At 26.1% G+C, this 72089-nt stretch overlaps 3 protein-coding genes across 7 annotated transcripts in view; all 3 read right to left on the bottom strand.

Annotated features, from left to right (window-relative positions):
• Positions 1–26364: 26364 nt before the first annotated feature.
• Positions 26365–49997, bottom strand: LOC145829722 (bifunctional glutamate/proline--tRNA ligase-like). Of its 5 annotated transcripts, none has more exons than XM_082937585.1 (37): positions 49922–49997; positions 49320–49404; positions 47102–47361; positions 46164–46273; positions 45729–45911; positions 45377–45451; positions 43939–44131; positions 43485–43659; positions 43207–43362; positions 42902–42979; positions 42515–42659; positions 42204–42330; positions 41830–41969; positions 41495–41677; positions 40928–41037; positions 40628–40782; positions 39931–40040; positions 39769–39868; positions 38811–38914; positions 38649–38748; positions 37072–37175; positions 36910–37009; positions 35596–35699; positions 35434–35533; positions 34763–34809; positions 32664–32768; positions 31669–31841; positions 31378–31522; positions 31055–31171; positions 28863–29015; positions 28576–28677; positions 28124–28351; positions 27871–27996; positions 27561–27734; positions 27128–27367; positions 26770–26834; positions 26365–26650 (listed from the first exon to the last, which is right to left on the bottom strand). In XM_082937585.1, exons 1-37 carry the CDS (start codon positions 49974–49976, stop codon positions 26497–26499), a joined length of 4881 nt encoding a protein of 1626 aa, XP_082793711.1. In that variant the 5' UTR covers positions 49977–49997; the 3' UTR covers positions 26365–26496. The 5 variants fall into 5 exon arrangements, with proteins under 5 accessions (XP_082793711.1, XP_082793715.1, XP_082793713.1 ...); XM_082937589.1 differs by having other exon boundaries at positions 38667–38748; XM_082937587.1 differs by having other exon boundaries at positions 38811–38905.
• Positions 49997–51318, bottom strand: LOC145829723 (EKC/KEOPS complex subunit TP53RK-like). Its single transcript, XM_082937592.1, has 2 exons — positions 51026–51318; positions 49997–50711 (listed from the first exon to the last, which is right to left on the bottom strand). Exons 1-2 carry the CDS (start codon positions 51294–51296, stop codon positions 50248–50250), a joined length of 735 nt encoding a protein of 244 aa, XP_082793718.1. The 5' UTR covers positions 51297–51318; the 3' UTR covers positions 49997–50247.
• Positions 51319–64031: 12713 nt separating this feature from the next.
• LOC145829882 (pantothenate kinase 3-like) overlaps positions 64032–72089 on the bottom strand; it is a 9891-nt gene continuing 1833 nt past the window's right edge. The window contains exons 2-6 of the mRNA XM_082937758.1: positions 71638–71857; positions 69683–69886; positions 66832–67015; positions 66068–66191; positions 64032–64707 (exon numbers count right to left, since the gene is read on the bottom strand). Coding sequence (XP_082793884.1) covers positions 64528–64707; positions 66068–66191; positions 66832–67015; positions 69683–69886; positions 71638–71857 — 912 coding nt within the window. The 3' untranslated portion in view covers positions 64032–64527. The remainder of the gene's footprint in view (positions 64708–66067; positions 66192–66831; positions 67016–69682; positions 69887–71637; positions 71858–72089) is intronic.

Genomic DNA, 72089 nt, shown 5'->3' with positions numbered 1-72089 from the left:
GAGCAAATTTTTTTTTTGTTTTTGTTCAATAAACTAAACTATATATCTCATATACGAAATGATCGTATAAACCTATTGTTTTTCATATAACCAATGAAATATTTAGCTCCAATTCAAACTGTCGAGCACTATCGACCAGAACTTTAAAAAAAACTTACGGTACCTTAATCAAAACATAGGTTTACAAATTTGCAAGCTTTATTTTTGTTTATTTTTGTTAGTTATTCATATGTTGTACAACTTAATTTACACTTTTAATTTTTAAACTATGTAACAACATTTTTTAAACTTAATTGTACTTATATTTTTATCTTAAGCTTAAATTTTAAAATAAATAAGAAATCTTAAGTCAGATAAACCATTTAATTATTAGTTTTTGGTTATGTAGAATATTTAGCATAGAGCTGGGTATTTTTTATGTTCGACGGGCCAAATTCACCAGAAAAAATAAAACTTGCAGGCCGGAGTTTAAAAAAATTCTTAGCAGTGTGTGTAATTTAAAAAAAACCTGCATAAAAAAACGTTTAAAAATAAAAAAAAACTAGTATAATCATTCTTTAAGCATTAATGTGTACAAAAGTATAGGTAAGAAACTTTTTTAAATATTTTCTGTTATATTAATCAAATTTTTTTTAATTTGCGCAAGATGTTTTAGGTTCATATTAGTTTCGCAACCCATCTCTTATTTAATACGATATGTTGCATTACAATAAGACTTTAGTTTAGAGAAATTTCGACCAAGTCTTGTCAGTATAATACATTTGTAAAGTAAAATGAAACTAAATACGTTTTAAACAATTTGAAATTTTAATTATGCTAAACCGAAATGACAACACAAAAAAAATACGCTAAGAATAAAAAAAAATCAGATTGTATAGAAAGGTACTTTATATAACTATTTAATATACTATGCATCATTTTAGGAAAAGTTTTTGATACTTTTTTAGGCAATTTTTCTACCATTTGCAATTTGAGATAAATAATCTGAGAACGGGTCACTTTTGCACGAGCGTAACTTTTGCACGAGGGGACACTTTTGCACGAAGGGTCACTTTTGCAGCAGAGTCACTTTTGCACGAGTGGAAAATTTTGCACGAGGGTTACCGATCGAAGGTGAGGGTTAGTGATAACAGTGATTACAAAAATAAAGTAAAACTGAAAATGTTAAAATATAAAAACTGACAAAAGAAAAAAAAAACTAAAAAAAAAAAAAAAACTGACCGATGGTAGGGGTTAGGGATAACAGTAATAGAAAAAAAGATACATACCTAAAAAAAATTATCAAAAATAAAAACAGGAAATATGTTAAAAAAAATATAAAGCAAAATACACAGACCGAAGGTAAAGGTTAGGGGTAGTGGTAAAAGTAATAAAAAAAATTAATTAAAATTAATAAATTTTCTTTTTTAAACTTGTGCAAAAGTGTCTTCGTGCAAAAGTGAAGCCGTGAAAAAGTGTCCTCTCGTGCTAAAGTGACACTCGTGCAAAATTGTCCACTCGTGCAAAAGTGACGCCGTGTAAAAGTGTCCCCTTGTGCAAAAGTGACACCCACCCAAATAAACTACCCCTTTTTTTCATTATATACGAAGCTTTTTGACAAATCTATCTATTCTTTTTCTTTCAAGAAACGAATCTAAGATTACTTACTAGGTTAAGAGTTTATAAAATTTATTTATAAAACAAATTATACAGTAATCTTCCTTTATTGTACCAACATATGTTTCTGTGTGTCAACGAATCAACACACTTCAACTGGGTTCTGTAAAAAGATAGTTACTGTAATATGAGAAAAGAAGCTTAGAATAAAGTAGGTGTATACATGTTTTCATTAAAACTAAAATAAAATTTGTTATACTTATATTCCAGTGAACTTGTTTCACTAGAATTTTTTGTTAGTTCAATAAAGGAAGATTACTGTAAAATTTGTTTTATTTATATTCAAGTGAACTTGTTTCACTAGGATCTTTTGATAGCGAACGATTAAATATATATTTCGAACAGTTAAAATTTATTTAAAATTATAACTATAACTTGCACAATTTTTTTAATATAAACTGACATACATTTTCCTGTGTTAAACAACCAACACAGTTCTACGGAGTTCAGTAAAAAATAAGTACTGCAAAGAATTATAGAAGATAGAGAAGAAGAATATAAGTATTTATTTAAAAATGAGCCTAAATTAGTATAGATTAATAACTAATAAAGATAAAATATAAAATATATGTTAATCACTCACATTGTAAAAATGGAATAAATAAATATGCTTTATCTAATAAATTTAAACTATAGTGCGGTTAAAAGTAACATGTTGATCATTTCATACAACTATGTATACTTTAAACAAAAAAAAAGATTAGAACAGATATTTTCAATTATTTTTGTAGACAAAATTTTTGCTATCAACACTATGTGACTTTATATAATGTTTTTCCGTATTCAAATAGATTTATAGTTTAAAATTTGACACTAGCTGTTTCTAAAATGAATTCTGTTAACTTAAGCATAAGTTGCATTAGGGTTATTATTTTTAGAAACTATATTTATTTTATCATTTTAAAAGGTGTAAAATTTATTTTGTGGTAAATTTAACAAGTCCTTTAAAGTATTGTACATAATACTTCAATTATTATTATTGTAGAACTCCAAAGTTTCCGTAAACTTTAAGAATTTATTTCAAACTAAGTTAACTTAAGATTTTATTGTTGAACAGACCAAAACAAGTTGGAAAGTTTATCAAAGCTATTTTAAGATAAAATTTCTACACATTTTATTGTTGTAAAATTTCTTTTATATGTGTGTTTGATTATTGAGTCTTGAAGTATATTAATTAAAAACAATAATTAAAAAATATCGCAATTATTTCTAACAAAATTTCACTTCAAAAATTATAAAGTTTTGATTTTATTAAAACCGATTTTAAACATTATCAAACGTTTTCTATTCTTGAAAGCAATATAAATTCTCCCAAACAGTTTATTAGAAAGTTTTTGTGTAATTATTGTCATAAAGATTAAAAAAAAGTTCTAGGAATATTAAAACTAAGCTAAACAAAAACTTTGAAGTCAGCAGATACTGATGGCTCAGTATCTGCAAGACCCGTTAACTTATTTTTTTGTCTTAAGCCCTTCTTAGTCTTAATCATTCTAATGGTATAGTAATCACTTAAATAGTAGCTTAAATTAAAAACAACCGGTTATAAATTACACAGCACAGTTTAATTAACAATATTTAATAACAAATGTGATTTTAACAAATACGTATTAACTCAAGTAAAATTATACAAAAAGTTGATAAAGCTAAAGAATAATTCAATAATTTCTTTAATAAGCAACAAAGTTTAATCTATAATTTGGTACTTCTTTTAAAGCAACAAATTTACAAAAGTTTAAACACTCAACTGCAATCCACTCAGAGTTCCAATTCAATGATATGTCATCAGCCAGAGTTCAACAATAAACTGACCGTTGCTACAACAAGAATAGCATTTTGTATTAAAAATTCGTCGTTAAGCAAACGTCATAGTGCTTTAATAAATTTAAACTTGTCAGTGTTTACAACTAGTTATTTTGTAAACTTATTAACTATTATCACAACGCAGGGCAGATATCGATTACATTTTCCTTTCTTTTTACCCTTTTTTGGCATTCTTGGCCAGGCTCCAATGATAAGCCTCAGGGTCATGAGTAGACAGGAAAGAAAAATCACACATACTGGTTTGCTAAACAACTACTGACGTAACTCATTAAACTGCTTCTTTTCTCTTGCAGCTGAAACAGGTTGCCCGCCTGCAACTCGTCACACTTCTCTAGACACTGCTGGTGATTTCAAAAATGTCACAAATCCATGACATGTCAGCTTTTTTTTTTAGTACCAAATTAAAAAATTTAACCAATTTTGAAGATTTAAAAAAAAAGAAAAAAAAAAAAAAAATTAAAAGGAGAGAAAAACTTGTATTAAATTCGTACAGGTATTTTAACCAAAAATAATATTTTAATTGCAACAACTAAAAAAAAAAATCAACTACTAATAAATCATTAAATAAACTAGTTACCAAAGAAATAAATAGAAAGAAAATAAAATTATAACCAGTTGTTTTCCATTCACTACCCTTATATATACATAAACGCTTAAAAACAGTAAAAAAAAAGATACTTACGCCGAATGAACGCTTAGAATTCATCCGAGCTACATGCTTCGGCATAACTTATGGGGACTTTTTAGTTCCTTATTGTAGCTATCGATCTCCCTACACGATGCGACCCTTGGAACAAAAGCTTTCACTTTCCCTAGTCCTGAATTGTTCTGAAAAATCATACTTTTTTCTGACTCGTAGCCAGATTCACTTCTTTCTGACGAAGAATCTCGATACTTGTTATAACTGAAGCTTTGCTTGAAGCTTCTAAGATCCTTCCTTGTAAGTTGTAGGCTCAAATCGGAATTGTAATACCTTCTGTAACTATTTGGTCTCCTATTTCACTGCTGCTGATTGCTTAATTTGTTGCAGCTGTAGTACATGTAACTATTTCGTAGAGGCGGTTGCTGTAATTTGAAACTTTTGTTATAGATGTGTCTCTTATCTTTAGCATACCGTGAACCTCGAACTGGTTTATTGTTTGGACCTGTAACATTAGCAGCCTCTGGTAAGTTTTTACTACCCATGACAACATCAAATTCAACTACCTCCCCTTTTGTAACTGATTTCATTAATTTTCTAGGGTTATTTTTGATTATGGCACTATAATGGATAAAAATATCACTGTTTAATTCTTCATTATGGATGAAACCATAGCCTTTGCGAACATGAAACCACTTGACTTGACCAGTCAATCTAAAGGCTATAGGTTTTCTGGGAACAAAAATTTTCTGCTTAGATACTTTTGACTGCTTTTTAGTGGATTTACTTGTCACGTTGGTTGGAACTAAATGGCATGACAAACAATGAGAAGCTTCAACCATCTTTGTAAGAGGTTTTCTGACCCCATCCTCAACTCCTCTTACTGTGTGTAGGACGGGAGCTCGTTTTTTTTGGTGGTGTTGTTGCTCTAACGGAGACATAGGACAAGTTGCGACTGCAACTTTAGATCTTAAAACCTAACTCAACCCAACGCTATTTTTTTTTAACTTTTTTAAAGTCGAACACGACAAAGGTATATGTTACTTTCTAAAAACCAGGTTTATGCAAAATAAAAATTCCATAAATACAAAAAAAAATCTTTTTTTTTATATAAAAGTATAAAAAATTATACTTTAAAAAGATCAAGTAAGCTTTTGTACTAGACTCATTATTATTGCTTGAAGTACCTTTTAAATATGTTGTAAATGATTAAGAAAAAAATTACAAAGAACGATTGACATACTAGGACGATTTGAAAAACTTAAACTTTGTAAAACTATTACTGTTTTTTTTTTTGAAAAAAATTGTATCACATTTTATAAAAACTGGTTTTGATAACTACGTAACAATTTAAAAATTCACTTATTCTTATTCATGTAAAAATATTCACTAGTAAAAAATCAAGATCAAATTATCGGCCTTTTATCCAAGCTAAAAGCTTATAAAATGTTTTAATTCGTCGAATATTTATAATTGTAAGTTTTATGAAACACAACAAGCTTTAACTCATTCTTGAAAAATGTTAGGTAGAAACTCCGACTTAGTTCAGGCAGAAAAAACCTCAATCAGGAAACACTTTGGGTTCAAGCATGACAAAAACCTTAACTTCGTTGACTGCACCCAAACAAAAAAAACTTATGATCGCAGCCTTTCGGTGAGAAGATTAAGAACCAAGTCTAAAGACAGGGTGCTGAAGAAGCCCAAGTACCGGCACCGATTCTGCTTCATTCCGAAGGACTACAAGTACTCGAAACGCGACGTGGCCTTGCTGAGCGGAAACGAGACAAACGAGCTGGTAGGAATGTTCGCGCAAAAAGTGTCGCGTCCCAAGTACATAACGCATCTGACATCGGCGAAAGCGAGAAAGACTGCCAGCTGGCAAAAAAAGAGAGCAGCCGCCCTGAGCCCCTTGATGAATTTCGAGAACGAAAACTGCCAAAGAAGAAAAGGTCCCTGGTTGAAAATACGAGCCACTCTGTCGAAATCAGCTGCGGGCAGCGCTGAAGGCGGCCGGGATTCTGGCAATGACGGCTCAAGTGGTGAGATGGAGACGGACATAGTTATCTTATCGCCAGCCTACAACATCGAATTCAATGGTCACAGTAAAGTTAAACCGATTAGAACAACACCAAAGAAAATAAACTATGAAGTTGAAAATAAAAAGTTTCACTCTACAGAAAACGAAAAGGTAAATGGATATGATGAAAATAGTTTACGATACTTTGACTGTTGTGGAGACGGAAACAATGAAATAAGCAAGCAAATTGTTCATATGCCAACGTTAGAAAACAATTATCAAGAATCTCAAAAAACAACAAACTGTAAGGAAATGCTAGATGAATTTAAAAAGATAAGTTGCGAGCACTCAAATCTAAAAAAAACAAAAAATTTAGAAGTTGAAGGTAGCAAAAAAGTTCAAAATTGCAAGGATCAAGTTAACCTAGCTAAAAATAAAGTTTGTGGATCTCCCAACGTTTTTTCTTTAAAACGCGACAAATCAGAGTCAGATAAAATATGTATTTTAAAAAACAAAGACAGTTTGAAGTCTAAAAAGAACTTAAATGCAGGTATAAAAAATAAAAGCGAAATATCAAAATTAAATACTTCTCAAACTGAAAAAACATCACCTAATATTTGCTATACAACAAATAGGTCAATAATAAAATCGAATCTCAGAGGTTCATCTGGTATAAACTTGCGGAAAAAACTTGACTCCATCTATGTTAAAAAAGAAGTACCACCTAAAATGTGTGAAAGTTTTAAGAAAGACAAAATAAAACAGTTTGTTGATACTTTTAATATAGAACTTATGCGCTTAAAAGCAGAAATAGAAGCTTTGACAAAGTTAAATATGAAAACCATAAAGTACCAAAGAAAAAAGATAAAAAGTGTACAACTATTAAACTCGTTAATCAGAAATTCTAGTGAATATTGCAGTATTTTTAAAAACAATTTAGACTCAAACCGACAATTTCATTACGGTTTTAAAAACGAAAAGCAAAAACTAGGAAAAGCCTTTGTCAATTTTAACTTTCTAGTTTTTATATTGACTATTTTTACTTGTTTAATGTTTCTACTTTCGCAATTATAATAAACTTTGCTTGTGTACAAGTAATTATTTCTTATTTTTATCACTTTCATTTAGTAGATCATTTAAAAATCAGTTCAACTATAAAAACTGTTATTTGCATGAAAATAGTAAAAAACAATTAAATTTACAAGTTACAATATAGTTACAATTTAAGTTAGAGTTCTTGACAAAACTAACTTAGTTTCAAAAGTCATTAAAGACAATTTAAATTTTTAATACCTAGATATAAGGTTTATAACTAGTATGAACAAATAAAAACTTTGTATCAAAGCAAAAAGTTCTTGTAAACATGTTTTTTACAAAGAATAAATAGTTTTACAAAGAAATACAGAGCATTTATTATATACAAAAAGTGTGTTTAAAAAGCAAAATAACTGTTAACAGTAATAACTTATACCTCTCTTTATTTTTTCAAATTTTTGTTAATTCTTTATTACCATTATTTCGTTTTTAACTAGTAAAATTATTAACTAACCGCGAAATGTTTCTTTTTCAAATTATTTCTGCCTTGATAATCACTATAAAGGTACTTTGCGTTATTGATTTTTAATATATTTAGTTAAATTTATATAATCCAATGATTTTTTTGTATAACAATAATTTTTTATAGTTATATAACTTTTAATAAGAAACACAAAACTTAAGTAATTGTAGATCAGTTTTTACTTAAATGGAGTTTTTAATTTAGAAAACAGATACAAAAAATAAATTACAGTGTTTATAATTCGTTTTTAAAGATATTTTTTATTTTATTAAAGTTTTAAAACAAAGTTTTAGTAAGTATAGTGATTTTTTATAAAAAAAAACTTTATAATAAACGATTCAGTCTTTTCGGCAGGGTAATCTATACCCGTCTCGTCTCGTTTGGAAGGTATAGTTTGTTAAAATAAGTGAAGTTTTTTTAAACTTTATTCGCTACTCAGTTTCGATGCAATGAACCTATCATTAGAAATTTATTCAAATGGATATTATCTTAACATATTTTTACTTACCAAAGTTTCAACCATTATCGTCAAGTTTTTATATTTTCATAAAAATATTGTATATTTTGTTACATACTTTTAAAAGTGACGATAAAATAAAGCAAATCTATCGAAAGTACCATGTTATTTAAAAATAAGCTATATATTTACAAAACTAAAATATATTATTATGACCATTAACTAAATAATTTAAATTTTATTTAAAGTTTGTTTAAATGATTTCTTACAATAAAAAAACTAGAATTTAATATTAAGTTAGTAATTAATAAAATTAAATAAGTTTTTTATTATTTACAATAAAATTCAATTATACCCTTTTAAAAAAAACATTTTTTTGATTCCTTTAATAGTAAGATTATAAAAGTTTACATAGCTTCAGCTACAAATAAATTAAAAATTATCTTGCAAATTACCTTGATTTAATCAGTTATTAACAATAAAATTACTTGAGTAATTAAGGCAAAAAATTGATTACTTCAGTTTTTCACATAAATTTATTATCAAATGTTATTATACTAGACAAATTAAAGGCTTGTAGATCATATTGTATAAGGAGATTATAAATTATGAGCAGAAATCATATCAAAGTTTGCTTTGGAGTTTTGAAAAGTTTGTGATTGGTAAATATTTTTGTAAATTTTTAATAATAGTTCAATGAAATCTACATTTGCAATTTTATTATCTACATTTTTGTGTATATTTAAAAAGATAACTGTAATTGTCCTATACTTTTTATGTAAAAAACACCAAAAATGTGATATATAAGCGAAATTAAACTTTGATTTAACAAAAAAAAGGTGTCGAATTATAAGATTTGGTATCAGTATTGTTTCATAAGCACATTTAGTATAAAGAATATTTAGTTTGTGCTTGTTTAGTTGCTGATTTAGTGAAAAGAATTATAACACATGTAAATTAAACATATATTTTATTTATATCCAATATTTTTGGTCATATCAATTAAGATAAATCATCAAGTGTTTTTGAATACTGTACATAAATAAATAAAAACTAACACACTTGGACTAAATGAAAGTTAAAAACAACTTAATAACTTATCCTCTCATAATGAATATTTTTTAAGAATCTAAGCAAAATAAAATTTATTGTAAAACAAATAAATATTAAAACTTGATATTTCGTCTTGATATTTATAACTAGTAGCTATTTTCCATGTTTTGTATTTTAACAGATGCATTTTACATCTTAAAGAAATTAAAGTTGAACAGACTACTTTTAAAAGTTAAAAACTAGCAGAGTAAAATTACTTCCATCATCAATAACTTAATTAGACTCTTTTAGTAAAATACAAAATATTTTGGTTTTTTTGTTCTACTAAAACCTAACTAGTTGAAAGAACTCTAAGTAAAAATAAATATAGTTTATAAATGTTATTAGTTAAATTAGGAAACAAATTCTTAAGTTACCATAAAACAATTTAAACCACTTACTATTATTGAAAGACAGCTTTTCTTATTTAGAATACTATTATAAGTACATCAGAGAATTATTTTATATTCTCCAATAAATTAAACAAAAATTTGATGCAAAATTTTACCAAGCACAATTATATTGACTTTTTTTTTTGTATTTATACTAGAACCTTATTACAAAAACGTTTTATACTAATTGAAAAGCTATAAGCCAATTATTATGAAATATTTAACTATATCAACCATTCAAATTGTTTAAAATATGTCAAATTTGTAGTTAATAGCAAACGAATTGTGTCTTAATTGTCAATATTAGTAAACTAAGACTAACATATAATTAAAACTGATTTCTAAGATTTTTTTTAAAGAAAAGTCTAACAACACCTTGGCTTTAAAAAAAATCATTTCTTGAAATGTTGTTAATGTAATCTTAAATTCTACTAAATCTTATAAATGCCTTTAAAATTCAATAATGGGTTAGATATATTTTAAAAAACTAAAATTCAAAGAGATATACTAAAACATTATTGTTTGTAAACTTAACAGTTAATGTGAGTCCTTAAACAAATTAGAAAAATTATTTAAGGAATTCAGAGTACTTCCTACTACTTATTTCAAAAATGTAATAGGTATACAGTAGTGTTATATACTTGTATATATAATGTAACATTAAGCAGTTGAAAAAGTCTAAACTTGGTATGTATGTTGTTATAATACAGCCAGTAAAAGAATAATTAGTTAACTTGAAAAAGTGAGTTTTTAGTTAATTTATTTAATAGAGGTGTATTAATTTTCTTGTAAAAAGAGTAGTAAAAAAAAATTGATGCATTTTTCATAGAAGTTAGAGAAATAAGTTTTAATTTTTAATCTCAAAAAAGGTAATAAAAATTAACAACTCTAGTTGAACTATTGGTTGTGACTATTATTTTTTTTTACTGGCTCTAGCATACACGAAATGTTTACAGAGATAAAAATAAAAAGTAAGCTAAATTACATCAAGAACCTACTAATAATAGTAAAAGGCCATTGTTAAGTTAAAAACTGAAATATGCTCTGCTGGTACATAAATCTATGCATGTATACATCAGTAAGTAAAATCTAAAAAATTCTGTGAAGGTTACTAATGAGCCTTTAATTGTGTTATTAAAACAATAACTAGATATAAAACTAACTCTTAGAGTTTTTAATATTTAAAGCTATCATCTGTTACAAAAATATCTATTGCAATACACTTAAAATTTCTTTTAATTTAAAATCTAAGAGCTTTAAATGTTGTAGTTTCCAATTACAAGTCGTGACTGATAAACAAATTTAATAATTCAATGCTGTAGTTGATAACAATTAAACTGATATTAACGTTAGTATTCTTATATTTGTCGACTTTAACTTATAAGATAATTTATAGTTAAAATGTATGTAAAATATTGAAGAACTGTGTACAAGTAGAATAACTAAGCTTATCTTTCTAAAAACCTGTTAAAAAGTTTACAAGATGTATATTATATACTTAAAACTTTTACCAAATAGTATGAAACAGAACTTTTTAAATAGTTTTAGTTGTAAATTTTAAAGTAAATTGAAATAAAGAAAGTAATAAAATAAATAGTTGAATCAATACAAACCTTCTTAAGTTTTTAAAGTTCCTTGATGTAAATATTCTTAAACTGTTTAATTTTCTAATAAGTACCTCTATTATTAAATTAATACTTAAATATCTAAAATAGTAAGTGATAAGAATTATCATAAAAGTAAATTAATACACAGATTTGTAATTAAACAACTAACTTTTAAAATGACCACAAACTCTCCTACTACTGTAGAACTTGGAGATGTAGACCAGTCAGCTTCCTTAGGTCCAGAAAAACGCGCTACAGAACCTGTTTCTGTTACCGACTCTAATAATAAACAAAAAGGGATTGAAATTGAGAGTACTCAAGATATGGATAATAAAAATCTTTTACTCCCTAAAAAATCCAATATCTCCCAGAAAGAAAATGTTGCGCAATCTTCTAGTGATTTCCAAACACGAGAAAATGCACATTTAATGTATGAATCTGAAACTATGTGTCATCAAAAGTTTTCAAACATTGAAACTGAAAGCTCAAAGTCAGAAAGTTTTAAAGACGTCAACTTGTCCTCTGCTCTGCCTCTTTCAGTGGAAAAAAATAAACAGAAGTCAGATGAAAAGTTGATTAATATAGACAACAGAAGTGATAAGGTATCTGATATGTCTAGTACTAAGAAACAAAATGATTTAAAAAAGGAAAGAAAATCTTTACCTTCAATGACTGGAGTGCATACTTATTCAGAAAATGAAGAAGTTGAAAAAATTGGAAGCAAATTTGAAATAACTAGTGACCCAATGAATTCAAACAATGTACCAGAAAAGAGTCTTGTAGAGCTTGGCACTACTAATAGTATAAAAATCTCTTCTGATCCAAATGCTAAAGAAAATGACTGTTTAGAGATTAATTCTGTCAACAAGTGTAAAGAGAATTCTGAAGAAAATGTCAACAAGAAAGAAAATGAAAATACTCCTATCGCTGAAAAAGTTCCTTCTCAAGAACTAAACAATTTTAAAAAGCAGAAAAAATCACCTACTGAAACCACTGAAGAACCAAGTTCTAATAAAAATCTTAACAAAAAAGAAGTAGAAAGTGAGTCTGAAATTACCAGTGATCCAAAAACTTTGAATATTGCACCTGAAACTGCTACGGGTGAAAAATTATATTTTGCTACAACTGCTAAAGAAAAAGACTGTGATGAGACTGATTCTGTTGACAACTGTAGTGTTGAAGTTGATGAAAAGAAAAATAAAATACATAAAAAAAAAGAATATAAAAATACTCATATTACCGACGAACTTCCTTCTCAAATATCCGACGTTTCTAATAACTTGAAAAAAATTGCTGCTTCAAATACTGGAGAACATAGTTTTTCTATAAATCTAGAGATGAAAAAAGTAGAAAAAAATCCTGAAATTACTAATGACCCCAAAACTTCAAATAATGCACCTGAAACCTATGTAGAACATGAAATTACCGAAGGTAAAAACTTTTCTTCTTTTACAAATGTTAAAGAAAATGACTATGCAGAGACTGGTACTGCCTACAAGTGTAATGAGAATTATGGTGAAAATTTAAACAAGATAGATATTGATAATATTCAGATTACTAACAAGATAGAAACTCAAGAACCAAACCTTTCTAATAATGACAAAAAACCTTCTTCAACAACTGAAAAACAGAATTGTACTGAAAATCCAGAAATTAAAAATTCTGCAAGCAAATCAGGAACTACTAATGATCAAAGAGAACCAAATAATTCAACTGTAATATCTGCTGTGGAATCGGAGGTTAGTCATAGTAAAAGTCGAACTACTGGTTCGAATGAAAACAAAAAAACTTCACAACACTCTGTTGACCTTGATGAACAAAATAAGACTTCAATTCGAAAAAATATTGGACCTGGTTGTGATTCTCAAAACAAAGATTTGTTCAATATAATTCCTCGAGGTCTTAAGCAAAGAATGTATAACAAGCACATTTTAAAATGTGTCATGATGATACCATATGGTTTTAGTGGTCAATTAATAGGTCACAAAGGTTCAACAATTAAAAAATTGAGTAAAGAGAGCTTAACACATATTCATTTGGATTTAAAATACTTTTATGGACCTTGCGATGAATTAAAGGCTAATATATCTGGAAGTCCTTATCAATGCTCCGAAGCTATCAAAAAAATCCTAAATCTTATTCGTAAAGCAGAGTATTTTAAACAGTATCCTTTGAAATTGTTTGTAAGCCAAGAATATTTGGGTGGAATAATTGGCAACCAGGGTAGATTTCTTGCAGAAACAAAAAAAGTATCTGGAGTAGATTTAATAAAGATATTTCCTACTTGGCCAAAGACAAAAAAACATGGTGTGCTAGTAATTAAGCATAAGGAGGAGTTTACCTGTATAAAAGCAGTCAAAATGTGTTTAAACCGCCTCCACTTTCTGCAAATGAATAACAGTGATCAAAAGCGCACACACTGTCAAGTTCTGCTTCCTGAGGATAGGGTTAGTTATGTGATTGGCAAAGGAGGTTCAAATATTGAAAGAAGTAAAATCTATGGTGTTTATCTGTCTGTCAACCATGCTAATAAGAAAGGTGAGCAGTGGCTTACTATGAAAACTGCGAAAGGGGGAATGGTGAGAGCTCTTAGATATTTATTCAATAAATCTTTGAAAGGTCTTGATGAAGTTTCTGTGAAAATGCCATATAATGATTCAAGGCAAGAACTGATCGTACAGAAACAAACTGCAGCTTGCCATTTAAAACCATATCCGCAAGTGACTCCGGTAAATAATGCACATGGTAACATTAGCTCTTTTCTAATTAAAGGATCCAGTAACTCCGTTTTGACAGCTGTTGGAGATATTCTCTATGCTATTTAAGCAGAACTTTTTCACTAACGAGAAGAACTTCAAACTTAAATATATTAGTTTTTGAGTAAACCATTTTGTTAGCTTATTAATCTCGTTTCTGTTATAGAACTAAAGTTTTATGTTACACAATGCTTTATAACATATTCATAATATATTATGTTGCAACTTTTAGTCAAAAAAAAATTTAAGTTCAATGCATTTGTGTATTAAGTTTTATTTTCACTTAGTTAAAATATTAATTCTGTTAAGTGTTTCTATTGTAATCTACAAAAGTTTGGTTTATCTAAAATTAACATCTTAGCAATTATAAATTATTCGAAATAAATTCTATTGTTTAGTGAGCATGTACGTGATTTATAAATAAATTTAGTATTCTTTATTTTACTATGGTTTGGCTAAAATCTAAATATTTTTGTTAAAACATAAAACTTAAATAACTAGAACAAGTCTCCGTTAAAATCTTTGTGAAGTAAATTTTTATAAAGTGTCTGAGTATTATCTGAATAAAGCTAATGCATGTAGTCGATGAATTAGTGAATATACTAGAAATGCATTTATATATTAAGTGTCATTTTTAAATAATCAGCCAACTAAGATGACCTCGTTGTCTAAAGCTACTGAACAAAGAACTAAAAAAGGAAATACAGTCAAACATTTTATACGTAATGGTAAAGGGCCGCATGAATTAAATTTCGTCTACAAAGTACTAAAGAAAAACACGTTAGTAAAATAGAAAATATTTACTTAAATAGTAAATTATACAAATTAACACAAGGTCTTTGGTAAATATAAAGTATTATCAAACTTAAATATAATAATTTCATGTTAAATTTTAAATAACTTGTAATAGTAGCTTGAAAAAATGATTATAGCTACAAAAAGCTTCGTTTTATTTACAAAAATTTAGTTAGCTTAATTATAAAATTAAAATATGTTCAACCAATTTTTTTAAGCTAAATAAATAAAGTTAATAAAAATTTGGTTTTGTTATCTATTTTGTTGAAATTAAAATTTTTTCGAAGCCAATTGGTTAGCTTGGTTAAATTCGTCTGAATGAATCTAATTCTAAAAAACCGTAGTAATGGAATATGAATTTTATTGATATTTTCGTAACAAAAACTTAATATCTGATGAAAAAGTACTTAATATAATAAAAAGGTTCTAGTTTTAAATCTGAAAAAATTTATATTAGGTTTAATTTATTAAATTACTGTGAAAATTAATGACTTGAGATAAACAGTGAAAATTGATCAACCAATAAATTAATGGTTTTGTTGAACTTAGTTCACTTATGTTAGTATTTATAAATTTTAAAATATTACGTAATAGCACAAAAATACTATCAAATTAGTTATTAATGTAATAAAGCTTTGTATTATCCGTGACGTTTTTGGAAAATTCAAGATTAATACAAAGCAGAAAAGCCATACACAATTAAGTTTCTCTTGATGCGTTTTAACGACTTAATCAATTGGGATAAACATAAAACTAAATTTGATTAGTTGTCTTAGTTTTCTTGTTTTTGTTTCCATTTGAATAAAAACTAAATAGCAAAAATAAGTAATTTGTATTTCGATTTAATGATTTAAGTTGCAGTACAATTTCTTTTGATTTACTTTAACTCTAAATAGTTTTTACCTGCGCTTTTACTTTAAAATAAATTAAGATAAGAAAATTTATATTAAAAACTTTTAACTATACACTTGATACCAAAAACAAAGTTCTAAACAGTATTAAATTGATATTATCTCTTGTTTAAAAATTTTATGATTAATTGACCAAGTATTTGATGACAACTTAAACAACTATTTTTTACTACAGAAGCAACAAAAAAGATGAAACCAAGACTACCACTAACTGTGTCGTTCTTCCGAACAAAACTAGGTACCCTTTGTTGCAAAAGTCTGGCTGTAAAATTTCTGAGACTATTGATCATAATGTAGATGCTACTAAAAATAGTATTAAAGCAAGAGAAAAAGATAGAGATAAAATATACAAAGAAGAGTTGTTTCTTCTTGAGAAACTTATTTCGGAGTCTATGCATAAACAAAAAGAGTTAGACCGAAAGCTTGCTAAAGATATTGTTTCAAAAAATTCTCAAGTTCCATCATCAAAAACAACCTGCCTCAATTTAAAAAGAAGTAACAAAAATTCTAAAAACTGTGGATGTAAGTTAAAAGATAATAATTCGGTAACTAGCAATAAAGAAGAAAAAGTAAGTTCTTATATAGCTTCTACTAAAATGTCTACGAATGAGCAAACAAGTCCTGTTGATATAGTGAAAACTGATGTAAATAGTTTACCTTGTAAAATATTTCCAGAAAAATTGAGCACTCAAAATTGTAAAGAAGGTTATTATCAGAACTCTATAAGCAAACAAACAGACAAAATTAATGCGACCAAATATTTACAAAAAGAGTTAAAATCACAAGGGAATAAAGAAAAACTAATCACAAATTCGCAGAACGAAAAGAAATATTTTGATTTGACTACGGACAAAAATCTGCCCTTTGAAGATAATGGAGAAAATAAAACAGTTTCCGAAAAACAATCTGTTGTAAAGTTTTGTATCGACATAGACAAAAATATTGATAAAAGTAAAACTAATAGACTTTTAAAAAATACTTCTAATGAAAATACTGAACGATTTTGCAGACAGATGACCATTAAACAAGAAAAGGAAGATGACTTTGATATTTTTAAAGGTTGTGATGATTATTCTACGTGTGATGCTGAAGTACCAAATAAATTAAATGAAAATAAATTTTCCTGTTATAATAAAAGTTTTCCTACCGTTTATCCTATTGTTAAACTACGGACAGTTGAAAAAATCGATGGTTTGTTAAAATCTCAAAATTACATACCTTACTTGTCAAATTTTGATCATTTTGGAAGTTCAAACTATCCTGAAAACTTTTCTTATAAAAACTACGACTATGATTATTTCAATAATTATCTTAAGTTTTATTACGACAGTCGAAATTTTTGTCCATCACTAAGACAAAATGATAAGAAATGTACCCTTACAGGTATCAAAGAAGAAAATGAATCTTTAGATGAAATACCAACTTTCAACAATTCAAAGTCTGACCATTCTCCGGTATATGAAGACGAAAGTTCTTACAGTGACGTAAACTTGACAAAAAGAAGGAAAAAGTTAATAAAAAGAGTTCACAAAGGCCAAAAGAAAACGTATAAAGCATCTTCCGACGATAAATTGGATTGCGTAAAAAAGAAACAAAGAGTAAAAAAAGTTCGGTATAAAAGTCACAAATCAGTAAAAGAATGTAGTAAACGAAAAAGAAAAGATAATAAATCGAAAAATCATAGACACAAATCTACAAGATCCAAAAGCATTAAAAAAAAGAAAGCAAAAAAGTATTTAACATCTTCATCTTCTGAACATAGTTTTCCTAGCTGTTTGGAATCTTCTACTGAAAGTTCTTCTTCATCAAATAATTATGTTCGAAGAGAAAAAAAGAGGAAGACATGTAGCAAAAAAGTTTTTAAAAATAAAAAAAATAATTTAAATGTTGCTTACAAAAAACCATCTTTTAGTTGCAATAATTACAAAAACCTAAAAATAAAACGCTGTTTTAGTGATTCGGATTGTGTGCCTAATAAAGTTTCAAAACTAGCCTCTATAGTTAAAATTGCTCCAAAAAGGTTTGTGAAAAGTCACTGGCGTAATGATTACAATAGAATGTACGAACAGAGAAGCTACTACTGTAACCGAAACAAAGACTTTTATCAACACAGCAACATTTCGAGAAAATACTTTCGAAATTATCACCATAAGACATTATCTAGCAACCATTTTAATTATCACAACAGAAATGGCTACTACCAACATTCAAATCTGTACAGAAACAAAGCTAAACATATTTTAAATGATACTGGCCACCAGTCAGGAATATATTCTAATTATGGTAGAAGATCTTGTTACGAACGACAGATAAGTCCTCATTATCGTACTATTAACCGTTTGTATGGTTCAGGTTTTAAAAATATGACTTCAGTGTATACTAGGAAAAAAAATTACGTAAACTTTTGAGATTTGAGCAAAATTTTTTTAGTTATAACAATTTGCAAGATTAATTTTGCCTTAATCAAACAGTTTAATTTAAGTAATCTAAATTACAAATATTATGTTTAAAAAATTTATTAGTTTCTATAACAAAATAAAATAAATTTTAATAATAGTTAATACACTAGAACAATTATATGAATAGCATACTATGTTAATTTATTTTATGTTTAATTAATTGAAATTAGTTGTTATAATTTATCAATTTAGTATTTATTGCTTCATTTTGTTAGTTTATCATAAGTGCGAGATTTATTTATTTTAATTATTTTATATAATTGTCATCTCCTTTGGTATTGTGCAATAAGCTTATTGGAAATATTCAAGTGTAAAACTAAATTTAGTTGTTATTTGTTCTATAAGTTGACTATATTTAGATTCACTTAAAAATTCTGATGATAAATGTTGTATACAAACTAACTGAAATGTATTTTATAAGTGTAAAACTTTTTTGTAGAGATTTTTCATGTGTAGCTTTTCAACTGTTATCAATCTTATATAGTTAATACAATTTAGCTTTGCTATGTTAAAAGTTTTGTAAAGCCTATCGTATTTTTTTTTCATTTTATTAGCTTATTTCCAAAAAACTAGATAATGCCAACTTTATTTTGTTCATATATTTTTTATATTTGAAAAGAAAAAACTCTTTCAACGTTTGATTTTTTTTGCGTTACAGAATAAATAAAAGTAAAATAGTAAACAAAACTTATAAACTAAAATTTTCATTATTTATGCATTAAACTTGAGCAACTTGAGAATTACACAATTGACTGATGTAAAACTTAACAATTATCACTTACAAGAATCTTCAAGCACCTTAGAAAGATTTAATGATGTTTAGGTGAATTACTTTTTTGTTATGGACATAAACAGGAATAGTTTCTATATAGTTGCTATAATTTAATTTCCTTAAAAATGACCAAAAATTGTACTAAATACTAATAATATATTAACAAGAAATATGTAAGTTAAGTATCAAAATCGATTTTTTTTTACAAAACATCTTTTATATACGTATTTTAGTTATAAATTTAATGTGTTGACTGATAGTTAACCAAAAATCATAATCTAACCTTTTGATAAGGTGAGCTAAAAGTTAATAATAATGTATATTAGATAAAAATATAATGTTTATTTTGTTGAAAGGGCAAGGTTTTTAAAGATAAGTATTTGTCCGTGTTAAAATAATAGTTTTGTTAAAAGCCTTCGAAATAGGTAATAACGAAGGAATCTGCATATAAAGACTTTTTTAGCTTTCGCCCATTTTTTAAAGTAAAAGTTGAATGTTTTGAAAGCTCTACGTCAGATTTTAAATTTTTCTATATAAATAATAAAGTTTAGCTGTTATAAGCAGACATTTGTTAACTAATTAATCCTAAAATTGTTTTTATTAATTATGATTACTAATAGGTTTAAGAAATAAACTTTGAGCCAAGACAATAAAATCCTCAAGGATTATGGTTCAACAATTTTCTAGACTTTTATAAATATCATTACTTCTTAACTTAAAAGACCTAATTGTTTGGTAGACAAATACGAATCTAAAGATAAATTTATTAAATTAAAAAAAAATATGGCAAGTTTATTTAAGCTTAAATCAAAATTTTCTAAGCTAGGTGATTAGAAAAAAAAATACAGCCAGTATAGTACATAGATTGATATTTTGGGTTCAATTTACTAACTTAACAAAAAAAAAATAATTGACGCTTAAAATAAGTCTGGCTCATATACTTAGTGTTAAGAAAGACCTTTAATCGCTAGATATTTAGTGAAATAAAATTAGAATTTGACATAATACCTGCAATAAAACCGTTGCGAAACAAGGTTTTATTAAATCATATCCATCGGTTTTCGTAAAAATCATTTGTAATACCAGGGTTGCCACTTTGCCTGGAAAACCTTGAATTTGACAATTAAGTCAAAAAAACCTGGAACTTGAGATACTTTGAAAAAAACTGGAATTTGAGATATTTAACAGATTTCACATGTTCAATAGTGAAATTTCGATTTCACTCCTAAAATATACCATATAAATAGAAAAATGTCATCATCAAAAAAAATTTTATTAAAAAACATATTTAAAGAAGCTTACAGTATCTTTAATGTTTTTATACTATATAACACAGATTCTCATCTAAAACTTAACTTTAAGCTAAAATTAGACCCAAAAATGTGTACTTTTAAAAACTGGAAGAATTTTGGAAAAATTTGAAAAAACGAGTGGCAACCCTGTAATACTTCAATGCTTGAAATATGAAATACATTTTAATCCTGTGTCTTAGACTATTTACAATGGAAAAATATGTATAACATTTACATTAGCAACATTTTGTTACGATAATTTAAAAGATAACACCTTAGTTGTAAAACCAGCAGTTAAAATTCTATTGATAAGAAACGAACATATAGTCCAAATTTTTATTAATTTTTTTTTATAGTTTTTAAGTATTGGTATAAATACAAGTTTATATAAAAACTTGTGCACTTTAAAAAACTATGCATTGAGCTTCATATACAAGTTTTGACCGAGAAATTAACTACGATTTGAACAATTTTGTATGAGTATGTAATAGGTTTTATAATTTAACGAAATTATTGTTGTACGTAGGTTTTTATAGTATGTGATGGAATTTAGTTTATTTCTTCAAAAGATAAAACTACTAGATTTGTGTGTTCACAGCTGACCACATCAACTTATTTGACTAAAGCTTTAATTTAGTATTTTTTACTAAATAAACACAAAAGTATTTTTTGGCTAAGACAATTGTTAAAGTATAGTTTGTTGAACGATAAAAAATCGCTCTAAATATTTGGTCCTAGGACCTGGTGGATAAAGAACCTTATGGTTATCGAGTCGCACACCACGGATACCTTTTAATGTCATGTCCCGGAGCTAACTTCGCGTAGCTCTTTCAACTAAAAATACTTATAGTTAAGATAGTACATAGTTCTTAATTATTTTCAAATATAAACAACAAATTTCAACTTTAGTTATAAATCCTCCAATTACTTTTGATTCTAAAAAATGAAAAAAGTTGCTAATTTACACAAAAATGACAAGACCTATCTATGACAGGTACAGATTACCAAGTCACAAACTAGCAGAAACAATTTTTTAGGATTTATTTTTGCATAACCTATATTTCAGTAAAAACATTGTTAAAATATAAACTACGTTATTAATTTTAATTGCGTTTTTAAATTGATTTTTTATCAAATCTAGTTTCTTAAAAAAGTATTATAGTAGCATTTATTCAAAAAAAATATTACTATTTAGGTAAAAGCCATAAAATCGTGATAATAAAAGTTTTATTAATATATTTTTATCTAAACTAAATTAATTTACTAATCTACACTAAAATTTTATCTAAATTGTTGATTAACAAATAATTTTTTTTACATTTTGTAAATAATCTGAAATTATGTACACGTTGTACCTAATTACATAGGCTCAACATAAAACTTTAACTTTATAAATTCTAATGTTATAGTCTGACCAAAACTCATTAAAAAGTCTTTAGTAGAAAAATAAAACGTTTCTGTTTTTTTTATTGTCAAGTTGAAAAAAAAGTTTAATTTAAATACATGCTTTCTTTCTCTTACTTTCTGCAAAAGTTCCTTTTTTGTTTACACTGACCCTTTCAGAATTGTTAAAGGTAAAAAAAAGTTCTACCACAAGTAAAATTTTTGAAAAGTTTGTAAAATTTTTTTAATAACTTAGTTTAAGCCTCAAGTAAATAAATATATCATTAAATTATATTTATTTTTTACAGTTTAATTTCAAGGTGTATTAAGCAAACTTTTAAACCTGGACGAAATTAGACCATTTTAAATTAAACTTCTGATCTCTTTCCTTTTTCTCTTATATGCTTGTAAAATATATCGGTTATATTGTTAGAATCTAATTGTAAATAAAATTTGAACAATCTGTTTTCAAAATATATAAAAATCATAAAAAACCTAATTACAGGCACTTTAAGTAGGCTTATTATTGTAATATTGTATTTTATAATGCATCAACTGATAAACACAAATCATGAAATATAAGCTGTAAATAAACTTTTGAAAAACTTATATTAAAACTGTTTGTAGTTTAATATTTAACAAGCAATAAGAAACAAAACTCATTCGGACTTAGTTTTCATTTAGTCGTAAATATATACTAAAAACTAGGTTGTATCATAAAGTGTAATTTTTTAATACATTAAATGTTTAATAAAGTGTATAGTTACTTACTACATTATTAAATTACAAAAAAAAGGCTTTTAATACTTCTTTGTATGATGGTTTAAAAATTTATTTAATATTTAGATTTTAAATACTTACTTTTGATATATTGAAACAAAAAAGTAACAGTAACAAGTTTACTATCAGCCGAAATCGGCTATGTTTATGTGATCGAAAAATTAATTATGTACAGAATAGACAACGCTATAAAAAAGTAAAGCAAAAAACAGACACAACGATTAAACAAAATGGTAAATAAAATAAAAAAGTAGTAAATAGTTAAATCAAACGTAACAAAGTAACATTAATTTTAAACCTCACTTTTTTCTTAAAGTGTTGTTTTATCAAATTGTCAGTTTTTTGTATAGAAGACTGTCATTTATTGCGGTTATTAACAAGAATCTCTAACTCATCAGTGCTGATATTCAAGTTCTTTAGCCCACGCTTGCAGACTTACTTTATATATAATATAGCGTTTGCCAACGACCATCTCCACTATACAGCAGAAATTTTGGGATATGCTAACCAACTATCCTCAGAATATGACCAAGCCAGTCGAAACCTGCCCTGGTTGTGATTGAAGTACATAGTATTAAAACTAGTACGTCTCAACATTCCTCGTTAAGGATATTTTATTTCCATTCAATTAAAATAACACGACGGAGGTACCATAGACGATATGTGTTGGTTTCCTTTTTCTGTACGCTCGACAACGTCCTCTTTTAAGTACTGTATAGTCCATACACAGCTACAATAAATGTTAGCCTTTGTGTGAACTCTTGGTTATTTCAAACTCTTACAGTCAGCTAGACACCTTACTACTGCCAAAATTGATTTATTTTTTCAATGATGCGTTTAATGCTACATTTGAGCCAAGGTATATACTTTTTTTTACAATTTTGATATGTTCATCACTAATCTTGACTGGTGATAGAGTATCTGTTCCTTGGTTTTGGACTTCGTTTTTTAAATTTATTTGTGAGATAAAAATCTTAGCATGCTGAATAGAATTTACTCAGCAATCTATGTAGATCTTGGAAAATAGAGCTACAAAAAGTAGCATAATCACAAATAATAAATCACGAACTGTGAAAATTGTCACCTTTTGCACTCAGACGTGCAAAGTTGAAAAGGCAACTTTCAGTTATTTTGTCTAAACGTAGTATAAATGACAATAAAAAAGCACTTGATTTCAGATAGCTTAATAGTAATAGTAATAGTAATAATAGTAATATCACTTTAGACGGTTGCCCTTGTGTTTGTATTAAAAACCTTATTAATTGTAAAGAGACTAGGATGCTATAGTAATTTATTCGTTTCTATATTAACTTTTAACGAGCGTTAACTTAGCTCGATTAGCATTTTTTGTAACTTTTAAAAAATGTTTAAACTTTAGATCCAATTATTTTCCTTATCTTTAAAGTTAACTTTTTTATCATAGAGAACGCTCCTCTGCCTTTGAATTGAAAAAAAAATCATTGGATTGGGGTTTGAATTTTTGAGAGGGGCCCCTTAGAAAAAATGTAATTTTTTTGGAATTTTTACTTTAACGGATGTTTTAGACAAGAAATATAACTTTTTTATTAATATAATATTCTTATTTTTCTGTGTTCTTAGGAGTCATTGTTTTTTTTTCTCTCCATTTTCTAAAATTTAATATTATTTACAAACATGACCGATTGTAAATTTCAAAAACCTTCAACTTTCAACCGGTCACTGTAGCAAAAAAAAAAGTTTATTTTAATACACCTTATTATGACTATTTTAAATGGTCCAGCCTTTTTTATCTAAACTGTTTTTATGTAAGACATGACCCATGTACGTTTTACTAAAATTATCATTAATTGAACATGAAATCTCTCAAAAATTTTCTAAATTTAAGGCAAAAGAGCGTTCTCTATAATAAAAAAAATCTTAGTTAGCTTAAAAGATAAGAAAAAATATTGGATCTAATGTTTAGACATTTTTTAAAAATTGCAAAAAATGCTAATCGAGCTAAATTAACGCTCTTTAATTTTAAAACCATTTTACAAACAAAATTAATGTTAAATACTTAAAACAATTACTTGTTAAGTTTTCTATTGAAAAAAATAAGATGTTATTTTTGATTGTTCCAGAAAAATATAACCTTTTTCAAAGCTGAAAACTATTTAAAACATTACTATGGTCTTAAAATGAGTTGCACAGCAAAGTTGTTAAAACAAAACATTTTTTAGTTCATAAAATCAAAAAAGTGTTTGTTTAAACGATATAAGTTATAAATACAAATTTTAGATTAAATAAAAACAATTTGAACAGTACTACTTCTTTATTAAACTGACTTGAGTTTAACAGGTTAACACAGTTCAGTAAAGTACTGCGCAGATTGTTTATATTCCAGCGAACTTGCTTCTCTAAGATCTTTACTATATAGACAAATGATTAGCTTAAAGTTTTGTATGTTTGTATAATAAAGCGCGAGCTTCAAAAAGATAAAATAGAAAGAGTTTTATAGAAGTAGCGAAAATCAAACTTTAAACCAGATAACAGTTATGGTGTACAACATGAATAATTCCTTTGTTTACAATATGCTAAGTCTATATAACTAGCAACAAAAGCGTATAGAAGGGAATATAAGAGACAAGCACCCGCATAAATTCACGGTCTAATTTACAGAACTATTTCAAAATTTCCACCCAAGAAAAACAAGTAAATAGATCACAATTTTATCAAAATAATTTACTAGCTATTAAATAGCGTGAAAGGGGTACTTTTAATTTTATTAGAAAAAGGTACATACTTTATTTTGGTTCATGAGGGGTACCTTATCAACTTTCCTATTTTAACTACAGAAATATTAGATTATTTTTCTTTGTAAAATCTTTGAAAAACACTAATCATGTGTAAATATAGCAGAAAAAAATTGACCTTCGACTTATTTTTTTAATTATCACTTTACACCCAAGGATACCTAGTGTTACTTCTAGTATAACGTGAGTTGCACCTGATTTTTTTCTTTCTTTTCATTTAAATCCTAGAGCATCGTGTGTAAGTCTACAACATACATGCTCGAGGGCCGCAGTTTTACCTTTGTCAGGCAGCATTCCTTTAAAAAACAAATGACCGCGGGCCGCTCTGTGGCTTAGAGCTTGTGTAATCACTAAAAAATTTTAATTACATATAGTAGATTTATTAAGCTATAGACGTTTAGTAAGACACATTCTCTTAGAGAGCTATAAATATATTAAAAACAAGGTTCGGCCAACGACTTTTGTTATCTGAATCATTACGATTTTGGTTACTCTTGTTCAGGGGTCTGCATCATTTTATAAATCGCAGGTCATTTTCTCTAGAAAACGTTGCTCGGGAGCCGCAATCATTTAAAACTTTTTCTAGTAATTCTCAAGTGTTCTTTAAAACAAAAAAATCACACAAAATACGCGGTAGAAGTTAATTTTAATTATTAAATTAAGAGCCTGTTAAGTTTTTAGCTCAAATACTTTCATTATCATTACTTTTTTAAGAGTTTGAGCTGATGAGTACCTCGAAGGCTGCATATTTAGGCTTGGAGAACCGCAGTTTGTTAACCCCTACTCTAGTTACACTACTTGTTATGAATGCATTACTAATCTTATGTAAACCTAAGTGAGCTATAAGCTTACTCATTTCTTTTTTTTTTTTTTGTTTATTAGCTTTTTCAAAAGCTTTGCCTCTTTTATTTATTATCTAAAAACGTTACTTTTATATAAAATATATTATTGTTTTACTGATGGCAATCAAGTCTTAAACAAGTTTGGAAATAAGAATGAATAGTTTAAGGTTATTTTCAAACTGCAGACTCAATTTCCAGTAACTTTTGCAAAGTTTTTTTATAACTTATCACACCACAGTCTCTAAATGCACACAGTTGAAGTATATATTTAAAACGAAGTCCTTACTAATGCATAGTTTTAGTTAACTCTTTAATTTTAAAACTATAAGTACTTTACATTAAATACACAAGATATCTTTAAAATACCACAATTTTTTTTTATTGTATGCATTGTTAAATACGAAAAAAATAAATATACCAAACATTCGCATTAACAAAATAGTCACCTATTTGATAAATTACACTATTAGTATACTCAACGCTTTTGTAATTATTTTAATAGCTTCTGCCGAACAAGCAATAGCAAGTAGCCTTCTTGCCGTTACCACTGATGCACTTAGTTCCAGCTTGCAGTTGTTTCAGCGGTTTCAACGGAATGCAGAGGGACTTGGCACCCATGGAAGGCGCGTTGCTGTCTACATCTTGGTCACTGTTCGAAAAAATTATAAACTGTAAGATTAGACAATGTTTTAACAAACATAATTAGTTTTTTTAAAAGATGTGTGTGTAAACTAAACAAACAAGTTCAAGTTAATAATACAAACATACCGAGCGCTGTTCTTTTTGATCGAGGCTTCGGCGTCTTTATCGCCACAGAATGGAGCTTGGATTAACTGTAACATAATTTTTAGTTAGTAAAAATTTATTTAAATTATGTAGTTTATTTAGAAAGAGTTGTTATTTCAAGATTAAGTCTAGTCTTATTTTTACTAATGTATTTTCAGTCTTAATTTTATTTTACAACGTATTAGAAGCAAAAACTCAAAGTTTTGTAAGTAAACTTTTAAGCTATACAGGTTGTAGTAGTAAAAATTATTTAGTGTTTTACATTATAGCTATCTATATATCAATATTAACTTAATATCAGTGCATCTGCAAGCTTAGAACAGTATAAAACAAAAATAACTTTTCCTTCATCAAGATATTTACAGAAATCATCCCAGTTGTGAGCTACCACCATGTTATTACTCAATCCCTCACTGGCGCTGTCGTACATATCTTTTTGGATTTTCTCCATCAACCTCAGCACTTCAGCTTGCACGGAGGCCTCCTCACACATGAGCTTCTCACCGTTTCTTCTCACTACAAGTTTACACACTGCTGACTTCAGATCTTTAGGTCCTACCTCAAGTCTTACTGGAACTCCCTGTATTTAATTGTTTATGAAAAAAATTATACGAATAAATGTGAAAAACATTTTTTCTTTCAAATGATATTTTTTAAATGGTTTTAGTCATCGATTTTTACAATAGTCGTTCGTAAAATGGATAATGATCATACTATGGTTGCAAAAAACTAATATTGAATGTAAGTATTTATTTTTAACACAACATGCTCACCTTAAGTTCCCAGTGATTAAACTTCCATCCAGGAGAATAATTATCTCTGTCATCAAACTCGCACCTAACACCAACTTCTTCCAGTTTCTGTTTGTATTCCTCACATTTACTCCTAATGTTCGCCCTCTCATCTGCCGAGGACTTGGCAGTGATACCACAAGCTACTATGACAACCTTAATAAACAAAATCATTTGAAACATACTTCGTTGATAGAAATTATTTTTATAGTAGTTTTCTTTGTTTTGAATATTCAAGTTTTTAATATATCAATACTTATACTACTCTTTAAGTTAATATACTAGAACCTACTTGAACTTCAGCAACTCTTGGAGGAAGAACTAGACCCTTGTCATCACCGTGTACCATTACAAGCACTCCGATAGTACGGGTTGTGATACCCCACGAATTTTGATACGCGAAAGCTTTCTCTCCGGCCTAACAAATAAAACGCGGTAATTGTAGTTGAATTTTTGTTTAATCGCTGAAATATTATATTGCGATAAACGCCTTACAGAAAAATTACATAAATCATTTTTTATTTATAAAATGAGGCAAAACTAACTTTGTTGGGATCTTCAAAAGAAATGTCGAACATCTTGCTGAAGTTCTGCCCGAGATGATGGCTGGTTGCACCTTGGATCGCTCTGCCACTGGCCGGTATGTACGCTTCCACGGTCGTGGTGTAATCACCACCGGCAAACTTCTCCTTCTCCGTCTTCTTTCCTCTCACCACAGGAATTGCGAGCAGTTCCTCGTACACTGCCGCATAATGTTCCAGTATTTCGTACACCTGTGTGTGTGAAGGACTTACTTTTAAACAATATACCTCTGAATTGTTTAAATAAACATTTGAAATTAAGTTTAATACAACAAAAAATAGTGAATTTTTTAGTGAAAGCAAACAAGCTTATTCAGGTTGTCAAACTATGTTTATTAACAACAGTTTCAGACCTAATTTGTTTAATAGCAGGTATTAAATGATTTAATTTTTTTAACATAGTGAAGAAAACCAACTTCTTTCTCAGCTTCAGGATAAGTAGCAAACGCAGAGTGACCTTCCTGCCACAAAAATTCTCTGGTGCGAAGGAATGGTTGTGGATGCTTGAACTCCCATCTCTGTTTTTAGAAATTCTTACTTAATTAAACTTTTAACTTTAATTGTACAGTTCAATCTTACAAATTTAAACTAAAAATAAGATTACTATTTCCCGACTGTTTGAAATATTATATTATTGCTCTATCATTTTTGTCTAACAAACAAATATTCTTTGTCCTTAAAAAACTAGCAGAAATATACTAACAACAACGTTGCACCACTGGTTCAATCTAATGGGAAGATCTCTATGAGATTGTACCCGCTTAGCATATGCAGGGTACATTGCGGTTTCGCTAGTAGGTCTGATCGCTATGGGCTTCTCAAGTTCAGTATTTCCTGACCTTGTTACCCATGCTACCTGCAAAATGTTTATTGTTACTTTTTACTGACTCGATTTAAACCGAAATAAGAAAGTGAACATTTATTTTTACAACTTTTAAAACATTAAGTATTAAAAAAAAGCATCAAAATTCAACCACATTTATTTTCTATCATAGTTCTATTTGATAAAGTATGATTAATGTAGGGGTAGAGAACACTTGGGTGATGTTTGCTGGACTTATAAGTCCATATGATATGGATGTGTTTTTACTTCATTAAAAAGAATCTACTTAAAAAAAATTGCAATTAAACAGTATGCCCCCCAAAAAACTAATTTCAACCCCAAAAATCACATATTTTTTGATTTAAACAGTAAATAAATTACCTATTGACATAGATATAAAGACATATTAACTGCTTTTGTTGTATTATGACGTCATAATCACCCTATATATGCAAATTTTGTCTGTAAAATTGTGCTTTTTGGGAAATTAAAAAGCATAGCTTGTTAGTGATTTTGATAAATAAAAAATTGTTGTTAAACAAAACTTTTTAAGTATACTTACTTAACTTACCTTTAAAAATTTAGGTGATCAAGTATGTACATTAGCATATTTGATGTCATAGTTCATTTAGCTTTAAGTGTTAAAAAACCCTTAAATGATTATTCAATTGGCATTACAACAAATTAACAAAATATTTAAAAGTTACAATTTATTAAAGGCAAGATAATGTTGTATGGCATTAAACATTTAGTTAATGATTGCAAAATAAAACGAACACTGTACTAATGCAAAGTCTAGAAATTATATTGTACTAATTTCTTTGTTGGTATTAACACTTAACATTGTTGCAAAATGACTGATACTTTAAAAATTTTAGTATAAAAATCTTGTCACATGATTGATAAAATCTAATGGACTGTCTGTTTGAAATTTTAAGGTAAACATAATACTCTTAAAGATTTAAAAACTATCATTTAAATTTTTGTAAAAGACAACTGTTCTACTAAAAAATCTATTTGGATATGGTTTCTCAGTTAAAAAGATCTTTTAATAGAAATATTCCATTCCCCTTCAATTTTGCATTCAAGAACATAATCTATATGCAAGTTCAGCAAATCACGTTTAGATAGGTGTTTCCACTTCAAATAATTTCCATGTACAATGTTCGTTTTATTTTTCAATCTTTAACTTAATGTTAAATGCCATACAAAATTATCTTGCCTTTAATAAATCATGACTTTTTAATATTTCGTTAATTTGTTGTAATGTTAATTGATTAATTATTTAAAGGTTTTTCAAACACTTAGGCTAAATGAACCATGATATTAAATATACTGCTAAAATACATACCACATAACCTAAATTTTTAATGTAAGTAAGTATACCTAAAAAGTTTTGTTTTACAATAACTTTTTTTATTAAAATCAATAACAAGCAATTCTTTTTAATTTTCAAAAAAGCACAATTTTACAGACAAAATTTGCATATTTAGGGTGATTATGACGTCAAAATACATCAAAAGCAGTTAATATATCTTTAAATCTATGTCAATAAGTATAAGCTTTCATTTGATATATAAATTATAAGTCTAGAACATGTAAAAGTAATTTAATTACTGTTTAAATCAAAAATCGAAAAATATGTGATTTTTGGGGTTGAAATTAGTTTTTTGGTCGGCATACTGTTTTTTTTTTGCATTTTTTTAATACTTTTAATTAGAATATTTTTAGTAAAGCAAAAACACATCCGAATCATATGGACTCATACTAATTTTACAATATGATCAAAAAATGTGCTGTACTCCCTACCCCTAATTAATGTTGTTATAAATATTTCTATATATAAACGCAAGTCCTTTGTAAGTGTTTTGTATATAGATAATGTTTTTTACCAAACTAAATATTTATTTAACTAATAAAAATTGTTTCTTTTTTTTCTAAAAAAGGCTGACTACCTACTTATAAATGTATTTTTTTATTTTAAAAATAACTAGTTTATTTTCAAGGGTAAAAAAATTTTAAGGTGTTCATGCTTAGATAAAGTGATTATAATAGTTTTTTGAAAAATATACCTCAGGAGCAAAATCTTCTATGTGATCTTTTTCTCTCTGAAGTGCTGCTTCTGTGACGAAAATCGGAAAGTAGCAATTCTTCACTCCCATTTTCTTTATACGAACGTCGAAAAAACTCTGTTATATAAAAGTTTTAAAATTAAATGTTTATAGAACATCAAAACTAAAATTACACAACTTTTATACTATAACTTTAGACTATTATATATAAACATATAACCTATAACAAGGTAGCCACTGGGTATTTAGAAAATTCTTACAGGGTTCTTAAATACAATTTTTTGTCTTTTATTAGTATAAAACTAGTGCTTTATGATTAATACCTTAATTCTCTCCCAGATACTATAAGACCAGGGCATGAGAATGTAGCAACCACTGACATCATAGTAATCAATCAAATCAGATTTCAAAAGGACTTGTTTGTACCATTCGGGCAAATCCTCGTTCTTCTTTGCTTCCATGCAAAGTCTAGAAAATTATATTGTACTAATTTCTTTGTTGGTATTTCGGTATTTATAAACGATTTAAATGGCTCAAGATAAAACACTCTGAAAAACTTGAAAATGAACTAAAAAAAGACAGCTTATTTTTTAATTTGTAAGAACAAAACAAACCTGGTTTGTTTCTTGCCAGCATCAGCACTTACAGCCGCAACTTCTTTTTTGATTTGCGATTTCTTAACTTCTTTCTTCTTGCTTCCTGAAGACTTCTTGCTGCCTTGTTGGTTAGGACCTACATATTCTTCTCCAGTTGACTGCTTGTAATCTGACTTAAGTCGCTTCAACACCTATATGTACAGTTAACAATCATAGAAATAAAGTTTTACCTAAATTTTGTATGTTCACTTCATGCTCTTAAACAATAATGTTTCTTAGTCTACTGCAATATTCATGTATAACTTTTTAAAGTTATTTTTCAAATAAAAGAAGGCATTAGCTTTGCCAAAGCTAATCTAACAATGACTTATAAAAATATAATGATAAAACTATAGAAATCAAGAAATGTGCTCAATTTTATCTTAATTTACTTTATCTTAAATTATATAGAATCAAAACACCAAAATGTTTGTCTGTTTTTTTATCGAAAACTACAAATTTGTGATACTTAATTAATTTCCCTGAAGTTATATATAAAATCAAAACGCAAGCATTCATTTCAAACTATCACATGAATGAAATAATAGCTTTTTATTTATATAAAAAATAAAATAACTTTACAAGTATTAATAAAATAGTACTCTCATACTATTTATAAAACTTAAAACTTCCAAAGATATTTTTATAAGGAAAATTTTTGCTTTAAAAGAATTAAGAAAAAAAATAATAATCTATAAAAAATTTAGGATTCTATTCCTGAAACAGGTCTTATTACAGAATTAAGACCTGTAAGTGGTTTTTGGTCATATTGTTAATGGTTTATTTTCTATTTTAAATTACAGTTATTTTGAAACACTAAAAAAAAACATAAAACATCTTTTCAGAAGAATATCTAGAACTAGGTACTATGCAAAATATTTTACAATAGATTCTTCATTTATTAAAAATGAAAAATAAATAATTTTAAAAACTTCTATCTTTATTATCCTTCTAAAATTATTAAAAGAACTAACATTGACTTCAGCAGTAATTTGATCCGCGGAAGCTTTTGCTGCCTTAAGTGATCTAATTTTATTTCCTTGCTCAGTTACTTTGTTATACAATTCCATATTAGCAATCTGTCAAATATTTTATACAATTTAATTTAACAGATAAATCATTTAAAATAATCCTTATAAGCAAGTTTAGTTTTTTTTCGAAACAAAGATATGTTTTTATTTGTCGTTAAGACTTCAAGTGATTTATTTTTTAGAAATATATTCAATATTTAAGTTAAGTAACTTTAAACTAGATAAAAAATTAAAAAGATCATCAACTACTAAAACAAATTTAACTATCAATAACGTATTCATAAACATAATTAATTAAACAGTTTTAACTTTAGAATTTTACTACTATATCACATTAACAAAAGTCTAACTTTATTCTTAATTTAAATTTAAAAATACCTTTCAGTTAAAGCTTCCTAAATTTCAAACAACTAAAACTATTTAAAAAGAAGTGCTTAATATTTAAGTATTACACTACTCTCAAGAGCACTTTAAACATGACACAAATAAACAAAAATGAGTTAACTTGTCGAAAAAGTGAAAGTTTACTAAACTTTCACAAGTTACTTTGTTGCACATGTTTTTATATATAAAAATGATTATAAACTTCCGCAAGTTAAACATCTTGTATTTCACAATGTTAAAAAAACATTTTATATATGGTAAACAAATAATAGTTGTAGTGCGCAAAGAAAGTGCACACTGATAAATATGTGGTAAAGAGCATTTTTTAATATTTTTGAAACTGCCGATTTTGATGAGGCAAGCTGACATTTTTAAAGTTAATAAAAAATAATACTACATAGTTAACACTGTTAAATTAACAGCAAATTTTCATATTATATAATAATACTTTATGCATTTAGGATTTGTGCGCTAAAATTTTCAAATTTAGCCAGACATTTCTCAATTTAGACCGTCATTTTCTCAAAATAGGCAATATATCCTTTGGGGCGATTTTGTCTGTCAAGGAGTGTTAATTAGCTCTATGATAGCTGACATTAGCAGTTGTGTTGTTGACAAAATAGAAGTTATTGTCAAATTTATTTTATAATTTCAGAAATTTTGAGCATTTGCATGACAAACACTGACATTTTTCCACTTTTTCAAAAAAAAACTTAGCCTGATGCGAACAAACCCTGGCATTATTTCAGACTACAGATAAAAACTAATGAGTTTTTTATTAGTTAATTAACTTTTGAGTTCAAATTGTTAACATTGTTAAAAAACACTTTAAATAACACAAGAAAACAATATAAATGTCTATTCAACATGAATAACATGTTTACTGCAGCAGGCTGTAGCTAGAATGCCCCCACCACTCTATGTGGCTGGTTTATATAGCAATGTTATAAACTTTATTCAACATTACATCATTCTCCTTATGTTAACTTGCATCAGTATAACACTGGACCTTGTAAGCCGTCTCTTAAACACTTGGATGAACATAGATTTTAGCTCAAAACTTCCATTAAATTTAAACAGTTATCAAGTGCAATTTGATATCCTGTTACACTTTCTCTTCTTCCACTGTTGAAAGAGAATCGTCACTCTACTTCTCCTCTGAACTTTTGTTGGACGATGAACAATACCCTTCCTTCATAAACAAGAAAAAAGTTACACATGTCAAAATTTAAATTGGTCTCAAAACTACTCATGTTTTTCATACAAAAATTTAAGGCCAGTTTAAATATAAAATTACTAAATAATTTTTAAAAAGTGGTCTTTTAGTTCTAAAAAATTTATATTTCGAACTATCAAAAAAAAAGTTAATGTGTTTTCCTAGCTTCAACAATTCACTTCAACTTCTAAAACACGTGTCACCTTGCGAGCTTTCTTTTAAACTCTTGGATGAACAAAAGCTCGAAACTTCTATTTAACTTAAACAGTTATCAAGTGCAATTTGATATCCTGCTACACTTAGCTGTTGTTTGTAGTTATTGTTTCAGCTAGTTTGAATATAATTGTCACAAATCAATGTATAAACATAAATGCTATAGAATAAATGAAAATACTAATTTATATCTGAAGTTATACATGAAACATTTTTAATAACTACGTACCTTAGCGTCTCCTGTAGCTTTGGACTGTTCAGTTTTTTTAGATTGAGCTGCAATGAAATTATGGTAATTAATTTGAAAATTAGCTTAGTATAGATCAAAAATAAAATTAACTTTTTTCATATGAAATATATAACTTGTATCTAATAACATTAAAACAAGTTAGAAAAAAAATTATAAGTTTTTTATGGCTTATTTAAACCACATTTTAATTTTAGTAAAATACTTTGTAGATTCTTACTTCTTGCAGTAAGTACTTAAATGTTTTACAGACAACTAATAATATGCTTAATAAATATGGAATCAAAATAAAATATTTTATAAAACCTAATTTTTTTCGAAGTTTTACTTAGCATCTTCTTCTCATACTTAATCAGTGAAAACTTGAATTTTTTCTAAATTATTTTGTTTAATCATTTTCTAGATCATTTTTAGTGTTCTCTTTAAAAGTTAATCCTACCGCAAATTTTATTGTTCAAAAAAAATTGTAAAAACTATGTTTTTTAAGACATTAAAATTATTCCTTTTCCTACCTGCCAACCACTGTTCTATAATAACATACTTTACTTTGCTATATGTTTTCCATTAAAGCTAATAAATTAACCAACAACTAATTATAATATATACAGCTTATTAAAGTCTCAATATATTTTCATAAAAATGAAAATACACACCTGGTTTAGGAGCTTGACCTGGTTTATAATCTTGTCCAGTTGCTTTCTTGTATTCTGCTTTCAATTCAAGCAAAACCTTGACAGCAGCAGTTACAGCGGCCTAAAAAATAAATAAAAAAATAAAATATGCTTAAAAACCTGTAAATAAATATATTAACAAACTTTATCAGCTTTGTCAGATTTAAGTTGTCGAACTTTATCTCCTTGTTGAGTAACTTTGTTATAAAGATCAGCATCTCCTGATGATTGTTGAGTTGCTGCCGGTGCTTTAAATAAAATCAAATTTTATAATTTGTTTTTTTATTTCTATACTCGACTCATTAACACAGGGTTGCACTCGTTTTTTCGAAATTTTTCCAGGTTTTCCAAATTTTTAAAAGTACACATTTTCGGGTCTATTTTAGTCAAAAGTTAAAAGGTAAGAAACTGTGGTAAATAGTATAAAAACATTAAAAAGATACTGTAAAGCTACTTTAAACATATGTTTTAATAAAAAAAATTTGATGATGACAATTTTTTAAGGTTTTTTGAGTCAAATTGAAATTTTACAACTAACATTTTAAAATTGTCAAAATTACAGGTTTTTTTAGTGAGTTTTGTTCAAAATTCAAGGTTTTTTTTTGAAATTCCAGGTTTTTCAGGTAAAGTGGCAACCCTGTAAGTAATAAAAGACCAATTAAAATGCTTTTTTTTGTTATTACTGAATAAAAACTTTGAAATTTAAGATTTAAAACGAAACAAATTGTTTCTTTATAAAATCTTATTAATGTGAATTAAACCTAACTAATGCATAAAAAGTTTAATTTAAATCTATTTTAATTTTAAAGAAGCATGGAATTTTTTTAAAGAGACATAAAATTTTTATAATAAAATAAATATGTAAAACTCAGGGTTAACAAAGATTAAAAAAAATCTAAGTTTTCTGACTTTTTCTATGTTCTTGAAAACAAAGTTTGCTAGATCATTTCTAGTTTAGAATTAAATAAAAAGTAAAAATATTCTTAAATAGTATAAAGATGTTAAAAAGATACTGTAATGCTACTTCAAATGTGAATTTTAATTAAAAAAAATCCTTTTTTTTGATAAATTTTTTGTATCTAATCTTAATTTCGTAACTTTGAATATAAAATTTGTTAATCAAGGATTTTACTAAATTTTCTTAAATTCCAGGTTTTTTTCAGGTTTTTTGGCAACCTTGTATTGTATTAAAGTGATACTAAACAGACTTTCATGACTTATTAGAAATTATCTTGTTCAAGGCAGATCAGAAAAACTTTAAACTTTAACAAGTAGCGAAATATAATTCTGATATAAGCCTAGAAGAAGTATCAAACTTTTTTTTTTATTCATAAAAACTTGAATCAAAAAATTAAAAACAACATATAAGTAATCATTACAAATAACAATTATTTGTACTAATCAACTTAAAAAGTAAGCGCAGAAATCTAATTAATTACAAAAAAATAAACTAAAAACCTGGTTTAGGAGCTTGACCTGGTTTATAATCCTGACCAGTTTTTTTCTTGTATTCTTCTTTTAATTCAAGCAAAACCTTGACAGCAGCAGTTACAGCGGCCTAGAAAATGAATAAAAAATTAAAATATGCTTAAAAGATTGTAAATAAATATATTAACAAACTTTATCAGCTTTGTCAGATTTAAGTTGTCGAACTTTATCTCCTTGTTGAGTAACTTTGTTATAAAGATCAGCATCTCCTGATGATTGTTGAGTTGCTGCCGGTGCTTTAAAAAGTTTAACAATATAGCTTGCTACTTTTTTTTTAAACTCGAGTAATGAAATATAAAAAAAGCATTTGAAATGATATTTTTCTATTTAATAAAAATAGAATAAGAGAATTAGACGTTTAAAATGATCAGGGTTTATACTAAATTGTTGAAACTTTAGACTGACAGGCTAATACTTAAAAATTATCCCTAATATTTTTTGGGGGCGCCAATTTAAGCTTGTAACAACATAAAAATGACGTGGCATATTCAGGGTTGCCACAGATCAAGCTGAGCATAATTTCTTAACTTTTCCCGACTTTTTATTATAATTTTTCTGACTTTTCTAAATCAAACTTTCAATTTAAATTTATTTTAAAATACATAATCAAACACTTGAAACTATATAAAGCTTTCATTCTTATATTTCCTCTTATTGTTTAGTAAAAAAACTTGTAACAAATAAATATACTCTTATTTATTTAAAAACTACAGTTATTCTACAAAAAATTACAAATAAGTAAACTTAACATATAATTTTATGGCATGTACCTCTTTTATAACTTAATTTTAAAATTCGAACAACTTTAAAAAAATTATCAAGAGGTAAAGTAACGCATAAACTTGTTGCATAAAATACTTAACTTAGTGCTTTATTAAAGAACTTTATTTTTTGCTTAAACAATAACACTTTGGTTCTAAAATTTTGTAAGATAAACTTTTGTGTATATATCACAACTATGGAAGTCTTGCCACAGACAACCAATACTAAAAAGCATAGATAAACTGCTTGTTTAATTAGGGTATCTGATCAATATATTAATAAAAAATTTCAGTTTTATAAATGATATTTTTATGTTTTTTACCAGATGAAGGCATTGGAAAATAAGCAATTTTGCACATTTAAACAGACAAAATCTGAAGTTTTTTTAAATTTCCTGACTTTTTTAAGCCTCAATTATTCCTGACTTTTGTAATTTTTTTTTAGTTTTTCTTCATTTTCCTGCCCTTGTGGCAACCCTGCATATTAATGTTAGGACTTTTTGGTTAATTTTTTATTTTTAATTATTATTTTTAATTTCAAACTATTTTTGAATACTGCTCCTCAAAATTCACGTTGATATTATATTTTTTTGAAGTTGAATTTTTTGTAATGGCTACAGACACATAAAACATTTTACATTCAGGATGATAACTAACTCAATCTTTAGTTTCTATATAACTTACTAGAGCAAAAAGAAAAAAAAGATTCTCAAGTTTCTATAAAACTTCAAATATTTTCAAGAATTTGTACTGACAATCGCTGATATTTTGCTACTACTCCAACAAAGTGGTTTAGTCTACTACGTACAAACCCTAAACTATACTAAAATATTTAGTTTGTAAATAGTTTATAAAAATTTTGGTGGGAAAAGTAAAACTAACTAGTTCAAGAGTTTTATTTTTTACAACAGAACACTTGTGCAAGTTAAATAATTAATCATTAAAAACCTGGTTTAGGAGCTTGACCTGGTTTATAATCCTGTCCAGTTGCTTTCTTGTATTCTGCTTTTAATTCAAGCAAAACCTTGACAGCAGCAGTTACAGCGGCCTAAAAAATTAATAAAAAAATAAAATATGCTTAAAAACCTGTAAATAAATATATTAACAAACTTTATCAGCTTTGTCAGATTTAAGTTGTCGAACTTTATCTCCTTGTTGAGTAACTTTGTTATAAAGATCAGCATCTCCTGATGATTGTTGAGTTGCTGCCGGTGCTTTAAATAAAATTAATAATAAATTGTTATTTTATTTCTATTCTCAACTCATAAATAATAAAAGACTAATTAAAATGATTTTTATTGTTTTTACTGAATAAAAACATTGAATTTCAAGACTTAAAGCAAAACAACTGGTTTCTTTACAAAGTCTTAGTAATGTGAATAAACCCAAAACTAATGCATAAAAAATTTATTTTTTTAAGAGACATAAAATTTTTATTATACAATTATGAATGTGTAATACTCAGGGTTGACAAAGGTTTAAAAAATTTTTAGGTTTTCTGAATTTCTTCTAGGTTTTTGAAAACATAGTTTGCTAGATCATTTCTACTTTCGAATTCAGTAAAAAGTAATAATCTTAAATGCTATAAAAATGTTTAAAAGATGCAAAAGTCCTATAATTTTTTTTTTAATTTTTTTGTATCTTATCTTAATTTCCTAATTTTAGATGTAAATTTTGTTTATAAATTAAGATTTTTCCCGGTTTTAATTAAGTTTTTTTTAATTCAAGGTTTTTTCCAGGCTATTATTCCTAAATAGTGAAATTCAAGGCCTTTTCAAGTTTTTTGGCAAACTTGTATTTAAAAGATACTATACAGACTTTGATGACTTATTAGAAATTATCTTGTTCAAGGCAGATCAGAAAAACTTTAAACTTCAACAAGTAGCGAAATATAATTCTGATATAAGCCTAGAAGAAGTATAAAACTTTTTTTTTATTCATAAAAACTTGAATCAAAAAATTAAAAACAACAAACAAGTAATCGTTACAAATAACAATTATTTGTACTAGTCAACTTCAAAAGTAAGCGCTGAAATCTAATTGATTACAAAATAAATACACTAAAAACCTGGTTTAGGAGCTTGACCTGGTTTATAATCCTGTCCAGTTTTTTTCTTGTATTCTGCTTTTAATTCAAGCAAAACCTTGACAGCAGCAGTTACAGCGGCCTAGAAAATGAATAAAAAAATAAAATATGCTTAAAAGATTGTAAATAAATATATTAACAAACTTTATCAGCTTTGTCAGATTTAAGTTGTCGAACTTTATCTCCTTGTTGAGTAACTTTGTTATAAAGATCAGCATCTCCTGATGATTGTTGAGTTGCTGCCGATGAAGTTGCTTTTAAAAAACATGTTTTCTTTAACTAATATGTTTAGTATTAGCAAATTATTTAACAGAATTAAATAGAGGATATAATAATATTTTTATTTACAGTAGCCTTATTTTGTTATTTAACTGTATTTAATAAATGTATTAACCTTTTATTTAATCTTAATTTGTTAACTGTAATTAAGCTATTACTAAATAAAAATACAATCAATAAAAATGAACATTAAACTTTAAATGTTACGAACAATGGAAGCTTTATAACAAAAAATTTAAAACAAAGTGTCAAAACAAGACTTGAGGACATAACATAAACTTAGTAGAATCACATTTTAATTCTTTGTTTCTAATAGACTTGGTAAAGGAGCAAAAACGGATTAGATTATTATAAAATAAAACAATATATTAAGCAAACTATTTAAATATACTTATTTTTATAAGTTTTCTATAAATAGGCCATATATTGTTATTAAACTTTACAGATAATAAATATATTTTTAAAGGACTGACTAATTCATAAATTGTTTAGTTATGTAATTACGTTTTAACACAAAGTTTAAGAAATGTTTTATAAGAACCTATAAAAAGCAAAGACTAACATTTTTGTTTAGCAGCTTTCTTTTCCTTCCTTCTATCATTGTTGGCGTTGTTTGTAGAGGTTTTTGCTTTCTTTGCACCTGTCAACTGCGTCTCCTTTGTCTTTCCATCAGGGATTTTTATGAGTACAAGTGGAGTCTCGATACTGCTCGACTTACTGTTATAACTTGCTGTAAACATACACAACTCGACACAGACAGTATATAAATTAAATGAAAAATTAAAGGTAGATTACAACTTAAATGGTAATTAAATTAAAATACATTTTTATTTAGTAATTAGCAAAGTAATCACATAAAAACCTAAAAGAGTACTCCTGTTCGCATCTGAAGTAACCCTTTCTTTGTATTTGAATAATGTCGTTCTTCTGGAGGTTGGTAAGGCCAACTTCACCTTGCATTTTCACTACTTTCTGTTGATGAAAAAATTATATAAAATATATCATTAAAAATTTTCTATTCTAATTTTTATTAACTTGAGTCGAATTAACGTTTCTAAAATGAAAATTTGTAATCCTATACTATTTTAGTATTTATTATTACTGCTATCAATTATGCTACTAAGGTATTATAATTTTTTTATTTACGATTTATCAAAACTAGCTTTTCATTTTATTCTGTAAATTTTTTCTTTAAATAAATTTTGTTGCAATTCGAAGTAACTTTTTACATAATCAAAGTACATACACATCAATTATATTTGTAATACTTAAAAATTTTGAAGTTATCAGATTTATATAGTCATAACTTTAGATAAAAACATATAGATATCAAAATTTAAAAGGTTAATGTGAAGTGCACTGACCACGTTGGGCACATGACAATATAGGTTTAATAAGTTTTTTTGTCACAATTTCAATAAAAACGAACTTTGGAATCAAAATTTATGAGTTGTTTCCAGTCGTCGTCAGCTTCTATTTTTTCTTTTGTAAGGAGATCGCTGTAGTACATGCAGGTGCAAGGCACACTTCTTCCCGATGAAACCCAGTGAACTTTGTGGGTCTTTTTGAAGTTCTTGTCGTCTGTGTTCACCTGTCCTTGAATCTCCGTGACCTGTCAGTAAAACAAACCTAACTTCCATACAATCAGCTGATTTTTGTTTTAAAAAAAGTGAGGTCTTTAAGACCAATTTCAAATAATTACGCTTTTATGAAACAAAATTATTTCATAAAAAACAGATAGCAAACAACAAGTAACAAACAAACTTGGTTATTTTCATCCCTGACGACCCGGGTGATCATGATGTTACCCCAGTTGATGAAAGTTACGTTGCTGCCTTCGACGAACTCGCTAGCGTCTTCTTTCTCCACCAACACCGTTTTCGACACCCATGTCTTTTTCTTACCTGAAACATTTGTATTTACTTTTAATTCTTTTATTTAACTTGCCAGATGTAGAACACGTGTTTGTTAACAATTTTTTAAGTATCCTCAAAGCTCAAGTAATTCTGTTAAAATATATACTTACCAACAATGAAATATGAAAATAAATTAGCTGTCACACTATCTAAAATAACTTGAAATATCAATAAATCTACAAGTAACACATAGTTTTTAAACTTTATTTATCAAAAAAATACCGAGTGAAGGATCTTTTGGATGGAGATCAACATCAATTTGTTTTTCGGCATCAAGTCCACTGATTTTCACAGGAACTGTGTTACCGGTAGGAACAGCAAGATACCTATGTGCAACTGGATCTATAACCTGGTAAGTATTATTTTAGTGATGCAATCATTAACTTATTAAAACTAACTTAAACAATTTATTTAAAGACCTAACTAAAAGATAAAACAATTTGTCATATAATTAATAAAACACATAAGCAATTGAAGCGATTAAATTTAGTTTTTTTTTTCACTTTTAAGCTCTTTAAAAATAATAAACAAACCTGTTTGTTAAAATTCCATATTTTATCCCATTCCATGAAAACGTTTGAAGTGGAGCTCCCGACTGAAGCAATGAACTTTTTCAAACCTTCAATTGTCATTCCTCTTCTTAGAATTCCCCTCAAAGTCGGCATGCGTGGATCGTCCCTGCAAAAAATAGTTTTTGGCTTCTTTTAAATTAGTCCTATTTCTTTTTTGGTAGAGTCAGTTTAAAAGTAAATTTTCTTGTGTAAAACAGATAAAAACAAACAAAATAATTTAGATAGATTTTAATATATTAAAACTGAAGAGTTCGTTGAAATAAACCTAAAAGAAAACAATATTTCTGAACATAATTTTGAGTTATTTTAGAGACTTAATTTATATATTTTTAAACAAACAATATTTACCATCCATCAACGATTCCTTCCTCAACAAAATAGGTCAATTTACGTTTGCTCAGCAAAGTCTTGACTAAATTCAATCGACTATGAAAATAATATAATTAGAAATTTACTACATCTTTCACAATTTTACAACTTAAAGGGATTTTATGTAAATTTTTTATTAAAATATATACTATATTAGATCAATAATTATTTTAAATAAGTAATATAAACTTTCAAACTTCTCTAAACAATAATTAACAGAAGAAAAAAATAAAAATTTGATTGCATTTAAAATGTTACAGTATTTTTTTCTAAACTTTCTCAACCTGTAAGACTTAATTTTAACTGGTCTAAGTTTCATTTTTTCAATGAACCAATTAAATTGCTCATCTCTAGCAAGATACTCAGTAGTTCTCAGTGCGTGAGTCACTCCTTCTACACTGTCTACAATTGGGCATGCGAAATCGTATGTTGGATATACTCTGGAAAATCAAAAATAATAATGTACTTTTTAGTCTGTTAAAAAACAGTATAAATTTTAAAGAAAATTAAGGAAAAGTAACTTATTTGAATAGATTTTTTCCTCAACTAAACACAGACTCACTTATATTTAGTACCGGTAGCAGGGTGTGGTGTGTCAATTTTAACCCTGTAAACCACGGGATCCCTCAAAGCTCCGTTGTCTGACTTGTAGTCCATTTTCGCCCTCAGGCAAATTTCCTGGCCTCGTTTAGAAGCAATCTTCATCTCTTGCCACATTTTCCAGTTCTTATCCACACCTAACATGTGAAAAATATTTTTGTGAAACTTTTAATTAATCAGACTTTCCAACAAACTTTAGTAAAATTGTTTTTTTTTAAACAAATCGTAGGTGTCACAACAACAAACATAGAAAATTAAGAACATATAACTTTGAAAAAGTCTTTAAAATTTACTTTTTGGTTATAATTTAAAAACGTTTTTTGAATTAAATATTTAACCTTCTTTTCGTATCTATATTTTTAAGCAAAAACTTTTTTTTTAACATGCAAAAATACTATTTTTATTTCATAACTAACTATTGTTTCTGTTAGAAGATGGTTGTTTATTCATTCTTTGTTCTCTGAAAACTTCTTTAGTACAGTCATCAGCATACACATGTCCTTCCTTCAACAACTTCTCAACCATTTCCATCATTTTATCAAAGTGATCAGAAGTTCTGGTGAAAAAATCAGGCTTGATCGTCATGGTCTTTACATCCTCCAAAATTGCCTTTTCAAAAAAAATATATTTACTACAAGAAGAGCTAAAATCAAATATTTAAATTGGTACTTGGAAAAATATATCAACTTTTTGAAAAAAAATTACCGAGAAACAAATTACCATCACTTAAATATTTTCAATGTTAAATGAATTAAACTCGAGTATCGAAAAAAAAGTAGTTTACTTTTTAAAAATAAAAACTAAAACATTGTCATTTTAACTTACATTGTGCAACGAATAATGTAAAAAAATTGTACGGTGACTATTAGATTTTGTTAAGGGATTGAGTAAGGTTTTTCAATAAAACTTTTTTTTTGATCATGCTTAAAATGTTGAATGTATTTATAAAAACTGCCTTAAACTGAAAACTTAATTGCTTTGATTTTCTAAAAATATACCATACAATTTATAACTTTTTTTAAATCATACTTTAAATGTTATAGTTTATAGCTGAAGTAAAAAAATTAAAACATTGTTTTAGTTAACTTGAAAGTAACTTAAAAATAAAAAAAAATCTTAGTTTTGACCTTGCACTATTTATACAAGGTTGCAAAAAGTTTATAAGCATTTTTTCTAGACTTTCAAAATTTCTTCCAGGTTATTAAAAGTACAAGTATTTTAGAATAAATTTAAGTTTAAGGTGAAAAATATCTTAAATAGTATAAAAATATTTTAAAGATACTGCATTTCTACTTTAAATTATTTATAATAAATAAATTTTTAAATGATACAAAAATATTTTTGTCAAGCGATTTTTGTTCAAAATTTCAAGTTTTTACACTTTTATTCAAAATTTCTCAAATTCCAGGTGTTTTTTACCTAAATTGTCAAATTCCAGGTTTTTCCAGGATTCCATATTTTTTGTAAACCCTGTTGTATAACATATTATACCAAAATTGAATATATATACAAATAATGTTACAGCCATCAGAAAAACAATTTAAAATTTCCAGTTTTGTAAGTAGAAAAATAATAAAACTTTATTTTTTATGTAAAATCTTTATGCTATTTCAACTTATTTTTGAGTTACGAAAAGAAATTTAGAAGCCAAGCTCTAATAAATGTATAAAAGCCGTTAAAAAGATTAAAAATATTTTATCTAAATAATTTTTCAAACTACTAATAAAAAGTTTGTTATCTTTTATTATTTTTTTGTTATTGGAAAATTTAGTAACTTTGTTGAGTCTTATTTTTATATAAAAAGCTTTTCGGAAATTTATAATTAACTATCATAATATTCAAAACTTCATTAACCTTTTCGTATTCAACTTTTTCCTTCTCTGGATTTGTATCATCAAATCGAAATACTAGTTTTCCATTATATTTCAGCTGGAAATATCTCAAGTTATATAAAGAATACTTTTTTTAGTAATTTAATTTTGAACTGGATCTAAATTTAAAAAATATAAGATAATTTAAAACACTTACAATCTAAAAAACAAATGTTTTGTACGCAAATACATTGTTGACTGACGGCGTTTTTCTGCTTATAAAACATTAATTAACAGCTCTACTGAGTCAAGTTTTCAAAGTATGCGCATAAGTAAACTTGAACTACCCCTAGTTTATAACTATCCTAATAGAGTCTCAAAAATAGAGTTCCAACCTTGTACTCGTTGTTGAGCAGTGCAGCTTTAGCGTGCCCGATGTGAAGATAACCGCCTGCTTCTGGTGGGAACCTGACAACAACCTTGCCATCTTCGGCACCTTCCAGCTCCATGTACTTGGCCTCATCCGCTTGCTTTCCACTCGATGAGTCTCCCTTCGACTTGCTTGCTTTCACGTTTCCCTTTAATTCCATTATTATATTATCCAAATGAATATTTTCAAGCTGCTATAAAAACTTTAAGAGACTTTTAAAAAGTTACAAACTAAACTGTAGCTATGCTATGTAAATGGTAAAAACTGTGAATACATTTACAGATTACGATGAGAACTTAAGTTTACTATTTGACTCACAAAACGAAATTAATTGAAATGCAAGTGCTTCTACAATAAAATATTGAGTATATTGTAAGTTCAAACTGTGTTTATTTTATACCTGAAAAAACTTGTTACAAGGTGGGTTGGATTGCAGATAATTGTACCACCTGAGCAAATTATCCGGACTTTTTTGCATTTTCGCCACAACTCCCTTCCATTCTGGCAGATCTAAAAATAAATTTAGTTGATAACAACATAAGTAAGCTTGATCATCATTATCACAACTGATAGCTAATTTCTACATTATTTCACAATAATTTTAATAGCTGCTTTTTTAAATTTGATTTGGAGAATGTTTTAGTAGAGCCAGAACTAAGCATATACAAATGTACTATTCAAAATTTCTACTCAATATTGTTAATGGACTGGACAAATTATATTATTATTAAGTCTGAACTATATATGCAGTTTAATATTTATATTTATTACAAATTATCTAATAAGTTTATTTTAATTAATATTAATTTTTAATTTATATTAATATTTACAGTTTAATATATTATTGATACATGCAGTTTAATATTTTATTTTTTGCTTGAAAAGGTCGCAATCTCTTGCCACCGAAACCGGTCGCGAATAAAATATATAATTTGCATAAATCTATTTACTAATGTCTGAACTATAAAATGACAATGTTTATATTAAAAACAAATTGTACAGTAATCTTCCTTTATTGTACCAACATATGTTTCTGTGTATTAACGAATCAACACACTTCAACATCTTCAACAGAATAACTCTATCAATAATTAATAAATATTTATTTTAACATTTATAAATATTCATATTAATTAATAAATATTTATATTATTGAGTTCTAAAGCAACACCGTTTTTATAGTATAGTTGGTGAAAGCATTTATTTTGATCTTTATAAAACTTTATACAAACTTTTAGGAAACTACTACTCTTTAAAGGAAAATTTAAACTCTGGTTTAAAGCAAAACATTTTTTAAGTAGAAAAAATTTTCAGCTAAAGAGTTTAAAGTAATACTACCTGTAAATGCTGACCAGATCAAAACATCAGCTAGAGTGAGCCTCTCCCCAACCAAAAAAGTTTTGAGCTTTAAAGCTTCATTAACAAAACTAATATTTGAACTTATGTCTTTGGAAGTCATTTTAGACGAATAAGAAGTCCAGGCATCAATCTGGGACTTCTCCTCCAAAGTTCCTTCAAACAAGAACTTTTTTGTTTGTTCATGTTGGCTGAGACGAGCAAGGTACTTTGTGATATCTTGCACACCATTCAATGGATATCTATTTAAATATTTTATTAATAACATTATAACAACTTTAAACGAGCAAATATACAACAATAAAAACTATAATTGAATTCTTGTTTTAAACTTGTTAATCTAAAAGTCAACAATAATCAAATTAAGGGCATAGGGGGTCCACCTTGATTTTTACAAGTTATTTTTATTTTATAGAGTTTTATCTGAGCAATCAGACATTTTTAACTGCTTGAAAAAATTCAAAGTATTTTTTGAGATATTAGCGATCAAAGTTGGTGACCTCAATAGGTTCCTATTAGAAGGCACAAACTAAAAATGCGAAAAAAGACCATTTCACTAAAAATCTATCTCCTCCTTCATTTTTTAAGCAATCTTCTTCAAATTTTCACAGAAAGTGTATTATTAAATTTTAAAAAGATTAAATGAAGGAATTTTTAACTTTTAAAAATAAAATTTTTATTAAATAAAACAACCTATTTTTGTTTTTTAATCCAAGATTTTTATTTTTTAATATTTTCAAAACTCCAACATTCAAAGTCTTCTAATTTACAAAATGAACGTTTCCTAAAAGTTTGAGGTCTCTAGCTCAAAAAATGAAGGAGAAGATAGGTTTTTAGTGATTTTTTATTTTTCTGAGATAATTAAAGTTGAAAAATTTGCGCTCCATATGCTTGTATCGGAATTTTTTTATAAAAATTACAATATCTCAAATGTTAAATAAAAAATGTTAATTCTATAAAAACTGGCTTGTAGTTTGTACTTTAAGCTTTCATATAAGATTTTTAAAAAATGTTGGACCCCCCTATGCCTATAAATATATTAGTTTAATATTGTAATGTTAGTTGACTTCTGAGTAACTTTATTAATGTAAACTACAGCCAAGGATTGCCAAAATCCTATGTAGGACCCCCCTATGCCCTTAATATTGAACTATACTGAATCAAACCTAAATTTTTCAGCTCACTAAAAATATTATGCAGTTTTTTGTTCAATTTTGAAATAAGTTAAGTGATATTATCAATATAAAGTAAACTTTTCTTAATATTTTTTAGATTTCATACCTCATTTCAGTAATGTTTGAAAAAAATTTAATTTTTTTGTGTGAAAATATTTTAATTATTTATAAAAAGAATATAGTTTTCTACTAAAAACTTTTAAAAGATCAAGAAAAGCCTACTTTATGATGACGAAACAAATTTGATAATAATCAATTTCAAAAACTTTACTGACTCAACTTTTAAATGTAATATAACAAGAAACTTAATTTTTATAAAACTTTATTGTATTTGAATAAGATTATTTTAAATAAGCAGTGAAGAGGTCTTTGACTGAAACTGAGTCTGCTTTTAAATATCTTGAAAGAATTTAATAAATATAATTTCTCCTCTAGAAGTTGATATCTTTTAATTAGTTTTCAAAAATCAAAACATATAATAAACTTAATTTTTACTATAAACTTTAATAAAAAAAGGCTATAAGTTATATTTTAAATCTAATATGTATAAACAATTACTATAAGCAAATGTTTTTGGCAATTTTCTTCAGGTTTTAAAAATTTCTCCCTATTTTTAAAAGTACACTTTTGAAGCCTTTTTTAGTTTGAAGTTAAACTCAAGGTAAAAAACTGTGTCAAACAGTATTAAAAAAATGAAAAGATACTGCAAAGCTACTTTAAATGTGCTTTTTATCAAAAAATTTTTGATGATGACAAAAAACTTTTATCTATAAGATACATCTTTGGTGTCAAATTGAAATTTTACTAATTAAAATGTAAAAATTGTTTAAAATTCCAAGTTTTTCCAGATTTTTTAATCAAAATTTCTTAAATTCCAAGTTCCAAGTTTTTTAGCCTTAATTGTCAAATTCCAGGTTTTTCCAGGTTTTGAAGTTTTTTTGGAACTTAGTATAAGTTAACATAAATTGATAAATAATAAATATAGTGTTTTTAAAAACAAAAATGGTAAAAAAAGTGCATCTTACCCTCCAACATTTAAAGACAACTTGTCTGCATGTTTAAAACTGACATCGACGTTAGATCTACAACATTCTTGCAAAATCTTCAATGCTGTGTTAAGTTAAATGGATAAGTTAACAAATTAATAAATTATCTATAACTAAGATTTTTTATTTTTTAAAACTTATAAAATAAACTGCATTCGATAAAAAAAAAATTCTTTTAGTTGAATAACACGTCATATTTTACTTAAAATATATCTTTTGTACAAGCTATTTTATTAGTCTTATTTGATAAAATCCAAATTTTTTGTATAAGATTCAACTATATTAAGAGAATTAAAGAAAGAAGCTTGGAATTATATTCAAAATAAATATCTAAAAAATAGATTGTGTACGTAAAAAAATTTAAGACAACACAATATGTATGAAAACCTTTTATAATCATAAGAGTTTAAATTTGGAGAAACAACCTTGTTTTTGACTAGTGTTATTTGATGATAAAATTAAAAATTAGGACTTAAAAAACTTTTTGCAAAACTTATTCAAAAACATTTATTATAATTCTAATTCAGAGTTGCTAAGTTTTGGTGTTCCCCATATAATTAGTACAAAATATAACACTATACCTGTTGGAACCTTTTTTTGGTTAACATTAATATCAACTTTTTGTAACTTATCCATTTTTTAATTCAACATAAATCTATAAAAAAACAGAAACTTATAACTAATAATTTAAATAACATTATCAAAATCTAATTACATATTACCTAAATAATTCATATAAGTAATAAACTGTTATCAGTTTTAAAGAAGAAAACTACATTAAGTTGTACAACTATTTCTGACTCGTCTATTTTTTTTTATGTATATAAAATATTGTCATTATTTCTATAAAATATGTATCTTTTTATTCATTGTTTTATTCAATTTTCCTAGTGTTCATTATTTTGGTTCAAAACAGTTGTCGCTTTCTGCCTTTCATGCGCACTTCTTCAAATTTACACAAAATATTTTCAGTATCTTGCTTAGCTACAGGATAGTTTTTATAAGCTTCCAGTAAATTTGAAAATAAATCTTTTGAGTCTGGATGTGTGCTTAAGAAAGCTCTTTCAAGAACATACAAGTCTGTAGCCTTATCATATGGCTTTTCTGAATGAAAACCCAAACCAAAATCAATAAGGTAAACATCAAATTCATTTTTATCCTTATCTTCTAAACATAACTTTTTGGATTGTGGTGGCTCTTCTAATCCGCTTTCTACTAAGAACAAGTTTGAAGTAGTAAGATCCCCGTGTATAATTGAAACATCATGGAGGCGAGCAATTGCTTCTCCAATTTTTTTCACAATGGAAACACATTTATCATAAGTTTTTTCCTTTTCAAAATTGAAACTAATGAAGTCTTTGGCAGTTGAACCTTCAAAAAATTATAGTTTAACCTACACCTTTCAGCTTTAGTTTCATAAAAAGCTTTATATATAACTTTATATAAGTCTAAAAATTTAAATTGCTAAATATTAAAACCTAAGTAAGTTCTTTTTTCTGTAATTATATCAGCTTATATTTAAAATATATAATAGTAATAATATTTTAAAAGCTTTAGAAAATGTAATATTTGTATAAAATTCACATATTTTTACATACATTTATACATCCTAATTAATATTTAAACAATTTGAAACAAGTGAATCATAAACTCTTAAGATTTTATCTAAAAAGATTTAAATTTACCTTTTAATTTTTCCATACAAATTAAAAATCCTCTTTCACTTTTCTTTGACCATTCAACTTTAGGAGTTAGTATTCCTTCTTTTTTGCACTTTTTTAGATATCTAACTTCAGCATTGAATCGATCTTTATTAAGTTTATCATCAATGTCTTTAACTCTATACTTTTTACTAAAGCGCTCTTTTATTAGCACACTCCTACCATTGAACTTTCCAAAATAAATTTTTGCTTCAGCTCCTTGATTTACTAGAGTTAAGTCTTGAACTTGTTCCATGTTTACTTATAGCTTTTTAAATGTCAACTAATAAAAAAAGGTTCAGTTGTAAAACCTTGAGAAAGATTACTTCTTTAAATCTTTATATACTTCAGAATTAAAAGTTTCAGAGTCAGTAAGATTAAAACTAATAAATACTTATATATATATATACTTCACAGGGTTGCCAAAGGTTTTTAAAAAATTTTCCAGGTTTTCTAATTTTCTAAAATTAAAGTTTTTTGGTACATCTTTGGTAATGTCTTAACTAGTAAAAAATATTGAAGAGATACTGTATTGCCTTTCCTGCCACTTTTAATGTGTTTTATAACAAATAAATTCCAAATGATACAAAAAAATTGTTGTATATGATAGATGTCACTAATAAAAATTTCATCTTTTAGATGTAAAAAATGTTAAAAATGGTAAAACACATTTTTTCAAAATTAATCTTATATTACATAATTAAGTAAGATACTTGCTACTTTTTACTGCTTGTTAAATTGTTAATTTTTTTAGTTTTGAGATAAGTGATTTAAGTTACAGTGTTTAAAAAATTATTTAGGGGAGGCAAAAACTTCAAGGGCAAAATTAGATTGTTTCACTAAAAATCTATTTCCTCCTTTTATTATTAACAACTGTTTTAAAACTTTTATAAATTTTGAAAAAATTATATAAAACAGATTTTTTTTTATTTTTGTATAAAAAAATTATAAAAAATTAACAAAATAATCATATTTCTTATTATTTTTGATCAGAATTATTTTTATGGCCTTTTTATAAAATCTGTTTCCTACAAGTTGTTTGAAACATCAAAAAGTACATTTCCTAATGTATAACAATTTAAAAATGAAGGAGAAAATAGATATTTAGTAAAACTTTCAAAATTCCCAGATTTTTTGTATATAACTGAAATATCATTACTTTACTTGTAATCATAGCTTTAAATTACAAGTTCTTTAGTTATTTTTGTACAAAATTCCAGGTTTATTTGCCTAAAATGTAAATTTCAGGGTTTCCAGGATTCCATGTTTTTTAAAACACTGTAAAAATAAAATTGGCTATTAAAAAAATCCCCTTCTGGAAGAAAATTAAATTTACAATGAAAATTTTTTTTTTTACTATAAAATTAATTTAAGTACAAAACAATGCTACTTAAAATGTATTTTATAATTGTTACATTTCTGATTAATATATTTCTGTGTAAAAATAGCTATTTGTTATCTAATCAAAACTTAACTTCACTACTCAGAAAAATGTTCAATTTTCATTGTTTTACATGTTCTTAGTTTGAAATTCAAGGTTTTTCTTTTTTTTTTTTGGACCTTAGATGTTCAAATGCCAATTTTTTATGATTTTCTAGAAAAAATTTCAGAATTTATCAAAACAGTTGCTATTGTTAATTCATAACATTTATGTTATAATATTGTAACTTGTTTTAAATTAAACAAATTTAAGTTGTAGACTTGAATGTGTTTAAGGAGATTTTTATCAAATATTTATTTAAACAGTTTATTACTAACAAAACAATGTTTCACTCCTATACTTACATATAGGAGATCTGCAGTTGTTGTAAACAGGTCTGAAAAATTTTTTTTAAATAAAATAAATGGTAGTAACACAAAGATAACAACATTTATGTTATAGAAAACTCATCAGATTTAAAATAGTAGCTTTCTTAAACTTTTTGGGCTATAAGTAACTGTCTTTTATTTTAACACTAAGTAGATATCCTAATAATTTTTGTTTTATAAAATATTTTAGATGCTAAGTAATTGTGAAACAAAGCATTAATGATAGATTAAATAAATCTTTTATGATTAACTAGATTTTTTTATTCTATTGAGTCTTTTCAACTTATTTTTTGTAAAACAAAAAAATTTGAGTTATGCAACTAAATAGGCATTTTTATATTGATAATAATAGAATTATCAAAAAAATAGTTTCTAATGTATTTTTGTGTATGGTCTCAATCTGCTGTATCTTCTTAATTTTCAAAGGTTGAATAATTTTAACTTTTACCTCATTTATACTTATAAAATTTCAAAAAAACTGTTTTCTTTTTTTCTTCTTTTTTCTAAAATCTGCTTTCTACAAGTTGCTGGTAATAATAAAAAAGAACATTTTCTGAAATTCCTTGAAGTAAATGATTTTGACTTATGATCATTATTGATTGTTAAAAAAAAACAGCTTAAAATATTTGGTTCTGGGACATGATAAACAAAAAAAAATTGGTTATTGAGTCCACACAACTTAATTACCTTTTAACGTCTTGTCCATCAAAAAGAAGGACTAATAAATAGATTTATAGTGATTATTAATTTGTGAAAAATCAGCCATGAATCCAAACAGTTGTATCAGATTTTTTTACAAAACTATTTTTATTACTCAAAAATTTAAATTTTTTTGTTACTAAAAATTTCCTATTATTATATACTCCTAAGCATTCAAATAAGAGCTGTAGGGTTATAGTGCGGTGTACAACCACACTAGAAACCATAACTAAATTTATATTTATATTATACTAAATGGTGATATTAAATAATACTTATGGCTACTCTATATAAAACTAGGCATGACATGAATGAAGGTACTTTATTAAAGAACAATTGCAAACACTTACAAATATATAAATAATACTTTCAAAATTTTAAATTTTATTACCAAAACAATGTTTGACTTGCTTGAACCTATTCTATTAGATAGATTCTATTTGAATTAGATTTTATTCAACTGATGATCTCGCTTGACTAGGTTCAAGAAAGTGGAACATTGTTTTGATAATAAATTTTAAAATTTTGAATTGATCATTCTCCTTTTAATTCAGTTGAGAACTTTGATTTTTATCTTTTAAGTAAAAAGTACACAACATCATACTTTAGAAAATACTTTAAATGTGGTCAAAACTTTTACACAAGATTTAATCTAACAGGAGAAACAGGTTTAAGAATGTATAGTATAAAACAAGTTTGTTAATTACCTAGCATGATGTCGCACCGATATCAAACTGAATTTATATTTTATTGAGGTCTACTAAAATTATAATTTTAGGCTAAAAATAACATTTTATAAATACATAGATAATAAAATCAAACTTATTCATCATATAGGAATAAAACTTTAACACTCATTTGATTTCATTTTACAATATAAATCAATTAAATCAATACAATATTTTATATTGACTACAAATCTATAAAATAGAAGCAATTAATTACTCAAGTTTTATTAGATTAAAATAAATTAATTTAATTATATTCATGTATTTATAAAGCTTGTTTAAACAAACTATCTTTTTACAATAAACATATTCGGCTTTAAACATGTATTTTTAGCCTAAAATTATGGTTAAAATAGACATCAAAAATAATGTAATTTCAGTTCAATATTGGTGCAACATCATGCTAGGTAATTACCACAAGTTTTAAATACTTAGAATGTAAATAAAAGTACTTATATGAAGTAATATTACTTAGAAAATACTTTATATAACACAAGAATACAATATCAATGTATAATCATGAATAACATGTTTACTGCAGCAGGCTGTGCCTATAATGCCTAATGCTTCTACCACTCTCTGTGGCTGGTTTATATAGCAATGTTCTTAACTGTTCCAACATTACATCAGGAATTTCTTACCTGCTCTTTATTTTCTCCTGATCTTAATTTGCATCACTATAAAACGGAGCCTTGCGAGCTTTCTCTTAAACGCTTGATTGAAATAAAATTGAACTCAAAACTTACAATTAAATTTAAACAGTTATCAAATGCAATGTTACAGAGCGATCATTTATTTTGTGGTCTGATGGTGTAGGGTTCCAAATGAATGCTTTGAAAACTTACTGAGTAAAACATTACAAGATCAAAAACCAAAGATAACAAATATAGAAAAAAATGTTAGTTCCTCTTAGCCCTAATACTATTTTATCTGATGCAATAATAAGTTATTAAATATTAAAATGAGTAGACCCCAATGAACATGTGTTGAGGTACAAAAAAAATAGAGCCAAAAAAGTACTAAATCCAAAATACTTTAATACTTAATTTAAAGTTGAATGCTCGATTTAGTTCACAACTTTTTTATAAGCTACTTTATTTTTGCCTTACATATCTATGTGTTCCAAAAAATTAATAACACTAAAAAAATTTTTTGACTATACAAAAGTTTTTATTAATAATATATATATTGCTTTAAGTAGCTTTAATACTTTGCTTTGCTCTATTGAAGTAGAATTTAAAGAACTAGCTAACAAAAAAAATGTCAAAAATTCAATGTTAATACAGTTTATAGGTTTTGCAACAACAATATTCTGTTAATTAGGTTTTTTAGTTTTTATATTAATAGAGCAAAGCAGGGTTGCAAGTATTCTCAGTAAAAATTTCTGAACACTGAATAAACCATTGTTTGTTTTAATTTAAAGTTTTAAGTTCTATAAGTTGTATTGCGTTTGTATCAAAAAAAACTATTGAGCAAAGCTAAGTTTTAAAGCCTAAAAAGCAAACTAATAATTAGATCATCCTTTTTCAAGTTTGAACTTTAAATATAAAAAAGAAAGATTTCCCAAATTGTACCGTAAGGCCCTTTTGAATCTTAGTTAGAAGAGGGGCAATTTTTAATTTTCAGGCAGGCACTTATTGAATTTTTGTTTTAGCTTGCTAATAATTTTAATAGTGAAAAATAAATATTTATGAACATAAATTAGATTAAATTAAAATTACTAATAATCTTAGTTGAAATATCTCTTCAAAAAGGTTTTTGTTAAGAAATTTATTTTGTTAAGTTTTTTATAAGCTATGTAAAAAGTTGTTACATAACAGATTGTCCAACAACTACAATTTTATTCCAAATAAATATCGACTTGTTTAGCTCAAAAAAATACGGAGACTTGATAGCATCGGGCTTTTTACCATTGTTGCCAAAAGCTTCAAGACATTTTTTTCTTTAGTCAAGGACCTTGACCAATAACAAGTAGTTGATAATTAATCACAAATAGTCTAGTATTTCTATTACCATGGATCATATTTGGCATTGATGACCATTTAGCAGCAAAAACATCAACGATTCAACGGTTCCCAAAATATTACGATTATTACTATTTCCATCAAAAAATAACTAAGTTTGCTTGAAAAAAATTACAAGCTGCAGAACTTTAGATTCGTGCAAAATTAGTCCTTTGTGCCAAAAATTTATTTAATGCATTTCTGACACCTAACCGATTTTAGTACCTTTCTTTAAATTTATTTGCTCAAGATTCTATATAAATCGTTGTCGTGTTTGCAGTTTTGACAATAGCTTTATAAATAAGGTTAAATTGTAGAGATTTGTTGTTTAGTAGACAATTTTTTAGCAGTTGAATAAATATCAACTTCGTTAGTATTATTTTTTGTGTAAGATTTTTTTTATGTGGTATTCTTCTGTATAAGAAGTTACTGGTAAAGCTGCAATATGCTTTTATTAAATTGCAGTTTATTGTTTCCTTACATAGTTTATTTTTAAAAAAAGTATTTACTACGCTTAAGAATTGTTTGCATAATTTTGCCGAGACGTTTATGTTGAAATGAGGATTAAAGTAATTAATGTTGTAAGTTAAAATATAGGTCTAAAAATGTTTTGTACTTCTTTTTTTTCATAAGTTTTATGCTTAGACTTTATTTTCATTTAAATTTTATTCGAAAAGTTTTTGTGCACATTTTCAATGCAAATTTTCCAAATGACTCTATTACTTATTAATTTTCGTTTCGCTTTCATTTCTTTTTATCGTTTGTGTTATTTGTTGAAGTTTAAAACTTTAAATAAATAAAAAAGTTTTTATTTACAAGTCCTGGACAAGACGTTAAAAGGTTTCCAAGCGATGTACGACTCGTTAACCGAAAGATTCTTCGTGCACAAGGTCCTAGGACCAAATATTTTGATCGTCTTTTTTTATCGATCAATAAAATAGTAAATTATTAGGGCAAAATAGATTTTAAAAGCATTTGGTGTATGATTCGATAAGCGAAAAGTTTATTCTTACACTAAATTTTAAGATTAAACTCTTAGAACGCTATTTATCTTTAATGAACAATATTTGTTTTGTTTTTGTTTTTTTGTTATAATTTTTGTTAAACACAAAAATAATACGAAATAGAAAAGAAAAATTATTGACAATATACTAAACAACATATTTTTTACTAAGTCTTGTTTGCTAAGTGTTAAAATTCGTATTTTTAAAAATCCTATATTCATACGTCATTCTACGTTAAACTTGTTTTTAGTCTGTCTACTTATTGAGTATTTTTTTTATTTCAGTTATCACTTGAATTAGAAACTATCTGTAATGTCGAAAGCATACAAATAAAAAAATCAAGAGTAATCTAAGCTATTATATTTTTATTTGAAAATGGTATAGAGATACTTGTAGAAACTTTCCTTTAATATTAAATAGAATTGATATAATAAAATGTCTTCTAAATATGTCAAGTACTTACTTAAGTAGATTAAAAACTGTAAAATTGCTTTTTTAGTTTTTTAAGTGCAATAATCTTAAATATATTAAAGTATATTTTATTTCTTTTTAATTTTATGTAGCTCTCGTTATTTTCAAAAACAGTGTACTAAACTCTGTGATTAATATTTTTATTTTCAGTGTAAAATAAGTTATAAGAAGTTATAAATAAGTAAAAGAAATATTTTTTGTTTGTGATCACTGACCAATAACCATTAAAAGTCATTATTACTGACACGTACTAACCTAGATCTTTCAGTGAGTGAGCTTTTTTTGCTGGTTAAAAACATAAAAATGATTTAAAACTACTGAACATAATTTTTAACATCAATTTTTTCTTAGACTGATATTATAAATTGCATCTAAACTGTGTATTTGTTTCAAATTTACTTTTGTTGTTTTCATTAAAAAAATTGTAAAACTTATTACGTGCAAATGTTATTATTCTACGTTTTGCACGAAAACGTCAAATAACAAAATAGTGAAAATTTTAAATAAAATAAAATTACTATATGAGTTAGTTAATTATAATTCGCTTGCAGTTTTTAAAAAATCACTATTTCGACAGTTTTTGATCAGTTTGTTCTCAAATTTTACTTAACTTAATTTTTATGTTGACTTTTGTTTAAATATGTATTAGGTGATGTGAAAAATAATTTTGTGTATAAATAATTTAATTTCAATTGTTCAGTAAAGTTTTTGAATTTTAGTATTTGTATAAAAAATAATTTTACGTTCTAAATCTAAAGGATAAGTACTATTTTTTTAACTCTAAACTAAATTCTTAGTTTTTGTTTATATATTAAGTATAGGATAAACTATTAATTCTCACAAAAATAGTCAAGTTGTAATAAGGTTTTTTATTTGAAAAAAAAATCTTGTTGTTATAACTAGCTAGTCAAAATGTTTATAACAAAGAACTATTTTAAAAAGTTTTTTTACTTGGATTCTTTTAATCAATTTATATTAGAAATATTAACACAGTCAGTTGTGTAAATACTTCTACAATAACTACAGTAACAGCCAACTAGGTACGAACTTAAGACACAGCACAAGAGTGAGTACCGAACTGAAAGCGCGTACTTAAGAAATTCTGATCGTAAATCAATTACATTAAGTCTAATACAAACATGTTAAAAGCCACTAAAGTTTACAAATGAAAGTAAAATCCCCAATAACAAAAACTTTTATCATAAAAAAAAAACACATTTATTGAAAAATTAATAGAAGCTTTTAGAATTTATTTAACTTACTTTCAACCAATTTTTTTTTATCTATATCTTGTATTTTCTTCTACTTTTAAATTTTACATTGTACACATAAAAATGTAATTACTAATTTCAAATAAATAATTTGGTTTTTTGGAAAAAATTGATTATTAGGATGCTTATTTTGCAGCTACTTTTGAGTTTTTTCTGGAAAAAATTTTATGTTTTGAAATATCATAAAAACACTAAGAACAAAATTTTAGATGATTTGAAGAATTTTTCACCTTGGCACCAACCGATTTTCTAAAAACCACCCCAACGCAAAATTTATGGGATCCGAAAAGTGCGACATTAAAATGTTTAGCTGAAAGTTTTTTGACATGTGGCAAACTATTACACAAACATATTTTGAACGATTTAAAAGAAGTTTTAAGAAGCCATTTCTTGATTTTATGTAGTTTTTATTACTTTTTGTGAGTTTTTTTAAATTTCCGTTTATTTTATTTATTTTTTAAAATTTATATAGTTTATTGATCATGGTTTTATATAATTGTTTTGATTCTAAAACGCGAGTTTAGAGTTCTAAATTAAAAAAAAGCAACAAAAAATGTCTGCCAAACCCAAACGACAAACTACATTAACAGAAATGTTTTTAAAAACATATAGTTTGAATAAATCTCAATTGCAATTTTCTTTATTTTCATTAATATCACTTTTTATACATTTTTTATATTTATGTTTCAATCATGAGAGCGGGTCAGAATAGCACGGCGTAACTTTAGCACGGTTGGTCACTTTTGCACGGCGTTACTTTAGCTAGTCAATAAAAAGCATAATTACCAAAGAAAATTAGTTGTACGACGTCTACAACTTTCAAAAATATGTTTTTATTTGTAAATCCTAGTTGTGCTCAGAACTACCTGGATATTTGATTCGAAATTATATCCAGAGCGAGAAACTCTTACCATCTCTCAGTTCTAGAATCACTGTTCATCAGAACTCGCGAGCCGAAAGTTTGTAAAAAACTGCAACTTAAAACTTTATAGATAGCGTGTTTTTAGTATTATTATTGTCGTTTTTTATAATGTACTTTTTAATTTAGTTTCAAATAAAATTTCTATTATCTTAAATGTTTTTTATTGTAACAATTTTGTCTTGAAAAGAAAATTAGATAAATAAAGTATAACTTAACTCTAATTTAAACCTTTTAAACAGATTTTTACACTTAACTCTCTTTGACACTGTCATTTTTAGCTAGAAATTTAAAATTACCGTTCATAACTAAATTTACGCCATATTCTTATCAGTTTTTAGCAAACTTCTTCTGATGATGCGCTAAATTAAATTAATTAATAAACTTTTTTAAAATGTGTGACTTATATTTAAATATTTTAGTTTATAATAAATACATTTTCCCACCTATCATAGATATATACTTTAAACTTTAAAAAATATATCATTATTAGATTTTGATGTAAACTAAGCTATGTTTTTACGTTAATGCTAAGAATTTTAAGACTATTTTTGCATTGCAAATGCCCTCAGCTTAATTATTGTTGTTAAAAATCTATCCTGTTTTCTTAACAATGTATCACCCTAAATTTAAAGCTCGGTTTTACTTACTTACTCAACAATACAAACAAATAACTTAACTACATTGAAAACAAACAAAAAAACTTGCATTTAAATAGTATCTTATTTTTAAATTAAGTTTGTTCAATCTATTTTATTTTTTTCATTTTTAATAATGTCTTAATTATAAAAAGAAAGTTTGTAAATACATAAGCTAATTTTAAAGACATATTAAAATTCAAAATTAAAAAAAAATAAACATTTTATTGTTATCGTTTTTTAAAATCAATAAATAATCTAGTATAAATCAGAGCTAGCTTTCTGTGAAATTGGTCGTGATCTACCGGATCCAAGATCCGGATTCGGCCGGTTCTTAATTTAAATAGTTTGTTAATCCTGGAACCTGATCCGGCCGGATCCTGCCTGAGATTTAGCTGGTTCCGGATCCAGTTAGTTTGGAAAGACTTTGTTTTCCGCGATTAGCTTCTTTCAGTTTTATATACTTATACTATTGTGTTTTGAAAGTTTAATATATATAAAATTAGTCAAGCAAGATAGACTAAATAAAGTTTAAGTAACTCAGTTATTTGTTGTAAACGCACAGGAACATATATACAGTAAAAATAGTGTATTGTTAATTTAATGACTTAACAAATCTACAATGTGTGCAAAGTATGAGAGCTAATCTTTATTTGAAAATTGAGTAGAATCTTTATACTTTTATTTAATTTTTAAAAGATGCCGAATTTGCAGTTTTAGGGCTAGAACGCGTCTTAAAAGTTTCCCTAAACTTTTTTCAAAAGTAAAGTTGAGTAGTTTTACTGAAAATAGTTGTAAGTTATTGCAAAAAATAAAAAACTTCTTTTCTTAATATTAAAACAAACAACTCACTCAGGATAACCTATAAATTTTGACTCGTCCATTTTTCATGAATGTCACTGACATGGTAGATTGCCAACGGTTTATCAGATTTTAATAAAAACTTTGCTTGGGGTAGTTTGACAATAGAATATTTCAAATAAGTTTGAACAAAAAAAAATTGGACAAAACTAAGCAAATAATAAAATAAAAACATTTTTAAACATGCTTTTAATGTCTAACTATTACGCTTTGAAAAAAATATGATGCAAAGTTCTATACCTTTTTTTTATTACTGGCCTTGGCGGGCCGGTTACTTCACTCACTGGCCGGATTACATTGAAATTTTAAAAATCGTTAGGGGCCGGTCATTTCCACTCTGCGGACTGGATCCGGCTCGCGGGCCTACTGTTGCCCCACCCCTACACTAACGTTTTTAATAAGTTTTGTTTTGAAACTAGCTAACTAATAAAAAAACTTCTTATGATCATTTTCTATTAGTTGGTTTTATTTACTTTAGGAATTTAAACTTTGGTTAAGACCTTTTTATAAAATACAATTTTAAAAAGATAGATGAGTCAGTAATCTAAAATTTATGAGATTAACAAACTATTTTGTTACCAAAACTCAAATGATATTAATCAATTTAAATTAACACTAGTTTAGTGCGGACATAAAAAACTTTATCAATCGAAAGTTTTCAGTATTTTCTCATTACATTTGAAAGTTCAGGGTTCGAAAACTTTCGCCGATTTTTAGATAAAATTTAGATATCTTTTGTAAATTTTAGACATTTTCTGAAAATTTAAAACTTTTTTGTTAAATATAAACCCTTCAGAAAATATATATTTTTAAAACACTACGGTATGTCTATGAATATATATAAGTAATAATTTTAATAGTGATTATTACTTCGTTAGGTTCTCACACTTAAGCTAAATAAGATGCATAAAGACTCTCCACAAAGTTGGTTTGTTAGTATTGATTGTCTAAAACTTTTTTTCTAATCATACTTTTTAAATTTTTTCTTTGCAATTAAGGGCATAAATTATTTTACCACCGAGCTAGCAACTAACAGCATAGTATTTTCGTAAATAAGATGTCGAAACTTTAAAGTTTAGAGATAACAAAACATATAATTACTTAAAACCAAAACACATAATAACAAACTGTACCAGGTTTCTAAAAAAACGAGAAGCATAATCTACTAAAAGCTTTGATTTATATCTAAGGCTCAACTGATTAATTATAAAATTATATTAAAATTTTATTTTAGAACAAAAAATTAGACTTCTTAAGCTTTATGATAAACTTTCTTTGTTAGTAGATTCTCAAACTTAAAATTAAAACAAAATAGTTTACTATTTTAAAAAGATATAACAATTACCTTTTGGCTCACTAAAAGTATGTTTATGATGTTTTATAATTTTAAGGGACACCAACGATAGTTATCTTTAAATTTGGATGTTGACTTTATTATAATGAATTTGATTTCATAGACTTATTAAAACTTTAGATTAATTACTTGAACCCTAAAAACTTTGTACTTTACATACATAGGTTAGAATTTTCACACTAGCTGTAATTATTCAAAGTTATAAATAGCTAAACAAACGTATTTAACAGCATTTGCACATTTATTATGATCAATATACATTGTAAAAACGTTTGTATTTCAAACTATATATAGGTCGCTAAATTATATAAAAATTTGTTATCATTCAAGTGCACTAAAACAATTAAAAATAATATTTTGACAAAGTGGTTAGTAAATTATACAAGTTGAAAATTGCAATACAAAAAACAACAAAAGTAAAACTTTAAATAGAGATTCGTATAACAAGCTACACACTAATTATTAGTTTAAGAACAAACAAAAATATCAAATATCTAACACAATTACGGTTTTCATTAGTCTACTAAATCAAAATTTAAAAATAAACTAAATATGTACCTTATCAAAAAACTTAAAACACAAAATTAGAAAAAAATAAATATTTTAGTACCCTAAATTTTACAAAAATACGATAAGAAATTTGCAATTAGCAATAATCTCATTTTGCAATTATGAAATTAACTAACATAACATAAAGTATTGCATAATTAATAAAGCTACAAATTAAATCAGCTTTGCAGAAATTTTGAATGTTTTAAACTTAGAATAAGTAAATCAAAAGGGACGATTAAACTTCTTATAGAAAAATTAAACATTTTATAGTTAATATTAAAACCTTTACAATAAAATATTGCTCTTAAATTATTTAAAGAATAAGTTATAAAATACTAGCTTCAAAATTTTTTTTTCTATTGTTTTTTGCCTATATCTAAGAATTTCAAAAGTAAACATTTCAACTTAATCTGAATTATAAAAAAATACCTGTTTTAGATAATCAATTTGTATATGTTACAAATTTATAATACACTAACAATACAGTATATTTAATTTTAAAATGTTAAAATCAATGAAAGCATTGTAAAATACGTTAAATGAAAAATATTTAATTTAAAACAATAACTTTACTCAAGTAAATGATTTAAATCAGAAACTATACTTAAGATATGTATGAAGAAAAAAACATTAAGCATAGCAATAAAGTATATATATAAATATACAAAAAGAATTACGGGACATTAAAAAAGTTTATAGTCTTTTTTAAGTAAATATAAAACTTATACGTAAACTTTTAGATATAATATTTTTACAAGTTTTTGTATAATTATGCATATCTAAAAGAAATGATTTCAAAAGTATAAGTTTGTATAAACTCGGAACAAGATAGTTTTCTCATCTGTGTGATACGTATAATATATATTAGTTCTTTATAAATTGAAACACACAACTAAATATACCAATTTTAACTTCAGTGCATTCCTTAGTTTTTTCTATCCAAAGGAAAATTTACAAAAAAAATAAAGATTTTTTTAGTGAAAAACATCAAGTGAAAACCAATTTTATTTTTTCTATGTAGAAAAAGCTTAACCTTTTTCATCAATTTGTTTATCATCATTTAGTTTATTAAATAGTTACAAAAAATCCCTTATTATCTACCAAAAACCTCATCAAAGAAGTATGTAAGAATAATAAATAAAACTTCCAGAATACGTAAAGTTTAAATGTTTGCCTCGTCAAGCAGAATTGTTGATATTTCCTAATAATGCACCGACAGCTCCGAAATAACCTTCATGTTCAAGAAAGAGAGCTTTTGATTTGCCCTTGCTCCAAAACTCCATTGCATAAGCCAGCTTTCTCATCGACAGTGGGTTTTGACGAAGGAAGTTACCGCAAAATACAACTCTTTCCATTCCCTAAATGTTTTATATATTAATTTGCAAGCAACATATACACCAATAAACGGATTATTTTTTTAATAAGGATGCGCGATTCAGTCTGTAACGTATTTTTTAGTTTGAAAATAATTTGTGCTAAACATATAAAACTGAGCTTTTTAATAAATTTTAAAAGTGATTCTTAACTTTATTTTTAGTATACAGTTGTGCTTATTAAATGATTATTTGATTACAACTTTGCTTTTATAAAGTTTATTTTGTTTCTATTAGTATCAAATTACGCGGCCACTAATAAGTGTAAAACCGAAGTTCCGAAGTTTACAAAGCTGTTACGTAAAAATTCTAGTAGTAATCTATAATAAATGTGCATTTGTGTTAACTTATTGAAACTATAACCACTATGTTTGAACATCTTATGGTTATCCACATCGATGTCTTTATTATAATTGTAGCAGTAAAGTAAAGTAACCGTCGGCAAACATTAATAGAGAATTTGAATTAAGTGCATAGGGGGTGGGGATTAAAACACTTATTTTGAAGTTAAGTCTTATTATTTACATCAATTCAAAATTTTAATTTATTATCAATAAAACAATGTTTCACTCGCTTGAACCAGATCAAACAAGATCATAAATTTAATAGAATCTTATTAAAATAAAATATTTTTATTTTATACATAGTTAATTAAGCTACCAGTTAATGTTTACCGCTTGTTAAAATTCGAAGTAACTTTTGAGATATAAGTGATCAAATTTAGAGGGTTCAAGAGGTTTTTTATCGGTCTCGCAAATTAAAAAGAAAAAACTTGACTACTTCACTAAAAATAAATTGTCTCCTTCATTTTTTAAGCATTTGTTTAAAACTTTAGAACATTAACTTTTAAATTTCTTAAATAACTTTTAGGAAATTTATTTTTTTAAATTTTCCTTAAAATAATTATAAAAAAAAATCACATAAATTTTATTTTCAAAACCTGCTTTCTATAAGTTGTTAGTAATATTAAAAAGAACATTTCCGGAAACTATAATCTGAATTTCTTTAAGAATAAAGGAGAATAAAGGTTTTATTGAATTTTTTGAAATTCCGAGAAAGTCTGCTTTGAAATTTTTAAATTACATACGGATGTATCGGATTTCTATTTACAAAACTGGTTATAACTCACAAGTTGGTTATTATTCTTTTTAATAAAAAGTATGTTATAGTATACACCACTCTGAGCATTCAAATAGGAGTCAATTTTAATTTTTGTAATTAAAAAATGTTTAACTCTCCTTTGCCCTAAATTTAAGTAAATAGTTTCTTATTAAAATTCAGATTTCTTACAAGCTTAAGTATTAAATTAAAACACAATTGAAACAAAATAGTAATTAAGTTTTACCTCTCTCATGGCCAGCAACAAAGCAATACCAGCGATGTTGTTGGTGATTGTTACCAGCACCGCTCTTGACTTGTCTTCTGCAGTTGCTGCCTCTCTTGCTTCTTTCTGATGCATTTTGCCAAAACTACAAAAAATTTTATCAGTTACTTTTTGTAAATTTAAAAAATTATATTAATTCAATTACTAATTTTTAGATACTTAATTTAAATCAAAAGTTAACGTTGTTATTTTATGTTATGTATTATTATAAATTTGTATAAATTAATCAACAATAAACTAACAACAACTGATTAGCTATCGTAACATTTTACACTGATAAGCAACACAAAAACTTATTTCATAGCTTAACTACTTTAAAGATTTTCTCAAATCTTAAATGTAGTACTTAAAATTTGGGTAACTAATAATCATAAGATTTATACGTATTGCAAACAGCTTTGTAATCCTCACAAGTTTTAGTTATTTAGTACTTTACTTATGAGTAAACAATTTACTACCATAATTTCATAAAAAAAAGCTTTTACGAGGACTTATATAAGACATCGATTTAAATTTTTGAAACTTAGATAGTTTGAGAAACCGCTGAATGTACTATAACATTAAATATACTTGAAATAAATTTGTGTTCTTCAAAAATTTATTTTAAACATCACTGATGCACGAGTTAGTCTTTTCAGCAAAATACATTGACAGGTTCAATACGCGGAAATATAATTCGTAGATAAGACACACACACAAATACTCATACGGTATAAAAAAATCACCTCGATGCTACAACGTCGGAAGCCAGGCCGAATTTGTTGTACCCGCTACCGTATATATCACCAACCAGTTTGTCAACTTTTGTGGAGTCTCCTTTCGATGCCAACTTGATGGCTTCGTCGAATGTTTCACATCCGGTCAGCAAGCAGCACAGACCCAAGAAACTTCCGCCTCCTATGGAGGATCCTGTGAGTAAAAGTGTTGCTTTTTATGTGCTGCACACTTAATTAATCTATTTAGAACTAACTTATTTAATAACTCCGTAAGTTAATTAATTAAATTTTGTGTTTCAAAAAATTGACTAAAAGTTATATACCAGGGTTTCCCAAACGTTTTTTCCCCTTTAAGGAAAATAATAACCTTTTAAATAAATAAAAAAACCTATGGCCTCCCTCCTACAATATTTCTCAGAAAACTACCATTATATACACTCGAGAACTTTTTTATGCACTTCATCATCAACCCCAGATTATCTAGCGTAATTTTTACTCATGTCCCTTTTACTACTCACGGCCCCTCCTTTGACCCCTTTGCTGCTTATATATATAGCCCCACTTTGGAAAACTCTGCTCTGTACACTAGCAATTTAGTCAATTTTTTAGACGCAAAATGTAGATCATTAACTTATGCACTTATAAAGTAAATTAATGCTAAAAAAATAATATATGCTAGATTGTATTTAAATAGTAAAAGTATTGAAGCAGTTACTTCGTTATTCAACATTAAAATACATATTTGAAGTTTTGATTTAATGATTTGATACATATTTGATAATTAATGATTTTGTGAGAAAGTCTTACACAGTTTAGTTACTTTGTTAGTCATATTTTTTGATTGATATATTACAAATACCAGAACGAGGAAACAATTAAAGTTAAATATAAATATTATATTAAAAATAAAAACTTTTAAAAAATTGTGAACTAATAATTAAAGTTTTAATCACGAATTTGCATAAAAATACGTGCAGATAGATCGTTTAGTTGTAAAAGCACCATTTTAAATGAGTTTTACTATAAAATAAGCAAATATGTACACTATTCTTATGATTGTACTACCAATTAAAAACACAACCAATGTTACATTATTTATTTCAAAAAAAGGTTGTTGTTAAAAAAAAAGAAAGATGCTTATGAGCTTTGTAACTTTACTTTCATGTGTGTTAAAAATATTGTAATATACCTCTACAATTAAGTTTTACAACCTAAAAAAAACTAATAGTTTATATATTTCTAATAACTGAATAGTTTGGAGTTTTCTGACAGATCAGAAATAAAAGCTCACAAGTCTACTGAAATTAATGTTTTCTTAACATATTTCAAATATTTCTTAACAACAAGCCAACTTCTAAATTATAGTATTTAGTGTATTTTAATTAAAAATATGTAAAAGCTTGTAATATATTAAGTGTATCATAGCAAATTTAAAACTGTATAAAACTTGAAATATTAAAAAAGAGTATTGTCAAACTTTTAGACTTTCGTATCTTATATTAACTTGATTCATTACAGTCTTTTAATTCATATTCTAATATAAAAAAAAACATTAATAAAGAATACTTTTGTTTTAAAAGCTTAAAAAAAACATACTAAAAAGTATTAAGTTTATTAATAGTTTGCGAAAACTAAACGCAAAAATACAAAGCTTAAGTAGTTTGATCTTTTTAATAATACATGCAACCTAAGAAAGAAAATAAATCAATTCTACCTGAACTAAAATCAATATGGATTTAATTTACAAGCTAACTTTTTGTCCTTGGGTATAAAGCACTATTAGGTAAAAATTCATGTACTTCAACTACATTTAATTCACTTTTGATAAGAGAGTAAAAAAGTATGACTATTTAAAGACCAATAAATAACTAATTAAATAAAGTTATATAAACAAATATTTGTATGGGATTTATTTAAAACAGGAAACTGCTGCTTTTTATTGTAATTAGTTATAATAACTAATAAAAGTGATGTTTTTTCTTAATTGGAAAATTTCTAAAACAAAAAAATATATAATAGAAATATCTTTAAAATGAAAAAAGTAACGCGAATTGGACTATTTATATTTTTCTATTTTGACTTGAAGATACAAAAATCTAAAGGTTAAAAGCGATGATATGACCAAAATCATAATAGTTTGTTTAATAAAGAACTATTTAATTTGTATCATTAAACTAAAATTTAAAATCGTAATTTTTAAAGTAATTTTTTTCTGTTATAAAAAATATATTTGTAAGAAAACTTTGTATTTATATATATCTTAAAAAAAATAAACTCAATAAAAAGTTACGGTCTAATAATTTTTCAAACAACTATTATTTTAGAATAAGACCAGAAGTTTATTGTATCGCAAATAGCATTGTACAACAAAGATTACACCATAAACAAATGTTACATGAAATAAAAAAAATCGCGAACTGAACTTTGATAGTTTTTATATAAAATAAAACATCGTAGGCTTAATTTTTTTGAAAATTGAATTCTATATTATTTACTTTGCCCTATTGAACTAAAAGGTAAAAATTTTAGATACCCCATTAAAAATAGTCAATTCTTATTTGTCTTCTTCTTTGAAAAAAGTCTTTCGGAAAATAGTCAACTTTTGTTTGAAATTATTAACACTAAACAAAAATAAAACTTTTGAATTTGTTAAATAAATTAACTGTGACTTTATAGTTAAAAACTGAAAATAAAAACAAAGTTAATTTTAATAAAAAAAATTAAATATCTTCAATGGATCAAAAACATACAAAGTTGTTAAAAATTAAATCAAACTCATTATGATTACATCATATAAAAAATTAGTAGTGAAGGTGCTTTTGAACCTGTACAATGAAACAACAAGTTAAAAAAAACTGACCAGATACACGCGAGTAGTCGTCAGGAGACCTCACAACGAGGAAGCTGACACCCGAACCGATGTTTGCAACAAGGTAGGGATAAGGGTTTGTAAAATCGAACGGCTCTTTTGTGATCGGATCATTTGTGTCTTCCGTGTTGGATATGGTGAAGCATTCAGACCCCAGGCCGTTCACATCACAGTTGTGGTCGATGTAGTGAATTCCTGTAACGTAAAAATTACTACCTTTAAACAAAATTTTTAAGCATCATTGTGCAATTTTTATTAAATTAAAACAATAACTTGCAGTCGAAACCTATTATATGTGGCGTTCTCACGGGATTTGTGCAACAACGAAAACAAAGGCAGTATACAAAAAAAATTGGACAAAAATAATATTACAGAAAAAAAAAGTAAATTTTTAATATACAAGTAAGAGTTTTAATACAACTAAGTAAAGCGAATAATACATATTAATTTTATTTTCGTCATCTATAATATCTTTAAATTTAACTAAAATATTTAGTTTCCAAGCTTATGTTAATACACAGTGAATATCTGCTGTTTATAAATTTACACTAATTGTAGCATAAATTAAAGATTTAAATAATAAATTAGTAATCTACTGTTATGTTAATCTAATTTTTTAATGTGAAAATAGTATTTTTTTAGTTCGTTGGTTTTCTATATAAAACTTTATTTGTTATACTTATTTCACACAAAAATAAGGGAACACTTATTAAGATTTTGTACGATATAGTTATAAAATTATATTATGTATTTCATATTAAAATCATCTATAGCCAAAACTAAACATAAAATAAAAAATACATGTATGATATACCTTTTATAGAATTAAATCATTTGTTTGGTCTAACAAAGTAAAGTAAACAGTTTTGTAAATATTTGCACAAAAGGTTATGTTGGTGTAATTGAGTGAATTTTGTAAAAACAAAAAACAAACATGACTAAAATTCTAAAATATATATGTTTACATGGTATGACGAATCGTTTTTTCTTGAAAAAATATACTTATATGTCATAAAAACTAAAGTTATATAATTTGAACCTTTTTTTTTATAACTAAATTTAACATTTTTAAGCTTAGCACCAAAGTTTTCCTAATACTATTTGGCAGTTTTAAAATCTATAAAACAAAAAAAATATTTGATTACTTGCGCAGTATGATAATATTTATTAAATACTTATAAAACTAAATTTGTTTTTTTTACAATTAGAAACTTTATAATGACAAAATGTTGTAAAATTATTTAGTTTTAACAAATATAGCTAACTCGCAAGTATACCATTTTAAAATAAACTACCTGAGTATTATGAATTTATAAATAGAGTGAAAATATTTAATCGTGTAACATTACTAGTTTAAACAGAGATTTATTACCCTTTTATAGCCTTAAAATATTTTCAAAATCAAAAACATAAAACTATAAATCTGCAAAACTTCTAAAATTATAACATCGAGGCTTAACTTAAAAATATAGCTGAGTGTTAGTTTTAAACAAAATTAATTTGTAAAACTATTTTGAACTGAACCAAAATTGTACAGTATTTTGTATAAGCAACAAAACTAAACTATATGTAAAACAGAAGATAATTTAAACTGTATACAGTATTTTAAATTACATACAAAACAGCTATAGTCTAATATAAAATATATAACTACAATTGTATTTTAAACTAAATAATAGTGTAACAGCGAAAACCAATAAAATGAATAATTTTAGACTATCTAAAAAAATGCATCTAATTCCAATAGAAAAACTAAACTTGTTAAATGAAAATACATCATTGATTTAAATGAGTATTTATAGTAAGATTGTGTATTTAAATTTGTCAAATAATTTAGTCAACTTTTTATACTAGCTTGTAAATAATAAGAAACATAATTTTTAAAATGGTCTCTTATAACTTTATGCTGATTATATATGAATTATTCTTAGCTATAAAAATTTAACCTTTAATAAGACAATCCATTTCATCAAGCTTGTTCAACCTTACATCAATTTCTTTTAAGAACAACTCTTCAAATTTGTATGCACCTCCCCCAGTAGCTTGAAATGTTGACACGAGCGATGCAAAATTTTTTTCTTTAACCATATTAATGAAAATTGCCATTTGATCTGTTGGAAATCGAATAAAGTGCAAATTGCCTTCACATCCTTGAAGTTCCATGTTCTTCATAAAAATTTAGATTAAAAAATTTTGTTAATTCATACAGAGGAAAAATATAACACATTCCTTTTAGACTAAGTTCAAAAAAATATATGTTATTTGTTTTATAAGAATTATAAAACGAAGTCTATGTAAGCAAAAAAACTTAAATTCTGTATCAGGGTTGCCACTTTTATAGCAAAAAAAAAAGCTTGAGTGATAAAAAACTAGCCTCAGTTTAAGATAAAATTCGAAA

The sequence above is a fragment of the Thalia democratica genome, chromosome 2 (assembly GCF_965202585.1).
Source record: "Thalia democratica chromosome 2, ktThaDemo2.hap1.1, whole genome shotgun sequence".
NCBI lineage: Eukaryota > Metazoa > Chordata > Thaliacea > Salpida > Salpidae > Thalia > Thalia democratica.
The sequence above is the reverse complement of the archived record's forward strand: the minus strand, read 5'-3'. Positions and strand labels throughout refer to the sequence as shown.

Bases quoted from the DNA above. Each gene is read 5' to 3' on its own strand.
- LOC145829722 (XM_082937585.1), bottom strand. From the start codon at position 49,976: ATGGATAAGTTACAAAAAGTTGATATTAATGTTAACCAAAAAAAGGTT. The intron at 39,869-39,930 runs GTTTGTTAATAT...TTCATTTTCTAG, and splicing joins AATCTGACAAAGCTGATAAA to GCCGCTGTAACTGCTGCTGT. The intron at 27,997-28,123 runs GTTAGTTTTGCC...TTTATTTGTTAG, and splicing joins CTTTTGAAGATCCCAACAAA to GCCGGAGAGAAAGCTTTCGC.
- LOC145829723 (XM_082937592.1), bottom strand. From the start codon at position 51,296: ATGGAACAAGTTCAAGACTTAACTCTAGTAAATCAAGGAGCTGAAGCA. The intron at 50,712-51,025 runs GTAAATTTAAAT...AATTTTTTGAAG, and splicing joins TTGTATGGAAAAATTAAAAG to GTTCAACTGCCAAAGACTTC.